The sequence below is a fragment of the Diadema antillarum genome, unplaced genomic scaffold (assembly GCF_040938485.1).
Source record: "Diadema antillarum isolate AM-2024a unplaced genomic scaffold, OU_Dant_1.0 seq00001765_RagTag, whole genome shotgun sequence".
NCBI lineage: Eukaryota > Metazoa > Echinodermata > Echinoidea > Diadematoida > Diadematidae > Diadema > Diadema antillarum.
In genome coordinates, this window is record NW_027272446.1 from 1 (window position 1) to 62500 (window position 62500).

General features: G+C 37.9%; 2 protein-coding genes across 2 annotated transcripts; one reads left to right on the plus strand and one right to left on the minus strand.

Moving 5' to 3' along the window:
- Positions 1-3033: 3033 nt before the first annotated feature.
- On the minus strand, positions 3034-8338 carry LOC139712148 (uncharacterized). Its single transcript, XM_071623980.1, has 4 exons — positions 8251-8338; positions 6228-6389; positions 3797-3964; positions 3034-3180 (listed from the first exon to the last, which is right to left on the minus strand). Exons 1-4 carry the CDS (start codon positions 8284-8286, stop codon positions 3034-3036), a joined length of 513 nt encoding a protein of 170 aa, XP_071480081.1. The 5' UTR covers positions 8287-8338.
- A 5472-nt stretch (positions 8339-13810) lies between these two features.
- LOC139712158 (glycerol-3-phosphate acyltransferase 4-like) lies at positions 13811-55134 on the plus strand. Its single transcript, XM_071623995.1, has 15 exons — positions 13811-13974; positions 23012-23126; positions 33385-33536; positions 35126-35168; positions 37079-37133; positions 37922-37987; positions 41437-41511; positions 42871-42960; positions 45259-45352; positions 46696-46814; positions 47426-47481; positions 49215-49300; positions 50255-50383; positions 52361-52440; positions 54700-55134. Exons 1-15 carry the CDS (start codon positions 13822-13824, stop codon positions 54785-54787), a joined length of 1401 nt encoding a protein of 466 aa, XP_071480096.1. The 5' UTR covers positions 13811-13821; the 3' UTR covers positions 54788-55134.
- Positions 55135-62500: the final 7366 nt, after the last annotated feature.

Here is a 62500-nt window from a genome sequence, read left to right on the forward strand (position 1 = left end):
CATTCCATCAACCTGATACTGACATATGTTAAGGTTAGCAATTAGTCCCCTGCTTTCTGAAAGCGGTTTAATAGTCAAGTGCTCTTTCATTATGCTAGAAAAGTGAATTTTTGTGGAATTTCCATTATATTTTCTTTATATTGTTGTCCACAAATACATCATAACTTCTAGTAATCTCCTTCTTGTCCAGTGGTTCCAACACCAAAACTGTAAAAATGCATAACTTTTGCATCGACTGTCCAATTTTCCTCAAACTTTCACTGATGTGTTCCACTATAATGTTGCTGCTTTCACTCAATTCACATTTCTCTTTGGGTTTGGGTTTACTTAAACAAATATTCTGATAGCACTACAGCAAAATGCTGAATCTGGTTGCTTGTGAAATATCCATGTTGCAGACACACATAGCAAGCTCGAAACATAATCTCTGCAGAGGACTGCAAAAAACTGAACTGCTCGCAATATTACCTATCACGGCTTGAAATAAACTTAAAGGTCCAATACTCACGTTCACCTCATCCAAATTTTCATTGAAAGTGCTGATCTTGCCCATCCACTCTACAAACCCACTCCGGCAAAGTTCTGAAATTACCCCCTCTGACAGTTGACCTGATTGTGATTAAAACAAATACACCAAATATATATGCAAAAGAACAAACCAACGATATCGACAAAAACAAAGATACATTTCATTTCAAAGTATTAACGCTTCTGGCAAATTAATTAAAGAAATGTCTCTTTGTCATTTACTTTGAACTATTACAGATATTCAGAAAAGCCTTCCACAGAACTTACAAAGTTGCTAATTACAATCTAAACACCTGAACATGCAGTGCACGGCCTTCCAATTTCACTCATATTAAAGTCTGGACTCTTTAGAAAGGACAATAATCATACACTGTAAAACCAGATATTTTTGCATTCATGAAACTTTCTTGAATCCCACAAGGAGCCAAAGTTCGCGCAAGTAAAATGCACGTGAGAATGTCGATCTGCACAATGCACTGAATGCCAGTGGTGATTTGTGAAAGTTTTGTGCCACAAGAAAGGCCGCCCACTGCAATTTGTGAATGTTTCTGGTTTTATAGCAGCCAGTGTGCATGGCATCAGCAGGCTGTCATGGAAGAGAGATGACATTTATGTATTTTTACCTCTGCCATGGGAGGTTATGTTATCATTACTGTTTGTTTGTTTCCTTGTTTGTTTGTCTGTGTACAAAATAACTCAAAAAGTTCTGAACAGATTTGAATGAAACTTGCAGGAAAGGTTGAAAATGACACAAGGAACAGATGATTAAATCTTTGTGGTGATTGGGAAAGTTTTCTGGATTTTATGAAGGATTTTTTATATTATGGCAGGTAGGGTCAATGAACTTGGGAGTTCAAGCTGCACATTTTTGAGGTTTTCATACGTGCACTAAAGTGCTTGCTCTAGTTTCTGCAAGGGCGACGCGCGCCGCGCAGCTGAGGGTTGATGACGTAACAAAAGGTTTCTATGATTACTCAGGCCGCGATTTTTAGCACGCATATGTATTGGTGGAAATCTCTGATCTCTCTAGAAGAACAAGATCAGTGGTGGAAATGAGCTGTTTGGCAGAGGTCTGTGTTCTCAGAGTGCTTCTCTTGATCAATTATACAGTTCACTCCACGTATGTACCTGAGTCAATATGCTTATTCAGCTTCTGGAGAGCCCCTCGTTGCCACACTCGGTTGGGGTCAATTATACCACATTTGACAAGTTCCGATGGATCATCAGTCTGAAGTGAATGAAAAGGATAACACACACAATTACAAGTGAGCCGTAAATTTGCATTGTGAGAACCTCTCTGGGAAAAGAGTTAAGTTGAGTTGGGGGTGGGGGGGGGGGGGGGGGAGGAGAGTGAGAACAGACACATTCATTCTAAACTTTATGCTCTACCAACTATGATAAGGTAGTTGCACTGTCGAGAAAAAAAAAATCATCCAAAATTTTGGAACATTTCACAAAACTCAATGCCAAGGGAGTCAATAAGAGTAAAACTTTGCATAATAAAAAACCAATTATTATCAATTTTCAATGCTTGCCTGCCTATCACGAAAGCCACACAAATTGTGAACCATTATTGCAAGAGAATGAGCAAATCATATTACCCATTCTATAACAGTAATGACGCACATGTTTTTTCATGCGTCAGTCGGAATGTAGTGTGCATGCGGTAACTATGGAATTTAGCCTAAACCGACTCAGCTTTGCCTCGTGGGTTAAGCATTCCATAGTTACCTTATGCACACAATACTGACTGACACACTCCGATCTGAGCGTCATTTGTATGTACTGGGTGGCACAAGATATTTTTTACCCTCAAAGAAGACCAATTATTTCCTGAAAGTTTGTAGCCTCTCCATGAGACTCTGGGGAAAACCTCTTGTATGTTCTGCAGCAGACGTGATCAAGACAGCTGCCACCTTCTCACAAGCTCCAGAAATGCTGGCAGTATGAGGGAGGCAACTTTTATAATGCACTAACATTTCCACTTTGCCCTGGGCCCATCATAAACCAATTTTTCTCTAAGCATCCTGCATGTATTTGCGTCCTTAACCCGTTGATGAGGACAGACTAATTTTGCTACAACACGCATTTCCCATTAGACATCTGCCCGAGTATACTCGGGACTCGTCTTCAAGGGGTTAAAGTAAGATCAAATGCATGGAATAATGACACCAACTTGGACATATTGTGGGGACTAGCTATTGCAATAATATCAGCAATTTTAACTTTAGGCTGTCAGGCCATCAAGCCCAGAAAAGATGTACATAAGGCTACATACTAGTATCACATTTAATGTGAACAAATGTGAAATATAAAACAACAAAAAGAACCAACTTCTACATGTTACCTAAAACAAAGCAGTCTTCAGACTACATTCTAAGTTTCAAGTTATGGTTTTGGAAATGAATGAGTGTGAAGTAATCTGCCCAGCTCACACTTGGAAGTTGGTGAAGATGTCATATTACCCCTCCTTTCCTTCTCCTGAGGTCACAGCTGATCAATTCCTCAACTCACCGTGGCTTTTTGTGCTTCCTTCTCCGTTTCTGTCTTTGTGCTGCTTTTTGTCGCTGATTTTTTCTGCCGTTGCTTTACCAGTGTCTTCCTTTCTCCTGCCTTCTTCTGCTTGGCCAACTCCACCTTTACATTTCTTGCCTGTGAGTACAAAAGAGGCCATGTTATGGGATATTTAACAATTTTATGAACCATCTGCAAATGGGGACGTACTTTGACTGTATGCAATATCCTTCACTTGCATGGCACTGGTGCGATCTTGAAATCAAAATATCCTCATTTCATCCTGCACTTTTGACTTTTGTGGCACACATAGGGTTCCGTCAAGTCATATGGAGCAGAAACAAATTTAGAAAATCTCATTTTCATATCAATAGGTCTCATATGAACAGAAATTCTGAGTTTCCTGCTCAAAATTTGATACAAGAGCAGATGCTTGATGCATGGCGGTAATGCACAGTTTTCATCAGAATCTACAAATTTCGTTACATAGGGCCCTGCTTCTCAACCAGTGAAGTGCCTAGCTCTCATAACGGTAGGTGGGCTGCAATGTTGATCAAAAATAAGATAAAAAGGATTCATATTTGATCTACTATGGGCATCAAGATAATATGTAGGAGCCAAAGTGAGCCTCCAGTTGAAAAAGGTTGAGAAGCACAGACATAGGGTATACTGTATTCTTTTAAGCTAGAGAACTGACAAGCCCAGTGATATTTTCCTCACGTGGAACTTGTCTATCCTGTATAGATATACACACCTTCTTGGTTGGGGCGGCTTCTTTTCTGCCTTTGGTGTTCTGTTTGTTCCTCCGTGAAGCTTGCTTCAAATCTTTCACTGCAACAGTCTTAGCCTGCTGTCCTGCGCCTTTACTTCTGCTGTGCCCTGAAGCTGCAGCCCTAACACCAGCTCTCTGTCTTCCTTCATCCTGTGTGAATGATGGTTTGTTCTAATCTTAATACAATAATAATAATAATAATGATAATAATAATAATAATAATAATAATAATAACGATAATGATTATAATAATAATAACAATAATAATAATAATAATGCTAATAATAATAATAATAATAATGATAATGATAATAATAATAATAACAATAATAATCATGATAATAATAAAAATAATATTTATATAGCGCTTAATACAAAGATGTTTCGAAGTGCTTTACAATTATAAAAAACAAACAAACAAACATAATCAACTACGAATACAAATAATCAACTATATAATCATCAGTTCTGTTCGAGAAATAAATGGGTTTTAAGTTTCTTTTTGAAAATGTGAATGTCAATATCAATATTTATTTTCACTGTTGCAAGAACAGTAAGGGAAAAATGTTAGCAACATGAAGGAAACTACATTGTTCTTTCATGAGGAGATGAAAGAAAATGTTGTAAACATGGAATTTTCAGAGTGTGGAAATTTACTGAAGTCTACAATGCCGAACAAACAAAAATTTAGGGAGATATCAAAATATGTTCATAAATACTCTCTCCTGTTACAAAAAAAACAAACACCCCAAACAAACAAACTAGAGGGGCACTTTGAGAGCACAAACCTCCACCAAGCAGCTCATTTCCACCAATGATCTTGTTCTTCCGTAAGAGATCAGTGATTTGCATAGGTATGTATGATGAAAATCACCCAAATTCCCAATATAGAAGCCTTAACCCTAAAAAGACTGGGCTATTTTGGTAGCTCGAAAGACTGGGGGGGGGGGGGCCTAAAGGGCCCCCCCTTAAGATCTCGGCCGTGGATCGCGCGATCGCCGCGGAAATTTGCACAATGGTAGTGTGTGATGTAATCTACAAGATCGTATATTTAAATTTTCCAAAATAGTCTTCTTTTATTTTATTTTGATTAATTATGCTAATTTATGCGAGAAATCAGACTTTTTTATCTAAATCAGTAAATAAAGCTCCAAAAGTGCTCATTTTTGGTCTAGATATTCTTTGTAGCATTCTTAGCAAATGTACTTGAAAAAAAATTCGGTATCAAAATTAATTTCTTATTTATTTTATTGTTTTATGAATTTCTTATGTATTTCTTTGTTTTTTCGACCTTTTGTTTTTGTTGTATTTTCAGCAAAATTTGTGGCAGACCCTTTTTGAAGCATAATACTACTAAAACAAATTGATTTTAGCCATTGAGAGTAAAAATAAGCATATTTATATGAACCATGTGATAAAACTCAATTTGTATTGACTTTGTACACAAAATCACATTTTTGAGCCATTTTCGGTCTCACGTGCATGTATAAAAAGTTATGTAACTTCAGAATCGTACCCCCGGGCGTCACAAATTTGGTGTCAACATGTGCGGGAAACTCGAAAGAAAAAAGTCATAGAGCATCGCGGCGAGAGCATTGCGTGTTGCTGAGTAATCGCGCGAAATGTCGAGGGGGGGCCTTTTAGGCCCCCCCCCCCAGTCTTTTTAGGGTTAAGCATGCAAAATTGGTCTAATAGAAAACCGTATCTTGCAAATGTACCATTTTATAGTAACCTTAGCTTGTTTGCAGGTAATAGGTACAAGTGAGATTTCATTTCAACTACAAATGAAGACATATACAACTAGAGAAGCAGCCTGAGAGTGCAGACCTCCGCCAAGCAGCTACTTTCCACCAATGATCTTGTTCTTCCATAGAGAACAGTGATTTCCACCAACATGTATGCGTGCTGAAATCGCCCAATTTCCCAATATAATCACCCTCAACTGCGGCGCGCCTAGCCCGAGCAGCTCAGAAACTAGAGTACACACTTTGGTGCGCGTATGAAAACCTAAAAAATACGCAGCTTGACCTCCCAAGTTCAATGACCCTGCCTGCCAAAATATTGAAAATCCTTCATAAAATACATTGATTTACGAATCACTACCAAAGTTTAATCATCTGTTCCTTGTGTCATTCTCAACCTTTCCTGCAAGTTTCATCCAAATCCATTCTCAACTTTTTGAGTTATTTTGCACACAGCCAAACAAACAAACAAACCGACGGTTATGAAAACATAACCTCCTCCCTTGGCAGAGGTAAATATGTGATACTATAATTCAATACTGCAATAAAATATGACATTAAAAAAATAAATCTGCATAAAAAAAGATATAGAATGAAAAGAGAAAAGATAACTCACAAACTGTACATGAGACTTCTGGCAAAACAGGGAAACCCTTTTGCATTCTGGTTACCTTGCTTCTGACGGCAACTTTTTTGGTCTGTGCTGGCTGACGACTAGTCTCCTTGGATTTACGCTGTCTGCCAGTAGATGGCGGTGTTTGCTTTCTTCCACGGCTTTTTCCTTCAGATCCACTGCCTGCTCCTTTCACCACCTTACCAGATTTTCTTGGTCTCTATTATCAAAAGACATTTGACATAATAGGGGGGGGGGGGGGGTGTTTCACAAAGAATTTAAGTCAAACTTAGAATTCAAGATTGACAAAATATTGTGGTATGCTGTGTGTGTCTTCAATGTTGCTCAACTTTCTAATGAAAACAAAGATTTTGGAGACTTTTTTTCATGTAGCCATTGATAATATAAGATAAAATAAATAACAATGAACTGTACACATTATGATAATTGAAGTGGGTGGTTATTAGGCTAATGAAATTGAACAGGGACACCAGTGGCATACCACAATCTTTAGTCATGCTTAAATTAAGTTTGACTTCGTGAAACACCCCCTAGGTGTAAAATGTATTTCTATGAGATTAAACTACGTGAAAGTCAGTGGGTCTACTTTTGGTCATTTGGCAGTGGGTGTATCACATTTGTTTCTTCATCGATTGTCAAGATGGTGACTTTGCTACTCTGAGTAGCACTTTGAAAATGGCCATCACCGTCACATTGAGGGAAACTTAACTCAAATATTCAGGACTCCCGTTAAAACTAAGTCCTCGGGACCGGCAGTTTTCTTTCGTTATAACCAAACAAATAGGCCTAAACAATAAAAATACATAGAGTGTATAATGTTGCAGCCTGAATTTTTACTTTGTTTGTATCCGGAATTATGTTATTATTGTGTCCGTTATAATGGGAGTGCACTGTATACAGAACATATAAAAAAGCATGGTAATCCAACTTTGGAGGGCTACTATTTCATAATTGTCAGCTATGGAGAGTGCAACATTGGTTGTGAAGAAAGAAGAACTCTTCCTCTTTCCACTGATACTTTATTATGTTGACTAATGTTATGCATGACTGAGCGCATGAATTTTAAAGACAATAATGACACTTTTTCCAAGTTTGAGTGTCACACGAAATAGCAATGACTGTCTGATTAATGGACAAGATCTGTCAATGAAAGTGACTGAATAAATAGGCCAGCTTGCACGACTGCAGGTTTCTGTTTAGGGTTTGTGTACGTTTGCGCTTCTTCTCAAATTTTATGGTTCATAACCTTTAACATAGCTACCAGCTGTCCGATGACTTGGTCACTCCCACAAAGGCCAACCACACAATCCATTTTTCTCTGTTCATTCAACACATAGCTTGCAGCGACAAATCATGTGTTGAATATGTATGAAGAGAGTAAAATGGTATAGCCTTTGTGAGAGTGACCAAGTTATAAATCAACAACGTGGTCATTTTGAAGGTTGTGGACTAAACAGGTTAGAAGAAACCCTATCAAAACACAAACCTGCAGTCTGGCCTGTTAATTTGGCCATTTTCATTGACACACAGATCTCCTCATTCAGTGCAACATTCATACATTAATTGTTTCTCCATGATAACACACAAGCTTGGAAAGAATGTTTTAATAGGATAGCAACTCTTTCTGTAGATTAGCGATTCTTGAGGCAAAACAGCTAGCCAATCAGGAAGCTTATTTTTGTCATTTATGTAACCACGACACTTGAAAGTTGAAGATGGCAGCAAGAATTGCTAGGACCAAGGAGGTATGAGAATATACCTCCTTGGTAGGAGCAGGGAGGTGAGACCACCTCCCTGGTAGGAGTAGACAAAATTGCTAGGCCCCATCATAGCCCCGGAGACCGCCTCGCCGCCCTGCGTGTGGCGGCTGTCGCAGTTAGCCCCATCACAGAAACTCTTTATGAAATGGGGCCCTGCCGCAGGTGAACCATTCAAGCTGCTCAGTCACAAAGACAAGACGAGATCATCAACATTGCAAAATGAAAGAGAAAATCAATCCAATCAAGTGCAGTATGAAAATGTAGAAATGCACACCGACAATATATTCACGCGAAGCTTACCAACTGAACACTCCCTTTAGCTTTGGAGTCACGCATCCTGATAACGGGTATGCTTGCAAATTTGGTGGGAAATTCTCCACGGCAAGAGCGTCCAAGAATTGTTTTATAGTAATACGTTGACCGAAAGATCGGTCTGTATCTGTCCGTCGGGGAATGTTCCGCGGAGACTGCGTCTGGCTTCACGGATCCCCTCCGTATACAGACCGAAGTCAATGATTGCGGCTCCTGTGTGGAGCAGTCGCGCACAGATCAAACGTTACGATAAACCAAATTTCAGACAGCTTTTTTACATTCAAACAAGTATGACATGACATGACACATTATGCAGCAATATTTGGGATAAATTTCTCACATTGTGCAATCGAAATACTCACATAACCTCGGTTATAATGCAGAAATTTTATCGATATCGCAACATCGCCGTTCGCGAGCAGTAAGTCGCCATTTTGAATCTGTAACAATTGCTAAGCCAATCACATGCGAGGTACGTGTTTTAGTAAAACAAATACGTAGAAACTACCTCGCATGTGATTGGCTAATAGATTCATAGTGTATGTTTCTGCAGTTTGAATGTGACGACGCGACAGGCTGTGTTTTACGTTGAAAATTCTCCTAAAATGTTGGATTATTCATTAATCTGGTGAGTGAAACGTATTCTTAAAAAAATAATTTCACCATACAAGCTTAAATTTGCCGACCTAGGGCCGTGAATTAGACGCAATCGAGAAGGGTGAGGTACCTCACCCAATTTTCCATAGAGACAGTGGTTAAGAACATCCACACAGCAATGGGTACTGCAACCTTCCGTCTGTCTACGGAGGACAGCGTTAATGGCAAAATATAAAAGAGTCCTCCGGACAGACGGATCTTTCTGTCTAAGTAATACGTAGAACCGCTGCCCTGGCTGTCTCTGAATTCGTTCTTTCATTTGTCGTGTCTCACCACAATCTGCGCTGCGAATGTTCTGTTCGACCGTCTGAATCAGCGGGAAACTAAATGTTGAAAGGTCACTTGAGTGTTTGCACACGCTGTTTGTGAGCTGCAATAAATCATTCATTTTGATACAGCGTAGTAAAACTGAGAAATTTTGGCAGCTTAAGTTATAGCAGTAGCAGCATCAGTGCATCATCGGCTATGTGTCTCCGCCGGGCGGGCGGGCGGCGGCGAGCCGGCCGGGCATCTCACCACGCACGTACATTCAGCGGTCAGGCAGCTGGCTGGAGGGGCCTAAGCCTGGGCACCTTGTAAATTGTACATAAAAAGGCAAGGGCCACCACGCACCACTTGTTGATGAAACCAAAAGATGTTTGATGAAACTCCGAAGAAATTTTACTGCTTCGTAGTGTAGGCCTACTGTACTTGTGGCGTTCTGTAGTTGACACAGATCCGTACCAGTACTGGGATTTGTTGTTGTTGTTGTTGTGTGTGTGTGTGTGTGGGGGGGGGGGGGGGGGTGGGGTGGGATCTAAATTGAAAAGGGACCTTTCTCATCAGTTTAGAGGGTCATGGAAGGGCGTGGTTGTGTGCGTAGGAGGCGTTTTGTGTTGAGGGACGGGGAGGTGGTGTGGGTCATAGGCGCCGGAAGTGGGGGGGCAGGGGGGGCGGCCGCCCCCCCCATCCAAAAAGTGGGGGGGCAAAACGCATTTTTGCCCCCCCCCCAAAAAAAAATAATAATAATAACAATAATAATAAAAATAAATGAATAAACAAAAAAATAAAATAAATATGTATATATATGAATAAAAGGGAAAAAATATGGCTACAAATGGCAGCTTTTGGACTGTAAAATGTCAAAATTTTCAAGCTCGCTCGCTTCGCTCGCTCGCATCCAGCAGTTGAGCCCGGTGCGCCTCCCCCTTAATTTCTAAAGCGAAAAACATAGCCACGACGGCAGTTGTTGGACTCTAGAATGTCAAAATTTTCAAGATCGCTCGCTTCGCTCGCTCGCATTGAATCGTTATGCCATTCTCCTAATGTTGCTGACAGTAATTGCCAGCAGTTGCGCCCGATGCCCCCCCCTTAATTTCCAAAGCGAAAGATATAGCTACAAACGGGAGTTTTTGAACTGTAAAATGTCAAAATTCTCAATATATGTATATATATATATATATATATATATATATATATATATATAATAGATGTGTGTGCGCGCGTGTGTATGTGTATATTGTGTAACATATGCATGGTCTAATCTTGAGCCCCCTCCAATGTTTGCCCCCCCAATCCAAAACTGCTTCCGGCGCGCCTGGTGTGGGTGCATAGAGTCCTACCAACATGGGGGGGGGGGGGGGGGTGACACTCAAACGAATGCTGAATAGTGCGCGCGGAGCTAGCTGGAGGAGGAGCTAGAGGAGTGAGGGGGAGGGGAGGGGGACAGGTATCTCCCTCCCTCACAAAGGAGCTTTTACATTTTTACTCTTCAATATTCAGATGCACCTTGGGAGGAACATTTGGAAAATTTTTCAACAAAAAAGTAAAACATTTCGTTGGTTATTTGAAAGATTTGCCGGGCAATTTTCAACCAATCAACAAAATGTTTTTATACTAAGCGCCCCCCCCCCCCCCCTCATTGGTATAGTGGCCAATGTAAAATAGCATAGGGCCTATTTATATCATTGTATTTTTTTTATTTTTTTTTGTCTGTTCTTTGTGTTCCAATAAAGCTTTTTAAAGCAAATTGATACAATAATGTTTGCTTTGTTTGTTCGTTTGTTTTATTTCTGTCATAAACATACATACAGATATACATCATAAGGTATATACAAAAAAAATGATACATGCATACAATTAAGCATAACATAGCAAAGAGTATGACGCACCATCAATATACAACAACAACAACAAAAATAGAATGCAGGATTAGACAAAGATCACGGCTGGATAGCCCATAATCAGGTGCACTTTTCTGGTGCCGCTGCTTGGTATTCCAAGGGGACCAGTTATAACAAAATTACAGAGTGTGAAGGTTACATATAAAAAGGGAAAAAATTACAATAGTCTCATGAAATTTTGTTTTATATTGCAATATTGTACAAGATCTCAAGACATTTGGTGGTCATGTATATACATTTCTTCTGTATGAGCAAATATGTTCAAGTTTATTCGGAATAAAGGCCTCCGTCCATTTCAAGCTTAATCGCTTATGATGGTGGTCTCCTGCATTCTTTAATGATCTCTGTTGTTTACTGAAAAATACTGTATATCTTATTTTATGTTTCTGTGTATCTATACATTGCTCAATGCAATCACCTATGTGTATCTATTTATGTACTGTTATCGATTTATTTCATTGCACTTGTTATTCTTTGTCTTTGTACTTTTTGAAGTTTGTATTCAAATTGCATCTGATTGACTGCAGAAATAAAAACAAACAACCAAACAATTCCTTTTTGTTTAAGAAATGTGGTTTATTGTGAAATAGTCAACCCTGCAATGAATATGAATGGAATGGGTTGGACAGGATTTACTCACTATAGTTTTTTTTTTTGAAAGATGTGGAGCTTGCTACTATTCCTTTCATCATGATGATAAATGGCAATGCCGAGGAAGGCAGACTTCTTATTGAAGGAAACCAAAAACCGAAAGAACAATGGATTGAGTGAAAGCAGCATCATTAGGAGAACACATTGGTGAAAGTGTGAGGAAAATCGGACAATTGATGCAAAAGTTATTAATTGTTAAAGTTTTGGTGTTGTAATCACTGGATAAGGAGACTATACTAGAGTCCTATATGTCATGTGTGGACAATAATAATTATAAAGAAAATATAAAGAGAATTCAACAAAAATTCATTTTTCATGAAAATTACACATTTAATGAACTTGATACTGGCTCTTATACAATTTATAATGTTAAGAGTATATTTAGTAATTATTCCGGCCCTGCTTTCTGAAAGTGGTTAGCCAAGTGCTCTTCCATTACGCAAGAAAAGTGAAAGCATGTTGAATTTTCTTTTATATCTTCTTTATATTGTTGTCCATACATGATGTCATAAAGTCTATAGTGTAGTCCTTATCTAGTGGTTCCAACACTAAAACGTTAAAAAATTCATAACTTTGCATCGATTGTCTGATTTTCCTCAAACTTTCACTGATGTGTTCTACTATAATGTTGCTGATTTCACTCAATCCACATTCATTTCTCTTTGGGTTTGGTTCTCCTTTAAAAAGCTCTATGATTAAGAGGTGATGTGATCGGTCAACTTATAACTGGCTGTAGGCCTCATATTATACAATTGTACAATATTCAAAACGGTCATGTTGCATTAATTACTTTCTTCTTTTGTTTTTGAATTGTTTCATGATCAAATAACTTTTACAATCCCAAAACTGTTTTTATTCAATTTATTGCTTGTGGTCTCATGAGACTCGACTTTTATATTTGGCTTTGCACGTCTGTCAAGAGATTCCCAGCTTTGACTTTGATATCCAGTTCAGCAATGAAGAAAACAGCTGGAAATTATAAAAATTTAGTACCAAATCATTGAATGCGGTTGTGATGTATAGAGCATTAACGGCCTGTTTTTGTACCTTCTGTGTTTATTAATGTAGAGTCCAAAAGCAGCATCCAAGTTTTGCTGCTTTTATTGCATTTATGAAATTATGGTACGTGACTTCACTGCAGTATTTGGGCAGGATTGGAACAGTAACACCCCCCCCCCCCCCATCACACACACACATGACACACAATATACACTTTTGGCTCTATTTTACCCCCCCCCCCCCCCCCAAAAAAAAAAAAAAAAAATGTTTCCCTTCCCCTTTATCCATAATCAATCACGAATTACAATGTATACAATTAGGCCCTTGTTTTAGATTGAAGCATATAGTCGCCAAACTGCATTCATCACAAAGGTGAAGTGAAGATATTACAGACAGGATGAAGGGAAAAAATACTGGCAGAGAGGTATATTATAGGCAAATAAATTGTATTTTGTCAGTAGACATGATTATCAAAGATTGCAACAATCTTTAGTTTTGATATCTAAACGTACAGTGTAAACGGGGCGACATCATTTTAGTTTTTTCTTTTGTGAGGTGGGCGAGTTGATTTTGACGACATTTGCCATCGGACCCGAGATGAGGCGATATGACGTGCAACTGTCAGTGAGTGCAGTGGATGGGACCACAGATATAAATAGGGATGGGACCAGTGAGATGAGTGGGACATGCGTGATCCACGCGCCAGCTATGACATTGGCCGAGAAAATCACACACACACACGTACACACACACGTATTGACTGTATGCACCAAAGAGCGTATGCACGCAGTAACGGGAATCCACATCAACCATTCATTACAGTGTACTTCCGTACACTACCTGAATGCATCGCTACGCTAAACTCGGTTCACGTACCGGCGACCGCGTACCGCGCGACCGGTGTATGTACTGTGATAGTGGTACGGGTCGGTTCGAATATAACTGCGCCAGAAATACGCGAAGCGTCGATTAGTGAATCTCTCTACTATGTATACACCGGGGATGTCATTTGAAATTTCCGAGATGGTGTAATTTCAGCAGTGTAAAGCCTGTACTTCGAGTGTGACCATATAGTTTCATATTCAGAGAAATGGCGATCAGCGAGCAGTTTATTTTCGTTGTTATCGGCTTCGTAATCTCGCCGTTCTTGATACTGTTGGCAGCGATCATTGTACCCGCTTGCTTCGGCGTGTCTCTCGGCATACGACGGCTCTACATCCATTGCTTGTTGAAGCTGTTTGAGGTTTGTTTGCAGGACGTGTAGAAGTTAGAACATAACCATTAACCAATCTTACAGTGTTGTGTTAAAAATCAACATAAATTAACAAAATAATAAATTATAAGAATATCTATTTCAGTATGCCATAAATAAAAACCTAGCTAGAACCGAGATCTTGTTTAGACTCAATTTAACTAGATCTAAACAGCCCAGTCGCTGTATAAAAAGAGATTCGCACGGCCACGGCGCGACGTCTGGTCGGGCTAGACTCAAGAACACATGTACATCTATGGTATTGCACAGTTTTAACAGACTGTACCTCCGCCAAAAGGAAGGGGCTCAAGAGGCCAGAGCGGAGGTTTAGAACTAGTCTACATTGGTGTATGTTTGTCTGTTTGGAAAATAACTTAAAAAGTTGTGTATGGACTTGCGTGAAACTTGCGCTTGCAGGAAAAGTTGATAATGACACAAGGAACAGATGATTAAATTTTGGTAGTGATCCGGGAGTTTTTATGGATTTTTTATGGATTTTTTATCTTTTGGCATAAATTAAAGGTCAATAAACTTCAGAGTTCTAGGTGAGCGTAATGGAAATTTACATACGCGCGCTAAATTGCATGCTCTGCTAGGGCAAGGCGCCGTACCGGGAAGCTGATGACGACGTACTGCAACAAAAGGCTTCTATATTGCGTTGGGTAATTTCATGTGGGTATGGGTGGAAATTAGTTGTTGGCTTGGTGGAGGTTGGCACTCGCCAAGTGCTTTTTTAGTTGTGATCGTGACACACAGATTAAAGGGAGGTTAAAGGGCCCCTGAAATCCAAATGCATGTTGATTTGTGATACCCTCAACATCATTGCGGTGAAACGAATATCTAGAAACATTCCCCATATTTTTCACACTATTTTTCTTCTATTTTACTTCAGATTACTTGGGAACGCCCACAAAAATCCTTCCAAACCAATATTCCTCAGATGACCTCATCTGTCAATCATTGCTGAAGTACTGAAATGTTTAACAAAAGACATTGGGTTGGAATGCACCTTCCCCTTGACTCAGCATAACTTGCATGTTCCCTCGCCATATCTTTTGTTAGTCACATTAATATCACAGAAACATGCAAGTTATGCTGGTCGAGGGGAAGTTGCATTCCAATGTCTTTTGTTAAACATTTTAGTACTTTAGCAATGATTGACAGATGAGGTCATCTGAGGAATATTGGTTTGGAAGGATTTTTTGTGGGCGTTCCCAAGTAATCTGAAGAAAAATAGAAGAAAAAAAAATCGTTAAAAATATATGGAATGTTTCTAGATATTTGTTTCACCGCAAAAGTGATGTTGAGGGTATCATAAATCAACACAAATCAACATGCATTTGGATTTCAGGGGCCCTTTTGGGGGATTTAGATTTGATATTTTGTGAGATAATTAGAAACCATGATTGTAGCCCGACCAGATGCCATGCGAATGTGCGCCAGACACTTGTGTGCAGCGACAGGGCTGTGTGTACTTACCACAAATGAAATATTAAAGAACATACATTTCTAAGAGGAATTAAAACTTTATTTGATGAAAATCTGTGTTGAAATGGATGAGATGTCAAAAAACAATGTAAAGCAAAGTGGTTATTTAATATAAAAAGATGAGTCCCACCTTTTATTAGGACCCCTTTATTTTTTAATGTCTGAGCCATTTCAAGACCAATTTTCATCAAATAAACTCTGATACCTCTTAGAATGGTACTACTATTAAAATTGTAAAGAATAAGATACATACATGTGTAGCTGTATGTATTTAGTGATAACTTAAAGTTGGATGAAGTGGACATTTACAGTGTACAGTGTACAACTGTAGGTGTATTCTTCGAGATGATAAAATCTATCTGTATATATTTTTTAAAGTTATCTATCACCCAGTACCAGTGCTTTGTCAGTTACAGTGTACAATTTGTATTAAAGGGATGTACGATATACCATGTAGAATAGCTTACTTTCTTGCAGTTATGTGTATTGATTAAACCATACTCATTGTTTACTTCCCTCTACCATGCATAGTTTGCTAAACAGCCAACTTCATTACTACCAGTGAGTAGGACCATTGTGTTGCATACGTACATTAAAGATGCATGCCTTATTTTTGTTCTTTATTTGTCAATGTTGTTTTGCTCCGTTCAGTGTTGCTTTGCTCAGTTTTATTTGATTGCCATTACTGTACAGTGTGTACAGTAGTTTACAAACTAGATCGAATGTATTGTGCATGTCACATGCAGTCGTGAGGTCAGAGTAGTCTGATTTTTTAACAAAACTGTATCATGTCATTCTGCCCTATTACAGCCATGCCATGCAGTCTTTCTTCTTTTTTTTTGCTTTTTTTTTTTGGGGGGGGGGGGGGGGGGGGGCGTGTTACTTTCGCTTTCAACTAATGCCAAATGCATATAACACGCGCTGCTGTTTGCATGATTTTTTTAGTTTGCTGTACTACAAGTATAGTGTACAAATTCGTACCATACCCAGTGGCATGATATTTGGTAGCCAGTCTTCATGTCAGGTGACTTTATGTACAAGTATCTCCAAAGAAGAGAGAGCATTGTGTGACCCATCACCATAAAACCCTCATGAAGGTGCCAAACATTGATTTACTAATTTTGCATTTTCATATTCTCCGTAGTCTGAGCTTTCTTGTACACTGTACATTGTCTACTTTCATTCACTTCATCAAAAATCAAAATTGCGGAGCCTGTAAAAAATTTTAGCCACCAGCCACCAGAGTGTACAAGACTATAGAAATCCAGAAAGTTACAATGTAGATTATGCAGGAGATTCAAAGATCGTCTGCAATGGGCCCATTCAAAATGCCGTAATGTCATAAAACCCTGCATGTTTTTGATATCGAACATTCTTCAACTTTGAAATTTGGAAGTGTATAAGTATCATATAAGTATACAAATGTAGGGATAGATCAAATTGTATATTGAATTTAACAAAATTGGATTAAAAACAAAACAAAACTAAAATCACTTGTCTGTGCGAGTATTATGCTATTTCATCTCTTTCATGTCTGTACTTATCTTGGTTTATGGTGGCAGGTCACATAATGTATCATAACGGATGCAATTACTAGTATACAAATAATGAATGTTTATGAGTGCAATGAACAGAATATTTCATGACGTGAAAGATGAAATGATGCATTCAACGAGGCGCAGCCTCGATGAATGGATGAAAGATTTCATCTTTCACCGAATGAAATATTCTGCCCATTGCACGAATGAAAAGCATTTATTATTTGTTTTATGTAATGCCTAAAATAGATCCTTGTCATTTGATGTTTTATTAATTTAGAAACAAGAGAGAATCTGCGATCGCGAGAGTGCTCACTCACTGAGCGCTTTACGCTAGCACGATGTTGCAGACACACACTCCAAACGAAAGTGTTTTACACCCGTAGTGTGCCGGGCTCTCGGCGTGCATGCAATGGAGCAAATCGTATGGATCCAAAATTGCACGGTAAATGGAGCCACACTCGCATGGGTGATGATGTCATAGTGAATTAGGCCGAATGATCAATGTCAAACAACCAATCAAATGACAAGGATCTATTTAGGCATAATATAACATGTTCTATCCAGAAGGTCAAGATGCGGATTGACCATGTGGAGGTTGCTTGTGTTTTGTTTTTGTCTGCTTGTTTATTTTTAGGTATTATGGGACTGCTCAGAATTATAATGTCATCATATATTCAAAGTTCAGATGTAACAGTAGATTTAAGGTGCAAGCTATTCTGCATTATTTAGTATATACATGTAGTGTATGTGAGGCTTTGTGTTGGGAAGATTACATTGTGTTCACAATTTTATGTATAGGAGACATAACATGACATACTGACATTTCAAGGTTTCATCTGTAGTGCAAATGCCATCGAGAAAACTGCTTGATATTGATTCCACACTGAAATGAATGTGATGGGTGTGCCTCTTAGATGCTTTCTTGTGAAAATCAATATTTCCGCATTCTTATTTTGGGCTACTTGATTAGAAAAGTTTACAAAACTGAATGATTCTCTTTAAATGTTACAAAAATGTTAAGCATTGAAAGTGAGTAGTTTCAAACTGAACAACATCTACTGTGTATGTGCAAGCGTACATTAGGTCAACATATGAAAGTGAATGTTGATTGTTGCAGTATGAGAAATTCGATTTGAAATCTTTCTATCATGTAAACCTGTACAGTATGTCCCCCCCCCCCCAAAAAAAAAAAAAAAAATAAATAAATAAATAAATAAAATAAAAATACGATCGGAGTTTTGCATTGATAACTTCAAATATGATGAAACTGTCCGAATGCTATTTCAGGGTCTTTCGTATCCGGGCAATTACCCCCAGAGGGCAATTACCCCCCGGCCAAATACTGGTTGGTGGTAAGGTTAGAGTAAAGATTAGGGTTAGGGTTAGGTTTAGGGTTAGGAGTTTGGGTTAGGGTCAGGGTTAAGTTCAGGATTAAGATTAGGATTAGGGCCAGGGGAAGGGTGCAGGGTAATTGCCCAGGGGGTAATTGCCCTAGACCCGAATATAACATCTTAGCTATATTTTGCAGAAAACCCCATGTTAGGTGGTCACAGAGATACAATGTATGTCAATCGTTGTGGAGCATGTCATGGGTCTGATTCTTCCAAGTTTTAATAGCACTTGGATGCTTTTGGAACTGCAGCACAATGGACAGAACTTAGAGGGAAGGGACTCCTGACATGCTCTACAAAAACCCTCATTTCTCTTTGACCACTTTAAGCAAATTGGGGTTTGTAGGTAATTTTGTTATAGTTTCATAATGTGAAATTGTATTTGGATTGTTTCACTGTTCTTAAAGTTATCCTTACAGAGGGTCCCATTGTAATATTTTTGGGACATACATTGTATAGTACATGTGTACAACTACACTCATGTTGCACATGCAAACTCTTAAATGTGCCATGTACCGTACAATGTGTGCAAATCATTTGCAGAAGGTAGTATTTCATCGGGTAACAAAATTTCATGAAAAAAAGCATACCAGAGGTACTATTCTCTTCAAATCCTTACATTGTTGATGAAGCCTTGGAATGAGTTATTTGTCTCTTAGAAGCTAACTGTTACTTATTTATAATTGTACAGATGCAGGGCTTTTCCCAGTGGCCGCGGCCACTTGTCCGGCCACCAAATTTCTGAAAGGGCTACATATATTTTGGTAGCCCAATCAGGCACTTGTATACATATGGGATACAAAATGGATCATTATGTTTCTGTTTATATCAGGCCAATTCATTTCTTTTTCTTGCCATTTCAGATTAAAATATTTTAGTGACCAGAGGGAAAAAAATAGTGTGGAGCCCTGCAGATGTTTCATACAGTGTACATTTATGTACTCTGTACACACATCATCTGGCTTTTGGTTGTGTATGAATGTCTGGTATTAGTGGTTATGGTTTTAGAGGCTTTTTGTTTTGTCTATGCCCTGGTGGAAGTTGTTTAACCATTGTATGTAATCTTCATTGTTTTACTCTGTATGACTGCAATAAGTATGATGTAATCTGTAGTGTAACTCCAGCGACTATCCCACAGTGACTGAGAGAGAAAGAGAAAGAAAGAAGGAAAGTGGCACCAGTGTATTGTATCAGTGTCTTTCAGTATAGGAGACGCGGAACCTGAATACTAATATTTATGTTGTAGTGGATGGCAATGAATGGAATACCAGGGAATATTGGACAAGTAATAGTACATCGTATACAACATGTACAACCAATGTAGGGCATGGACTGGTCATTATTACATGTACAATTGTAGTGTAGTCATGTTGTAGCTCTGTGGTATAGTACAATGTATAATGAAATAACTTACTACATTTTATTTGTAGACTCTGAGAATATAGTTTTAAAAGTAATTTTAGTATAGGAGTGATGATTGTGTCCCATTATTATTTTAAATACATCAAGTTACATCCAATGAGCATAGTACTTTTTTATTAGACAACTGGTACATGTACTGTACAGTGTATATTATGCATTTTGTTTCGACATATGTACACAATGTTGTATTGTATGAGTGAATCTTCATCCTGGTACACATGTATAAATACTGTACATACCTTTTACTTTCTCTCTCTAACATTGATGCAAAAGAAGTTTCATTCTTCTACATATACATTTTTTCTCAAATTCTCAAATGTTTCATTTCAATGATATCTAACAGTTTTGACAATTATTCCTGATAGTGTTGACTGGAAAAGTCTTACAAAGTGCTTCTCAAAAAAAAAAGTTAAAATACAAGTTGTAATTGATAGAATTACACAGAGATATCCTGTTTGTGCAGACACATAGATCCCTGCAGGACACTTCAAAAAACATGTGGTTGACATTACAAAGACGACTCCTGTACATGCAGGCAGCTGAGAGGAAGTTTTATGTCTTCATAAAGCTGAAATTGCAAGGAAATGACAGATAAAGAGACAGTCCCGTTACAGCTTGCGAGTTGGATCATTGATGTGGTTTATCAAGGTGTCTTTCAGAGCTTGGTGACAGGGAACAATCTACCCACAAACCTAGCAGAGTGAGCAACCACAGGGTATTACTCAGAGTTGCTCAAGTCTGTTGCCAGTAAATAGGACTGTTTCATTGTGTTTGTCATCCTAAGCATACTGTCTGTCAACACTGATTCTCTCCTTTTATGTTGCTATTGTCGGAAGGAATGTGTAATTATACAAAGTCAAGACTACGTTGTAGCTTACACTTTTGTAGCTTTGCACTCACCACAACTGGGTCAGCTAAATCATGGTGCTGTAGACCTCACAAGATGTAAATAGTATTTTTCTGAAGTACAATGTACAATGGTAGCATTATTTGAGAAGTACAACTGGCAGGCATTATGCTTTTCTGTAGTTTTATGACTTTAATGCTTTTTCATTTATTTCACTGCTCTTTGAACGTTGAAGTGAAATAGTATCATGGTGTAATAACTTTTCGAGTGACTATGTACAGTTAGAGAGATAGAAAGTTATCAGCAATAGAAAAATCACTGAAAGGAATTTTGGATATTGAGATGTTTTAGAATTAGACAAGGTGGGGTTATGAGACTGACTGCTATCATAAGGAACTCTTTCACCAATGGGCTTCTTAAGGAACCCTTCCCCCCCCCCCCCCACCCTCTTTTTTTCTTTTTTGCTTAATATGTAGCTCTTAGGATCTGTGTTGTAGGTTGGCAATTGTTTGCATACAGGTGTGCATGAGGCGGTGAAAGATACCGTAAAGCAAGAAATTTTTGCGGCATGAAATTTTTGCAAATTGGAGCCTGCAGCCTTATTCGAGGCATGACATTTTCAGAAATTGCCACTGGCATTCAAGGCATCTAATAGTGAAGACAATCTATTTCGTGAGCATTTTGATTTTGTGAATCTTGGCTCTTGCAAAATTTGCAAAATTGAAATGCTAGTAAAACTTTCTTGTTTTACGGTCCTATTATTTTGAGGGCTTCTGTGTTTTCCTGTTTTTCCTGTTTAATATTTTTATATCCTTTTTGTTCATTCCTTTACATGGATGTGTGGGCATGAGTTTTAATAATTGTTATATAATTCTCATTCTGTGTATGAAATAAACATATCACAAGGGATATATTATTGTGTATCCTTGTTCTCATTGAAATTTAACTTGAAATATGAAATGAAGCACTTTAGAAATATATATCAAATCGTTAAGTGTGAGCAGCATATTTTTCTAGTTTGACGAATAAAAGAATAAAATCAAATGCATTCAGATGTTTGTGCATGGAATGTTTAATATTTTTCATATTGAAGAAGCAAGCACGGAAATCCTCTAGCTTTCGTTAGCACATACTAATTCAATATTCAGTGAGCATCACAATGTAAAAACCATTTGCACACATGTCCATGATTTAACAGTTTTAAAGACAAATGTAATTCAAAATTATTTTAATTGATTGGCATTTTGTTTGAACTGTATTATTTACAAATATTGTAGGTCATACCATTAGGTACCGCATGTACTTGTTCAGGTGTGTACGTACATACATTGTACATGTACAAGTACAGTGTATGCCCATTGTGGTGCACTAAATGTGAGAAATAAAGTTTACACTATGGTACGTATATCAGCTGTGAGGGATGTGTCAATAATTCACAAATGTCATTATGCACATACAGAGAATGCCCTTTAGATAGTGTAGTCCCAGTAATGCCAAATGCATTTATGGCTGAATGCATTGCCCCAAAAAGGTTGTCCATTTAGAGTAGCAAAAATTTGAATGTTGTATGCGGCAGGTACAGTATTGTTGGAAGACTACATTTACATGTATATGTACATTGTATACTATTGTATACAATGTACATTACTGTACAGGCTGTACATGTATAAGAGCATGACTACAAGTGTACATAAACTGTTCACTTTGATGCAATCACCTATTGGACACTTGCAGTCGAATTATGGATGCCTACAATTGTATGGAACCTACATTTTGTAGACATTGTCTTTCAATTTTAATTTTGTTATTTTTGTGGTCACAAAAGGCAATATTGTGGTGATCAAAGTGAGTTTATAGCTTTAAGTGTACAGCTGTATGAACTTCTAGATGAGTCGTTTCAAACCAAATGTAAAATGCGGTTTCTTATACTGTACTCAATAGGACAATGTGTGAGGCTAAGTTGAGAAATCTTGACACTGTTTGGTTCCATTTGCATTGTAAATACCGGTACAATATCTCTGGTTAATCTCATCAAGAATTTGTTATTAAAATACATGCATTTTCACTACCCTTCTACTATGCTACATACGTACACGTACCTTGATACATCTTTTATAATGTATCCATAACATACAGGATAGAGTTCATTGTTGTTATAACTGGGAGAAACACAGTACATGTACCTGAAAGTGATGGGTGATTTGACAAATTAAAAAACATAAGAACGAAATGAGTTAAAATATCAGAGATATGCTACATGATCATTATGAAGGAGGTACAGCTGTACATGAATGACCTTTCTGTGCTCATTATGCATGCGTCTCGTGTTCTCTTCACAGTTTGGGAAGCAGCGGGTGATGGTTGCCCTGGAAACAAGCAATGATGCCCCCAAAGTGGAGGTTGAATCAGAGGATGAGGAAGAAGTGGTCCAAACACGACTCATGAGTAAAAATGGTAAGCGGTCATACTGTAAAACATGATTTATTCGCGGCATGAAAATTTCATGAATTGGAGCTGACGACCTTTCTCACGGCATGAAATTTTCGCAAATTGCCACTGGCGTCCAATGTATATTGTGTAAGTAAGAACATGTGCATTCTATTTTTTTGCGAATGTTGCGGCTCGCAAAAATCGTGAAATTAATATGGACACGAACATTCCTCCTCTTACAGTGAATTAGTTTTTTTTAAAAGAACAAAAAAAACCACACCCCCCCCCCCAAAAAAAAAAAAAAAATGGCGCCATGGTGTGGGAGATAAACAAAAGTACAGTGTAGTACAGTCAAGATCCAAAAACCAGTATGTTTTCCTTATTTCCCAACTTTAAATGATAATTGCTACTTGCTAGTGTATGTTTGTTTGTTGGGGGGGGGGGGGCAGATTACTGGGGAGAGTATTATTAGCAACTTGCTTCAATTGTAAAGTCAGAATTTGCTGTAGATGCTTTGCCTCTAGCCACATGGCAGTTCTGTGACAACGTGAAGGCTAACATCTTCATGTCAGAGTCTAGGTACAATCCGATGTGATAGCAGCAATGTAGGAATAGGTTGAATTTCACTCCTTCATGTTTAAAAGAGGATGGAAAATTTCAGTTAATGTGACAGTCTGTGCAGAAGTCTCTATATTGTTATAGATTTTAAATACAGTATGTATGGATAGTGTATTTGTCATAATTAGGATAGATCCCTAATGCAGTGAATATGTCAAATTCAGTCTTTGCACCCTTTGAACAGTAGCCTAGGAACTTGAATGTTTGTGTAAGACAAAACAAAAATATAACAACAAGCAAATACCAAAACGAACAATTTCCATGTGTGTATTCATGATGACTGACCATACAATGTAAAAATAGGGGTAGCATAGCACTTTTGTTCCCATGTACTGAACCCATCAACTAGCCAAGATATTTCAATGAGATTCTATTCAATACTCTGAAACTTTGACAAAAGTCACTGTAAATTAGTAATACAATAAAAATAGTATGATTTCATAAACCATTTTTACACAGTTTAATACAGGACAAATGCTATTGGCAAATGAAGCATAGAAGTAGGTATAATGTGATGTTTCCACAGGCTCAGGCCTCAGGTTAAGCATGAACGGAATTTGATAAGCAATATTGTGATTTGTTCTGTTTTTAGCAATTAAGATATATTTTGCTATTTTGTAATTAGCTAATCAAGGTCCTTTTTCTTTTCAGTCATGTCTAGACAAGGCATGCACAGCCTGCGTGCCATCTTTCTGATTCATAGTATGTAAATAGGATTCCATTCTATGACATGCCTCAAGAAATGGTGGTAGGCCATTATCTGTGTGCACCCAGTATTACAAGGAAAGCAACAGCCAGCAACTTCTAGTTAATAATTTCCTGTCTCAAGTGAATACACGCTGCACATTTGAGATTCTTGCAATTACTTTAAATTTATCCTGAGTGCTGGAGTAATCGGGAATGTGCAGCAGACATTTTCTGCATTAGTGTATTTATTTTATGTAGACCCAGTAAAATGAGTGATTAAGCCTTCATCATCATGTGTCCTAATATAATATATGTTGAAACCCCACTCACCACATACTATACATTGTGTGTACAGCCCTGTCACATTACAGTACACACATAATATACAGTACCTGTATGGGAGTGAAGGTATCCCCCCCCCCCCCCCCCCCATTTCTGATTGATAATGGTTTATTGGAGCAAACATGCAAAATAGTAGCCCGAAGGCTAAATTATAATGCATCACATAAAAAACGTATAAATTACATCAAACAACAGACATTATATAAACATTTTAACAATAACAAAGACACCACATTTCCCTATGATTGATTCAATGCAATGTAAAAATTCAATAAATATATTATACATATCATCTGTTAAAAAAAACCAACCTCATCAACCATTAACACTTTAATACTCAAATAACTGTGTTTGCATTCATTTTTAACTGAACTTAACATCAATTCCCCAAATCCAATTACTCATATCAGTTATTACAGAAAACACAAAACAAAAAATACTTTACAATACAAATACACAAACTAATAAATTATTTCTTATTGCACGAGCACCGTATGATGTAAATTCATGAGGGCGAGTATACTACTCATAAAATTTACCTGTGCATTTAATGGCAAAATGCGATCTCTATCTTGCATTATAGAGGGTGATCACTGGTGGGTAACAAAAATGGGAAATCAGCAGGACTAATAATGTACCAGTATGTTGTGTGGGCTTAATGGTGTGTATTTAAAAAAAAAAAAAAAAAAAAAAAAAAAAAAAACATAGCAGAAAAAGCAAGTGAAAATGCCAAAAAAAAAAGAAAGAAAGAGGGGGAGGGAGTGCAAGTGAGGTATTGAAAGAGAGAGTGTGAATACCAAACTCTGATCACCTGTGTTTTTGTTATGATGTAATGTTTACAGCGTACCCAATCTGTAAATCTACATAGACCATCAACACCTCATCTCACAATAACTATATTTCACCTATTTCCCCCATGTAAACACCTATTTCATAATCTCTACCATCTCCTCCACAATACAACTCCATATACAATCCAATCCCATAACTAGGAAACACATTATATCTCAACATAATACCACCATCTAATTCACATAAAACATCAAACAGTAAAGGCATAAATTCATAAAATGAGCATTAACGTGAACATATACTGGCAATAAGATATATCATAATTGATAAGAACTAAACAAATGAAGACATCAGAAAGGTACTCAATGTATACCTAGTGACTGGCTACTGAAGTATGTAAAGAAACAGAAGCTGGGATATTTTGGGCATATTATAAAACACAGTGGGATGAAAAAGAGAGTCCTTATGGCCCAATTCCCTGGAAAGCGTAGTAGAGGGAGACCCAGATATAGATGGGACAGAACGGTGAGGGAGACATTTGGTTCTATGGAGAAAGCAACTCGAATGGCTCAAAACAGACGTTTGTATCATGCTGTCGTGAGGGAAGGTACGCTCTGACAAGAGTATGCTGCGACGACGACAACGACGAACAAACAACATGATAATTACATCATAAACAACAAATCATTCAATTATACACCGTGCATATTCAACAATCTCGTGAGGTATGGGACACAACTGTTTCGATAGCGGTCAGTTTTACACTTTGGTTCAAAACACAGTCGATTGTTTCTTAGACTCCTCGATAGATTTGCAGGCAAAAACCATTGATTTGACAAATTTGATTTGAAAACCTTCCGGGCAAACTCTAGACACAAATACTGACGTCTTTCCTCAAGTGACTGAAGTTCTGCGAGTTCTAATGCTTGGGAATAAGAGAGATAATTGTACGACAGAATTATTCGGAGTGAACGTTTTTGTACTTTCTCTATTTTATTTCGTTGAGACTGAGTTAAAGCACTGTGCCAGACAGGGCAGGCATATTCAAGCAAAGGTCGAACAAAAATTGCATAAACAGTTAACAAATCTTTCCTGGCAACATTAAAAGTCTTGAGAGTTCGCAACATAAACAAACGTTGATTGGCTCTGGAAACCATAGAGGCTACTTGAGAATCCCATTTTAAGTCATCCTGGACAACAACACCAAGAATTTTTATGTGTTTCACATTACTGAGTTTTTGGCCACACAAAGAAACATTTGGTTCGGGAACATGTACTTTTGAGAAAGAAATTTGGAGTACGGAACATTTCTTTGGATTCAATTTGACATAATTGTCATCACACCAATTTTCGAGGATTTGTAGAGAATCCAGCAAATCCCTACTAATTTCGGTCGGAGCCTTGTGGCTGTCGGCAACTGACATATCATCTACATATTTCCATCGCATAACAGGTTGGTCGCGGAGGGCGTCATCAACAAGTGATAAAAAAATCAACGGTCCCAATAGCGTTCCTTGTGGCACACCTGCTTTCACACGTTGCCAAGATGAGAGCGTCCCTTGGTAACGTACACAGCTCATGCGATTTGTCAAAAAGTCGCATATCCACGGGATGATAGACGGACGGGCGCCAAGGGAGACAAGTTTTTAAACAGCAATAGTATGATTAACCCGATCAAAACCTTTTGAAAAGTCCGTGCAAACTACCGTTGAAACATTGCGGGGCACTTCAGCGTTTTTGACGAGGTAATTGATAAGATCTACCATGTAGTGGACTGTTGAAAGACAGGGACGACTGCCGTATTGTTTCATGTCTAAATTTCCGTTGATATCAGCGAGGAGGGCCTTTGATATGAAGAACTCGGACACCTTCGCGAAATGGTCAGTTAGTGAGATGGGTCGTAAATTCTCAATGCTACGGGATCCTGGTACTTTGGGGATGGGGGCTATAACGGCATTTTTCCACTGCACAGGGACAACATCAGCATGGTAAGACGCGTTGAGAATTTTACACAACGGCTCGGCAAATTCAACTGCAAACTCTCTGATTATACGAGCAGAAATTCCGTCTGGCCCGCTTGCTTTCCCTACTTTTAATTTCAAAAGCTGTTTACACACTTCCCATGGTTGAACGGTGATGGGCGGGGTGGGGGAAGGCAAGAACGATGGCAATGCTTTGGTGTTGATTTCAGGGATGTCTATATTCACATTTACAAAGAAATCGTTTATTGCAGCGGCAACACCCTCAATATCAGTGGATTCAACTCCCTCAGCTTCGACACTGAAAACTGAAGCTTTTCTATTTCCAGTCATGATCTTTAAATTCTGGTACCAACGGGATGGGTTCTCTTTCTTCAGTTTTCTTACTCGCTCAACATAAAATTTTTCCTTTTGAGCTTTTATTTCACGTTGCACTTTATTTCGGAGAGCTTTCCACCTAACACTTTCGCCGCGAATGAAAGCTGCTTGCCTTTGATGAATCAGAGCTTTGATATATGGAGTTATCCATGGTCTATCAGAAGAGTGTAGTTTTATTGTTTTGGTGGGGAAAAAATAATCAATCCTTTCACTTAGAGTACTATAGAACGCGTCACACATGGACTGGACATTTTGTGTCTCCGAAATTTCTGGCCAATCATGTTGTACGATCCACTGACCAAAGCGCCGAATATCCGAGTCTCTCATTGGCCTAACCATGCGCTTCCGAAATCGAGAGTTATGCGCGATATGAGCGGGTTCTTTGGGAAGCCATAGCACTGTCCGGTGGTCCGAGGAACCGATTGGTGAAGATATCTGAGGTTCATTATAAAACATTCGGACATTGGTGATAATCTTATCCAAAATGGCTCCTTGTCTTGTTGGTTTATTCACCACTTGAAACATTTCGCTGCCCTCGCAGATCGGTACAGTGTTTAGATGGTTTAAATCGCCCAGTAAAACTATTCCAGCGTACGTATGTCTGGTCTTAATCAAATCAATGGATGTAGTAAGGTAATCAATCAGTTCTTCTTCATGTTGATTTGCGGGCGGGGAATATACAGCTGCAACAAATAGAGAACTGACAGCGCGGGGCAAGCGGTTCGGTCTAAGATGAATCCAGAGCACCTCATGATGATTTGGATCTGGGAGAAATTCAGGGACAGTAGGGTTGAGATCCGGTTTAGCGTATACCGCTACTCCTCCACCTTTACGTTCTTGACGTGATTTAGTGAAAACTCGGTAACCATTCACTGCATAACTTGACTCAGGTTGGTCTTTAGTAAACCATGTCTCCGTAACGACGCTTATGTCAACATCAAAATCGCGAATCAAAACGGATAATTCATCTAGTTTATTATTCAAAGAACGTGCATTACACAGATGAAATGAGGGAAGCACGACGGAACTTTTCTCTGTTCTTATTGGAAGAAGAGCAGATTTCCTCGGGGGAGAAAACACTTTGCATTCGTGACGTTGGTGAGAAGCAGTGACAGATATAGGTTGCCGAATATGGCGACCCCCTCGGCGACCGCGATGTTTTTGTATGCCAAGATGCTTGATTCTGGCTTTCACATCTCCAGGTACGAGTAGTGCAACGTTTGTTTGATTACGTAATGCGTGCAGTTCAGATGCGGTGTATTGTGTGAGAACCGCACTTGACTTTGGCTTTGGAATATCACACGGAGGTACCGGTATCAAGCGGGTCTTTTGCAAGGTGAACGGCCGAAGCGTGGCGCACGAGAATATCAATGCATGGACATACAGAACCACAGCAAGCTCGAACAGAAACGTCAACATTTTCACCTCCATAGTCACAAAATGAACTCAATATTAAAACTGCAATACGAACCAACAGCGTCCTTGGATTATGTTTCCTCGGATTCCAACGTAAAAGACACACAAGACTGACGTATACACTGACAAATGACAAAAAAGAGAGGACAGCTTCCCTCGACTGGCGCAGCTAGGACAGCGCCATTGTCAATTCATAAGCTTTCAGACATTATTTTCTCCCTAATTTGCATGAATTAAGATTTTCCTCCACAAAGACATCATAGACAAGAGTACCGTGGTATCATACAAGATGAAATCATTAAAGGGCAAGTCCACCTTCATAGACATGTGAATTGAGTGAATGCAGCAATATCAGTTGAACACATCAGTGAAAGTTTGAGGAAAATCAGAGAATCTGTTCAACATTTATGAATTTTTAAAGTTTCTGAGCAGTCACTGGTAGACGAGATAACTACTGCAGTGTATGATGTCACATGCATGCAATAATAAGGAAAATTTAAAGAGAATTCCACAAAATTTCATATTTTGAAAAAAGTACACAATAGTACATATGTAGAATTCTACCTTGACTTGTTCCTGACATATGTTATTGGTAATATTATTCCCCCTGCCTTTAAAAAGAGGCAAGTCAAGAGCTCATTTACTATGCGAGAAAAGTGAAAATATTTGAATTTTCTTTATGTAACAGCTACATGAATGGAGAAGTTACTCACCATCTTTTGCTGGACAGATAAAGACTCCTACATGCTGTAGTTGTAATTTGTTTAATGTTACATACCATTATACATTGTAGCTGGGTGATGGTGGATGTTACATTGTTATGAAAGTTTCAATCTCGATAATGTATGCACGATGTTTGATTGTTTCACCAAGTGCAGTGTAGGGTGATGTGACATTCACATTCAACACAACCTGACAATGTATAAAATGACTCTGTGGTGATCTTGTGTAGTCATAGAGCATGCAAAACTATGCTGTATACGCCATATTTTATTAAAGCGAGTCCTAATTTTCGCAAATCGGGACTTCCCCATGATATCGCGAGTGGTTGAATTCGCGATCGTGAGGTACTGAACTGAATGGAGAAATGTATACATACGGTAAGTCACATTCATATCGGGATCAGTGTCAATGTTTTCGTGTGTCTTTAATTTCGCGAATAGCACCTGCTTTGCGAAATTCGCAAGAATAAAAACCTCACGAAATATTTGGCGTATACAGTAACACATTGCTTATTATAGCAGGTAGTGGATATTGCCTTTGAAATGTGTGAAACCTTGGAGAGAGGGTTCCATGATGAACGGGCGTGATTGGCCAGAAGAGGAGGTCATATAGAGATTTGAGGTCATACAGAGATATGGACAATGTTGTGGCATACCTTTAAAAGATCAGTTTGCTATTTATAACACAAAGCTGGGCCATGTGCCAAGCCATGTCTGTAGCATCCAACCATATACTGTACACCAGGTAATAATCCAGGTCACTGTGCTTTACTTTATTGACAGAGAGCAGACCTTGCTTTTATCTGCCTTCAGCTGACAGTAGCCCACTGCAGTAGAGCCTTTCACAATACTGCACATGCTATAGCAATATATTTTATGCCGTGGGACATGTAAGACAAGTTAAGAGGTGGTTAATTTGTGATCAAGAACCATAGAGAAGAAATGAGAAATAGTACAGCTGCATGATCCATTTTTTTTTTTTTTTTTTTTTTTTACACATGGGCTGCAATATGTAATATTATGGTTGGCAATAATTTTATGCTTGTTGACTTTGTGAATAGGTTTTGCAATATTCATGAAACTAAAATCTCTGCAAAATATTGCATAAAAAGTACATACATTTTTTATCTCCCTGTCCCATCTACTGTAGTTTACAAGTTGTACAGTATTATCAGTCTACATGTACGTAGCTTTGTCTAGACAGTGCTCATCTTGTATAATTGGAGCGTGACTGCACATTGTGATCAACAGTTCCCTTTTGCAACATCTCTTTGGATTGAATTCTTGTTTTTGCACATCTCATAAACATCACATTGTCAGACAAAGATTATTCATGCTCCACATAGTACCTTGAAAGCAGAGGCAGCTGACTGCTTGTATGTTTGTTTGTTTGTTTGTTTGTTTGTTTTTGTGTGTGGAAGGGCATTTGCAGTGGGAAGAATCTGGGGCTGAACCCTCTGAAAGATACAGGTGTATATGCTGCCTTGTGATTTTTGTTGTAAATATTTTTTAAAGAGCTCCAAGCATAGTGGCTTTAGCCTTCCCTCCTCCCTCCCTACCCCCATCCCCCCTATTCCACAGCTCATGGCAGGCACAAAATCAAACATTTATTTGTTGAATTAAATGTATGCTGTGTTTCTTTCCATGCCTTGTTTTCTTCAGTGCAGTCCAGATCATAAATGTACAGTCTGCATCAATAATTTTTGACTGAAACAAAAGAATGTACAAATGAATGCTAATTTGCATACAATGAATGTGTATCACTGCAAAGATACTTGGCCAGATAAGACTCATGTAGACTTTATATACCGGTACTTTCTTTTTTGAAAAAAAAAAAAAAAAACAGGGGAAAAACCCACAAATATAATACCTATGTTGTAAGATTTTTGTTTCTGAAAATTCCAATAATGTAAGCAACACCATGGTACGTGTACAGTGAGGCACACTGTATACGCCGACTATTTCGCGGTTTTCGCTATTTCAGGTTTTTATTTTCGCGAATTTCGCAAGGCAGGTGCTGTTCCTGAAATTAAAGACACGCAAAATAATGACTCTGATCCTGACATGAACGTGACGCACACGTGTACATTTCTCCATTGAGTACAGAAACTCCACGATTGCAAATTTAACCACTGGCGAAATCGTCGGGAAATCTCGATTCATGAAAATTTAGACTTGCTAAATATATGGCGTATACGGACTACCAAGATAAAGATTGCTCATAATCATTACACAGATTAAGCAAATTCATTCAGCATAGTAGTTGTGAAATCGAGACAGGGCTAGCAGTATCTGTCACAATTCACTGGCATTACATAAAATCAAAAAATTCCCAGCAATGTTGGTGACATGCACTAGTTAGTACAATGTATGGCAAACATCATGCCTTATGTGGATGACTGTGCAGTGGCTTATGTCTGTACATGGATGGTTATCAGTGCAACTTTTGACCTTTGAGTTCAGGTTGGAGCATCACATGGGACTAATTAACAGGTCCTCACAGCTTTGGATGACTCCTCAGAACACACTGGAATATTGATTGTCCTTTCTAATTATAGGAATTGATGTAGGAAAAGGAAGGTCTGATGGATTTGACAGAGGGATGTGTGCGTAATGCATCTCAAAAAGAAATGCTATCAACATTCTAGCTTGGCAATCACATCTTCTGGGTGTTCAACTAATCATAGGATTTTAACCCTTTCCATACTAAATTCTAAAATCCCCATAGATTTACATACAAATGCCACCAGGTTCCCGTGTGGAATGGGTTATCAGAGCCTTTGTGAGATTAAACTTGGTTCTTAAGTCTTTACAAAATTGTGCAAATGCAAAGTATAATGGATTTCAGAATGTATGCAGACGATTGAATAGTGCGAGTGTCACTTTCAAAACAGTATTAAAGATTTAAAGTGAAGATCAAAAGGCAAGACAGGAGACTACCCTACAAGGATTTAAGTAGTGGGAGGTACAGTGTAATTAATGCGTTGAGGTGCACATACAATCTTTTTGTATTTCATATTATTTTAATCTCCTTGAACTTATACTGTCCACTGATATCAATGATTTTAGATATATCGTATCCCATAAATTGCAAATATGGTGAATTTTGTCTCTAGGGATAATAATTACCTCTCTTTCCTTCACCATATTTCTCGATCATGAATTCATCCACTCACAAAGTTGTCTTCCAAGTCCCAAATCCCAAAATGCTGTTATGGTATTTGTGAAATATGTGGTGTACAATTGTACAATGGTAATTGTGGGCATAGCGTGTACAGTGTAGATTGGAATCTGTCCATCTGTGTTTCCCTCTTTGAGATGTCTTTGCCTCCATTCTTCACCCTTCAGGTTCCACTCTGATCCACAAAGACTCCCCCAAACACCTTGCAGACGGCATTAAGGCTGAGGCTAAGGGGCTGCGCTACAACCGATCCTTTGATACTTTCCGCAGGGAGTTTGAGCTGGCCGATGTCTGCTACTTCTGCAGGAAAGGTGTTGAGGTAAGCAAATGGAAAGAAAGTAATTTCATGCGATAGACAAGCTTCCTGATGGATTCTAATGTACTGTAGTTGTACTGATATTTCTCTATTGTAATCACGTGGTATGAATTGGACCTGCCAACTACTTGTAATTGTGTCTTTAATGGTAAAATGCCTGTTCTGGTATCAGTTGTAACCATGGCAAACACTTTCAAAACGATGGGGCGACTTGGGGTTGTTATAGAAATCATCTGGACATTGTGCATGCTTACTTTGAGTAAACTTCAGATAGAGCACTCTTTTTTTTAGGATTAGATTTATTTCACAGTCAAATATATGCATGTTTCAGTGTATCACAGCTGTACATGATTGTAGCTCCTGTGCCAATTATTTTAAACTCACACTCTGTTTATCCAACTTCATGATTTATTAGGCTTTTCTCCTTTTTTTTCTCATTTGTGCCATTAAATTGAACATATTAGCTACAATATTTCAGTTATTAGATTAGTAAGTTCATATAGTTTATGTATAAACATGAGGCTCGGTACCATCACTGTAATTGGAATTGCATGTTTTCAGCGCATAGGGACATTTTCACTTTGTGTTATGCACTATATAAGCACTGTCAATTATTATTATTATCATTAGAAATAGAAGGCACCCATAGTGTGGTACTCTCAACTTATTTTTCAGCTGTGAAAAGGGTCCTACAGCACTAGAAGCTGTTCCCATCCATATATTTTCACTCACATTGCACTGACCCAGTTTATGAGGAGTGGTCATCTGTCTACATCCGACCAGTAAGGTCACATAGGATATTGGAGTTGGTGCTACAACGTAATTGTGTATGACTTCTCAGCAGCCTAGAAAGATTTGATTGTTAACCCGTTGAGGATGAGTCCCGAGTACACTTGAGCAGGTGTCTATGGAAAATTCATGTTGTAGCAAAATCAGTCTGTCCTGAATGGGTTAAAGGGTAGAAACACTGTTGTCTGCTTCTTAAATGAGTTACAAATCACATTCTACATGTATCTCATTTTAATACACATTCTTACTCACAGCAAAGCACCATACCAACAGATCCATGGTGTATGATGTGTACTCTTTGAATGAATGTCATGAAATGATAAAACATGGAAATGGGGTTTCCTCTTTGTGGTGTATTACCATTTTCCTGCCTTTATTCCATGTAAAAAACTTCTTTCCTGTATTCTTAATAGAAAAAAAAAGTTGCCTATGCAAAGTGAAAGAAATCTGTGCTGTAATACCAGAAATTTTCATAATGCATGAAAATTTTGCAAATTTTGTGACATACCAAGATTTGTGAAATTATATTGTACATGTTAGGTTTTGTCCACACAAGCTATTGAATGCCAGTGGTGATTCATGAAAGTTTCATGCCATGATAAAGGCCGCCGGCTTAAATTCATGAAAGTTTCATACCATGATTGTATCCGGTTCTACAGTATTCAGTTGGCTTGAGTTCATATGAGAAGTCCATGGAGGTAGAGAAAGAACATATTACAGGACAGGAAGGAAGTATCTGTGTTTGTGTTTCTAAGTGATGTTTGCTTCACTTTCATTTCATTTCATTTTGTTTTCTGTCACAGGCTATAGTTGAGGATGAGGTTACCAAGAGGTTTTCAGCAGAAGGTGAGAGTTTTATAAATTATTGACATATACTTAATCTTTTATATAAGTTTTCTTTTTGAATAAGAAAGCTGTCTATATAGAAAACAGGTACCATTTGAATGCAACAAAGATTTCACATTTAAGTGAGGGCGAAAAGAACAAAAAAAAATTATGAGAGTTAACAACTTGATCATCACATTACTTGAGTAAAACAAAACACTTATGATGTGAGCTTTGAAAAACAGAGAGCCATCAGAAATGCTTTGTATTATCTTTATAGGAAATTTGTGTCATATGGCACATATGTAGTTCATAGAGCTGTAGCACATGTACAGTACATTGTATGTAAGGATGAGTGGTATAATGAGCATCATTAGAATGATGAGGATGTAATAAGGTGTTTTTCTCCCATGCCACCCATGATATATGATCACTTGACATTACATCTTATTACCTCATGAATGGAGGAACATGCAAAGTATAATTATCTCAAAGTAATTAATTCATTAGCAAGGGAGTAATTTGTATTTGTCTAGAAATCATATGAACCTCTTGATAATATCCTTGGAATTAGCAAATGGTTTGGGAAGTATCGAACCCAATACATTTTTGCTTAATTTTGTTTCTTCTTGACAGAAATTGTGAATAATTTTTCGTTTAATGGAAAATTATAGAAGTACTACTGTCTGTCAATATTATAAAAAGACAGATTCTCAAGAGCTGAGAGAAAATGAAGGAGAAAATGAAGGAGTATGTAATTTTTAACAGCTGTTCAGGAGCAATATGTAACTCACTCCTGCAGATTATAAATTCTATGTATTGTGGAGATATGTAGTTTTGGCTACAACTATTGATAATGTGCGTTGTCCTATGTGGTTGATTTGATCACAATTAGAACTAGAAATGGAATATGTCTGATTATAACATAGGCAACTGGCGGTATGCCACACTTAAACCCCTTTCAGTAACTCTTCTGGCTCAGGCCAGGCCCGAGCTACATGTAAGTCATAAAATAACCTGGCTGTGTCCTCTACCGGAGCGCACATTTAGTTACCATGGTACATGTAGTTATCCTCCATGTGACCGAATTCGTGAATGGGTCATCATAGAAGTAACGCGGCTCTGCTTTAGTTACTGAACGCAGTTTTTACTGCATTGGCCAAATTAACTCGGGCTAGGAGCTGACCAAAAATACATGAGTTACTGAAAGGGGTATTAAAGTTGAACTCATTTTGTTAAAGAGGTCAATATTTTAAGGTTCCTTCATTCAGCCTTTGGTTTCAAGTACTTCTCCTTATCTACTCTCTGTCTAGCTGAGGATTTGATAGACCAATGTACAAATCAAAATACACAAATATTGACACTGCAATGTTATCTGTCACTGTGTAACCTTTGAGTTTCAGCTAATCACCTGTTATCAGCCTCATGGCTCTAGGCAAGGATAAAGATGATTCTTTAGTGGTCCTTGGTTAGAGACAAACTGGTCCTTTGTCCCTCAGAAATTTTCTCCAAGTATTATGCATGTCTGAATGGCTTTGATACCAAGGTTCAGTGAAGCGGGTGATAGCTATAATATTGAATAATAATAATAATAATAATAATAATAATAATAATAACTGTGGATTTATATTGCGCAGTTTCTATGAAGCATACTCAACTGCGCATAACAATAAGATGTAATCAAAGAAAAAAGAAAAAATTGAAGAGGGATTATTCTGTGCATGGCTCTTTGATATCAAGAAATCTTGACAATTCATGTGGAAATAGTACGTAATGAAACAGTCAAAAAGGTTATAGACATGAGCTGAAATATTTTGTTCTTGGATGTTTTGGACACTAAATAGTTTGCAGTTTATATAAGAATGCTAATCTCTATAATTAGTATGAATTTGATTAAGTATCTCAATACATATTTGTCTTTTGTTTAACAGAGCTTGGATCATGGAACTTATTAACAAGAACAAGCATGCGATACCAGTACCTCAGGTATGTTTGACCTATGACCCTTGGCTGTTATTAGAATGTCATTATCTACATGTACCTTAGGATTAACTAAACTTGAAAAAAGTAGTATTCAAATAAAAATAGTTTTAGTTAGAATATTTTACAAGGAGTGATAACTTGCAGTCCACCATGAATAGAAGAGGAGGATAACATGATGTGACTACTGTAGAGTAAGATGTTGACATGGCTTAAAATTATCACAAATTGGAGCTGACAGCCTTTATTGCAGCTTGAAATTTTTCACAAATTGTCACAGGCATTCAATGCCTATAGTGTAGACAAGAACTTTCACATACATTTCAATTTAGCAAATCTTGGCATTCATGGCAATGAATTGCACGCAAACATTTCCTTACCACACAGGCTGCCATAAACATATGATAGAAATCAACTATAGAATTAGTGATAACTCTTCATAAAACAGGGCCCAGGTTTTACAATATGCAGATTGAGACTAATGTACTGTACATAACCTTTTACAGTGAAGTGGCCACATGAAATATGGTGCTACCACTTGTTTCTGAGAATTCAGTGATAATGTTGTATTCTTAGGGTAGATTTCAAGGGAGATTATGATACCATTCATGTACCACTGCAGAAATCAAATTGTGGGGTCTTGTTATATAAAGCTTATTTAGATTTTTACTGCATTTTATGTAATGAATTTGGCCTGCTGTGAGAGGAGTGTGCTTTCACAGTGAACTGATAGGCTCCAGTAATTTTCCTGACGTACATATGATTTTATTTTGTATGCTGTTCTCTCTGTACAGTTTGCGTCTAACGGTCCTGTGGTTCATTGGTTGTTTATTCCGCTATTGCTTCTTGCTTCCATTGAGGTGAGTGGTTCATTGTATAGCATTCTCTCTTTAATTCTTTCGATGCAAGGGACTTTGACAGTTTGTACAACACTATGGGGTTTTCTTTGCCAATCAGCACTCACAACACACTAAGGGTTAACAGTGCTCAGTCAGGGATAAGCCACGGGGCAAAGTCTGTCTACAGGACAAATAATGATGTCCAGAGTAGTCAGCAGTTGGACACAAAAGGGCAATGTGATTTATATTGACTGCAGCCAGTATATTTATTCCTTTTTTACTTTTTCTTTTCTGCAGTATTCTAAATATGGCAATTGTGGTAGAGATGAAAGAAATCAAATTTACCGTTAAGTTACATGGCTGTTCTTGGTTAGATTTGCATCAAACTAGATACATGTATCTTATCAAAGTTATCAGATGAGGCAAATACGGTCAGGTTTAAATTTACTTTGATGTAATCTTCAGTTCAAATTTGCCCAGTGCACTATAAAGTACCATATACAGCAAAACAATGAAATCTGTTTAAAATCCTCTGCTCCCATTATTTAAAAGAATCAAGTGTCTTTAAATTTCACTGTAGAGAATCATGAGATTGATATATGTGATCCTAGCTTGCCCATTAGTCATGGAAACTGAAGCAGCATCATACCAAATTTTGTGGTATCTTGTTGACTATGCAGATAAATATTATTATAAAATGGGTTCAAGAATGTAGCCAATTGGAAGCGCTGAAATGAGTCACGTGTGCGTGCATTATTTTCTTCAGGTAAGCACTAAGAAGAGTCTCTCTTCCACCTCCCTGTCCTGACGTACGTCACAATGTTTTACACTAGCAGTGCGCACTCAATCAGTTGTTACAAGTGCGTCACGCGCTACTATACGCGCTGTCAATCCTGTAAACAACTTCTAGTTCGGGCCGCGGGCTGCCACAACAGCCGGCGGCCTTTCTTGTGCATAACAGTACGTGGCGTACGTATACTCTTATACGTACGTACAGTACTAGGTGAGTGTGCGGGATTTCCGAGTGCGACGTGCGTAAATGTTTGGGACGAACATCTTCGGACATCTTGACTTTTGAGCGAGTGCTACATGTAGCTGACTGGTATTGACCCACAAAGGTACGTGAATAATGCTGTTAGTTTTCGACCCATTTTATAAAACTAATGATGCACAGGATTATTTCGTGGCGTTAGTGAAGGTGCGGCTCACTCTCGAGTATTGACAACGGTTGCAAACATGCACTCGGCTGCGCCTCGTGCATGTCGCACCATTGTCAATACTCTCGAGCGCGCCGCACCTTCACTAACACACTCTATCCTGTGCATCATTAGTATACTATTCATTCCATGCTAAAAGATTGGGACTAAGATTTTGAACTTTGAACTGTGGACGCACTGTAGTCCTTGAAGTTCACCGTAATTGGTGTCACAGTTAGATGCAAATGTGGAGTAATCTAGAAGCAAGATAACAGCCCTGGAGCTACTAGTCCCTGTTTACATTAGCACATTGGGGTCCTGTTTGAAAAGTGTTATGTAATGCATATGAGCAGGTCTATTTTGTGTCCTGGTATGTCCAAATAGAAATTCACACTACACTAGTACTGTATACACCAAATATTTCACACGGTTTTTATTGTCCCCGCCGAACGAGTTCGAGCAGGGGACTATGAAACGGGCTCCGTACGTGTGTGTGTCCGTGTGTCTGTCCGTCCGTCTGTCTGTCTGCGTCCGTGTGTGATCAAAATGTTCAATTTGCTACTTCTCTGTCATTTATGAGCCAATTTTGATTCTGTTTGCTTTATATGATAGCACTACATGGGAGCTTTGAAACTTCTACACAGAATTTCAGTTGTGACCTTTGACCTTGACCTTTGACCTATATTGTACATTTTGCTTCAAAATGCTACTCCTTCGCCATTTCTAACCCGATTTCGATTCCGTTTGCTTTATGTGATGGCACTAGGTGAGGGCTTCAAAACTTCTACACAGAATTTTGACCTTTGACTTCTTTGACCTTTGACCTTGATTTTTGACCTTTATTGTACATTGGCTACAAAATGCTACTCCTTCGCCATTTCTAACCCGATTTCGATTCCGTTTGCTTCATGTGAAGGCACTAGGTGAGGGCTTCAAAACTTCTACACAGAATTTTGACCTTTGACTTCTTTGACCTTTGACCTTGATTTTTGACCTGCATTGTACATTTTGCTACAAAATGCTAAGTAAACACTCCTTTGCCATTTCTAACCCAATCTCATTTCCATTTGCTTTATGTGATGGCACTACAGTCTAGGTGAGGGCTTCAAAACTTCTACACAGAATTTTGACCCTTGACTTCTTTGACCTTTGACCTTGATTTTTGACCTATGTTGTACATTGGCTACAAAATGCTCCTCCTTTGCCATTTCTAACCCGATTTCGATTCCGTTTTCTTTATGTGATGGCACTAGCTGAGGGCTTCAAAACTTCTACGCAGAATTTTGACCTTTGACTTCTTTGACCTTTGACCTTGATTTTTGACCTATATTGTACATTGGCTACAAAATGCTACTCCTTCGCCATTTCTAACCCGATTTCGATTCCGTTTGCTTTTTGTGATGGCACTAGGTGAGGGCTTCAAAACTTCTACACAGAATTTTGACCGTTGACTTCTTTGACCTTTGACCTTGATTTTTGACCTATGTTGTACATTGGCTACAAAATGCTACTCCTTTGCCATTTCTAACCCGATTTCGATTCCGTTTGCTTTTTGTGATGGCACTAGGTGAGGGCTTCAAAACTTCTACATAGAATTTTGACCTTTGACTTCTTTGACCTTTGACCTTGATTTTTTACCGATATTGTACATTTTGCTACTAAATGCTACTTCCGGCGGGGACATATTTTACGCACCGCGTAATTTCTACTTTTCCTTGTTTTCATGAATTTCGCAAGTCAGGTGCTATACGCAAATTTAAAACATGCACAAATATTGACTCTGATCCTGACATGAATATGATGTGCATGTGTACATTTCTGCATGCAGCACTGTACTCCACAATCGTGAATTTTACCACTTGTGAAATCGTTAGGAAGTCCCAATTCGCAACAAATTAGACCTACTGAATGTATGGCATATACACTAGACATTTTATGTTCACATTCCTCATATGCTCTGATTACAACCTTCCTATGTTTATTTGCAGGAGTATTTCTTGTTACAGTATTTTAAAAAGAAAAAAATGAATTTTAATTTTTCATGTGATTCTGCCCCTTACAGTAAATACTTAACCAGCTGTCAATGTCAAGTTAACATATTTGGCTTTCAAGTACCGATGAATGCATGTATGTTATGACTTGATATAGTATGTGCAGTCAACTGAGAGGCATTCAAAAGCAATAGATACTTTTTGGTACGACAAAGGGATAATTGTAAATCTACTTCTCTCATGAGTAGTTTTTTCCTCTCTCTCTCTTTATATCCTTCCATAGGTTGGCAGTGTTGTCTATAGCAGTATCTTACCTGTTTATCTTTGGAGCCTTCCTAGGATATTTCCCAGATTGGAGGTAAGTTAAACTTTGAGAAGTTTTCTTTTAAGGTGATGATGATGATGATCGACAGCATTTGTATAGCGCCAGTAATATATCTGTTATAGAAACATTCAAAGGTGCAGACTCCTCCAAGACAGTTAGCAATTGAATGCCTGGTGAAAAATGTGAGTTTTGAGTGAGGCTTTGAAGTGATCCAGTTTGTCAATTTCACAGAGAAAAGATGGGAGGGAGTTACATAGGTGAGGAGCGATGAAGGAAATTGCCCAGTCTTTGTATCCCTTGAGATGTGTAATGGGCATCTGGAGAGTAAGGCTAGATGAACGAAGGCCAGGGCGAGGCTGCCGTTGCTCGATTAGGGAAGATAGGTATCCTGGGGCCAGACCATGAATGGCCTTAAAAGTGAGCAGTAAGATCTTGAAATCAATTCTGTTCTTGATAGGAAGCCAATGCAGCTCAGCCAGGACAGGGGTGATGTGATCATACTTCCTCAGTCCAGTTAGCAAGCGTGCTGCTCCATTCTGTACTGCTTGAAGTCTGTTTAAGGTTGCAGATTGAAGGCCAGCTAGAGTACTGTGACAAAAATCCAGTCTTGCTGTCATGAGTGATTAGATGAAGCTTTCTGCTGCCGTCCTTGTAAGCAGAGATCTAATAGCTGCGATGCTACGAAGCTGGAAGTAAGCAGTCCGGCATACCTGCGAAACATGCATCACACTGTCCCAAAATTGATACAAGATGGCAATACAAACGTGGAATTTTCAATATCATGCAAAGTTGGCCCAAACATTGTCAAAAGCCAATTAACAGCAAAAGCAAGGACAGAAGGTTACACGATGGCAACCACACCACACACGAAGGTGTACAATGTTGTGAATATCTATCAAGAAGTTTACCCAAAGGACACACGAAGGAAACACAATGGTTGCATGAAGATTTTGCTACTGCTCACAAAATTGCTGCTTGAGCCTAGGAAACTTCACTGGCAATTAAACAATGGCTCAAGATGCCTTCATGATTAACCCAATGTTTATATGATCCGAGCCGAATTTGAAAATTCAGTTATCATGTGTCCATCTTTCCTCAATTTTGGGACAGCGTGATGCCTGCTTTAATGGTCTACTTTTTCATGGTTGGACGAGTCGGAAAAGATAAATCAGTGTTGATCTGAATCTGCATCAATCAGTGTAAAAGTATGAGCGAACCCATCCAAACATGTATCAAACTTTGTCTGAAAATGTACATGTGAGTGATTGGCTCATTGGTGATTATGATTCGTGTAGATTGCATATCTACACAGTTTTCTAACTTTCAAACCTTTTAGCTGCAAGGGACCAACAAATGGACAATAATTTGATTTTTGTTTTTGTTTGTGTACAGGATCAAGAAAACACTAACAAAATACATCACCCTGACGATTTACAGGATAGCCTGCAGAAGTTTTTCAGCTCTTATCACGTATCACAACAGGTAAGTCTGTGACCTAGTCACATTCTTTAGAACTTGATCTGTAAATATAACAAATTTTGGCACACAGTAAGCATACAGTCAGCATACATTTGGCATATAGTCATCATGAAGTCATTGTCTGTGCCTGATTCATAGTGTAAGGATCCCACCAGCAATTCAGATTTTCTAGTTTGCCAGTTAAGGCAGCCTTTTGCTGAAGTATAAACCTCTTAGTTTTCCAAAGAAATTTAGCACTGGAGGATTAACGGCTTAAGACAGGCTAAAAACGCAGGGAGCAATATGTGAACAGGCACAGAATGGAGCTTAATAGTGTCAAATTATATATGACATCAGATGACAATGAACTGAATCGCTGTTCTTATTTTCGCAACTTCTAACTGTTATTCACAAAATTAATAAATAGTGAAGATATTGACTAACGTAACACAAATATGTGTATTGCCTCCATGGTTAAATATTGCTAAATTTTCTCTTTGAAATAGATGATAATTCTTGTTCATTCTCTCAGTGCGGCTGTCAACGGCAAGTTTAACTTTCTTCAAAATTTCATGATCAAAATTGAATTGTCTGGATAAGGCCCAATTTATGAAATATTACATAAGTGAAATACATAATGAATACTGTAGAAATATCATGAGCAAGAGAAGGTAGTCTAGAAAAAGTTTTATTTACCATTGTTGCATACATGTTAGTGCCTTTCAAGTGTCTTTTCTCATGAAATTTGAATTAAATACAAAGGCTTGTATTTCAAGTGATAAAGATAGACACAACAGATTTCAAGCTTAGCTTAAATTACACAATGAGTAAAGTTACCAGAAGAAACAAATACACAGTATTGAAGTTTATAACTTCTGATTCAAATGTAAGCAAAGTAACAAGATGGAACCCCAGGTGGTATCTCTGTCATAACATAGAATGCTGAATAGTAGGAACATGCATACACTGTACATTGTGTCACCGTCATGATATCCTTATACAGTACTCTCTGCGTAATCGGGTATCGCGTAAACGGGTACTCCGTTTAATTGGGTAGTAATGTCAGAGTCAGTTCCAATGCACAATAAAATTACCTGCTAATTGGGTTGCCTCTTCACATAAACGGGTAAATAATATTCTTCTAACCTAATTTCTACCCATATTTTATCGCATTTAACACTTTAAGAAATCATGCATGTCAAATTTTCCACGGCTAATCGCATTCTCTGCTTAATTTACAAAGAAAACCGATCATTTGGGGAGTGATTAAACATGAAAACACATGTACACGTACCGACTTGCCACTCGTAAACGAACATTACACATGTAGCTGGCACTCACAATTGCATAGACAGACAGGAGTCGAACACACTTGCGCTCATCCCTTGCTCCGCAACAACATTGACAATACGAAAAGTCTGCAACGAAAATCAGGCCATGCACCAGCTCCATAATTTTGCTTTTCCCCAGTCAATTCTCAAAAAGTAACCCGACATTCTACGTTACTAGTGCACGCAAAGAGACGTGTTCATTTCGGGAAACCCTGCGTGTTAGCGAGGAGTCTATAGTCAAACGACAAAGTTTTCTGAAGACATATTTGTCCATAAAAAGAGTGTAAATTATTACTCGTGACTGAGCAAGTGTAAGGTATGTATAATGTGCAATGCAAGCACGTGTGTTAAGCATAAGGTGTAGGTATTTGGTGCAGTGTACAATGCACATGTACAGTACACATTGTGTGTGTCCATTGTGAATGAGACGCGTGTTCTTCTGTTAATCGGGTACTCCGCTTAATCGGGTAAGAAACGCTCTGCCCGAGCCTACCGGATTATGCGGAGAGTACTGTACCATACTTAGATTGTATTTCTTTCATAAATGCTGAAAGAACTCATGCTGCAGGGAAAACTGCTCCACAAGGTTTCTAATGAAAAGAGCTTTAAAAAGAATAAAATTATTGACATTTTTGCAAGGGAAATGATTGACGTGAATATTTATTCAATAAGATGGTGGTGATTTGATTGTAACTTTTTCCCACAGCAAGCAGTAACAAGTTTCTGCTCTGGAAATATATGTTTCAGGAAGGAGGAAGGAAGTCCTATATCAACAAAATTTGACTTTTCATGTTACTCTGTAAATATGCTTCCAAGTAATCTGTTTGAGATGTGGTATTTGTCATTCATAAAACAGATATAATGATTTGCTTACCACAAGGCTTGTCACTGTGAAAAAGATGCAGCACAAGACACATTTGTTTGTAAGGTTTGTTATTGTCATAAAATTCACTCTGATATGATGCGTCACTTATTTCTTGTCACTCTACAGGGAAAACCGAGCTGTCGGTGGAGGAATATGTGTTGCCAACCACACCTCACCAATAGACGTCCTAATTCTCTCCAGTGATAATAGCTATGCATTTGTAAGTTGACCATAATACAAATAGTGAATTATTACGAGTGCAGTGGTATACAGTGTATGTTAGATTTGGCTTTGCCTCATTATTCAATGCGGTGAAGCCAAGATGAAAAATGCACCTCATCTTTCACTGGGTGCATAATCTTGTTCCATTGCTCAAGTAAAGAACATACACTGTTTGTTTAATGCAGCACCTTGGACATCAACAGCCATGGTCCTCACCAAATATTGAATGTAGTACAGAAATAGGAACTATTTTACGAGAAAGTTGAATGGTTGTACACTGTATTGTAGCACAGTAAAGCTGTACGCAACAGCAATTGATTGAAGTTGTTGAGAGTAAAAGGAGTGACTGAATGTGTCCGTGTAACCGATCAAGTGTGCTGGGCAAAGGTATGTCAATTGTGATGTCAGAGGTATACAATGGTGCAAAAACTGCAACAAGTTGATTACGAGCCTAACACAGGAGTCAGTGTAAGTGGGTGAGGACAGTGTGCATTATCCAAAATTGCTCAGCAAAAATTGCACCCTCAAGAGCAACAGTGTGCAATAGTACTTTTAAGTGCATTTTATGTGATGAGCAATCGACCAATCGGATAGCTAGAATCTTTTTAGATGTAGTATAATCCTCTTTGTGTCAGCCAAGTATTGTCAGTGTCTGCTTTCTTTCTTTGCTGGAGTGACTGTAAAGTAAAGACACTAAGTCTTCAGATGGATGAACAATAAATGGGAAATTACTGTAAAACATGATATATTCGCGGCATCAAAATTTCACGATTTGGAGCCGACGACCGTTCTCTTCGCATGAAATTTCCACGAATTGCCACTGGCATCCAATGCATATTGTGTAGGAAAGAACTTTCGTGTGCATTTTAATTTCGCGAATGTTGGGGTTCGTGAAATTCGCAAAATTGAAATGCACGCTAACATTCCTCGTTTTACAGTAGGTCATGAAACATGAAGGCTGTTGCTGGAATCAACAAAGCTTCAATTTTCTTTAGGACGTTCCCTTGAATGTATGTCGTGCAAGTTAAGATCATGATTTTGGGTTTGAGTTAGTATTATACATAGTTCATTTCATTGTCCCTTCTATGCTTATATGTCATTTCTATAACTTTCATTCAATTATCACAGTTTAGATGTTTGTGTCACATGGTATCAATATCCCGCAAGTCTGTCATACTGCCGTTCGCAGTATGCTTGATCATTCATGTGTGTGTATGTTTGTGGAAGGTGGGTATATATTTTTTTTCTTCCTTATGTGGAAGGAATCATTCCCGCATCCTACAATAAGACTCTTGCATTTGGTGACATTGTATCTCCACTTTCCTCCTTCTCTTGCCACAGATTGGTCAGAAGCACACCAAGTTCCTTGGCATGATCCAGAAAGCTATGAGATGGGCGGACGCTGACCACATATGGTTTGAACGGACTGAGATGAGGGACCGCAAGAAGGTTACACAAACGTGAGTGGACTTCAGCTTCCTTATCCATGTCAACATAGTTCTATCTCTTTGTTTAATATTTTCATCTATATGTTTGCACAAAGTCTTTAATGTCAAAATTATTATTATGATTATATTTTCTTTTTAGATTTTTTTGCTTCTGCATTAGCCTAGGTTTCTTCATAGAAAAATCATATTCATATTTCATTGTTATGCAACAAGATTCATGGCTTAATCTGGCCAAAGCTGGCCTGAGCTTGTATTGCTAGATCTGTATACACATACTTCATGTTTTGCCGAAAATTTTCCTCCACTTTATCAAAATTTGTGGTTTGCAAGTATGCCCTGATTTTCTGGCAAGCAAATTTATCATTTTATTCATTTGTTTATTTTATCTATTTATCTATTTATCAATTCATCTATTGATATATTCATCTATTTATTTCATTCTTAAAGCCTGAAGCTAAGTTATTAATTTCTGAAATGGATGTCAAACAAAGTGGTCTCTATAGTGAAAATAAAATTATCAATGTTGATTTTACCTACAGTGAATTTACTCCAAGTAAATATTTTCACACAAAGAGAATGACACTATGACTAATATAAGTTTGTATTCTGATTACCTCGAACAGGTTGAGACAACATGTTGAAGATGCTTCCAAAATGCCCATGCTGATCTTTCCTGAAGGTGAGTCAAAATTTTTTGACTTTTTGACCTGAATTCATCATCAAGTGATGTGGTTATCTTCTTTTGTTCATTGAAAAGGCTTCTTAATTTCTCTATCATAAAAATGAATGACAGTCGCTACATTGGATACAAAATGCAAAAGCGATCTGAAGTATTTGAAGTATAGAGTCTCAAGATAAGTTTGCTAACGATCAATCTGTAGTTTGTGTGTTTGTGCTTTTTTATGCCTCCGCCAACGAAGTGGCCGGAGGCATTATGTTTTCGGGTCGTCCGTCCGTCTGTCCGTCCGTCCCGTTTTGTTTTTGTCGATATCTCAAGAACCGTGTGGTGGTTTTACATCAAACATGGTATGAGGGTATAACCTGGGGGGATAATACTTTGTTTAGATTTTAGAGTCACGGGGTTAAAGGTCAAAGGTCACAGGTTATTTTGTGAAAAAAGGTTGAAATTTCATGTTTTTCTCCATATCTTGCAAATGGTTCAAGGTATCTCCATGGAACTTAGTATATATGCATGTACCAATGGGCAATGATTATCTAGGGAAGTTGGGGGTCATGGGTCAAAGGTCAGGGGGTCAAAGGTCAAGGTCAACTCCTCAAAATATCACTACTTTCCTTATATTTATGCAATGCCTGAAGGATTTTTTTTTTAACTTGATGTATGCATGTATAACCCAATATATATTCTGTGGGAAGTTTCTTGCCAAAAGGTCAAAGGTCAAAAGGTCAAAGGTCAAGTGAAAGTGCTAAATTGCACTTCTTCCTCCATATCTCAAAAGTAACTCAAGGTATTATCATGAAACTTACATATTTATGCATGTTCTACCTAACAGTGATTCTCTTTGGAACTGTGAGGTCAAAGGTCAAAGGCCAGGTTTAGATAATACTATTTTACCATTTGATACTGAAATTATACTTTTTCTCAATACCTTGAAAATTACTCAATGCATAAACTTATAAAAGGGTCAAAAGTCAAGTAAAAATCATCAGTTTCCCCAAATACCTGCACTCTGACGTTTTAATCATTCATCCAATTGAACCTAGTTCTAGGAAAGTGAACATTCAGCACATTTGTGGCAAACCTGTCATTTTAATATTTTGCCAATTGTGTGAAACTGTCATCACACATTGTCAAGACATTGTACTATAGACCTATTAGGAGAACCATGCATTATTGCGGAGGCATACACCAGTCGCCGTAGCGTAAGAGGGCATTTTGATTTCATTCATTCCTAACAATTGCCTACAAACAGTAGCACATGATGGCATTTTGTGTTCTAATTGTAGCATGGTATGTTGTATGTTTTATAGCCAGGATCATTCGTGACTTCCTAGTTCATCCAATTCCAGACAGCTGGGACAGCTGCTGCCTCCCTGGATCCTTCTTCCCTTGTAGGCCTAAATTGGTACCAGTTCATGTAGAGGCCCAAGACTTTGCAAATATGTGTGAATTTAAGATGTTGCAATTATTCAGGTTTGCCTGCATGGAGACAAACGACCAAAGGGCTCCCTCTGTGAGTAATAGTGGAGAATTTGTGGCTATGTCTACCCTGTTTCCATCCCTTGTTAACCTTCTTCAGCATATCAACAAAGAATACTTCTTAATTTTGCCCAAAAAACCAAGAATATCTCTTATACTTGTTATGTTTGCTGCTACACTTTGTGATATAACTCAGTGGATGATGACTTTGCATGAATGAATTATAAGTATTCTTTGTTTTTTCCACTCTCCAGGCACCTGTATTAACAACACATCTGTGATGATGTTTAAGAAGGGCAGCTTTGAGATCGGTGGCAGGATATACCCAGTGGCAATCAAGGTATATATCACAGGATGTCAAGCACTCACATGGCTACTTCTAATTAGTATTGTAAAACCAGAAACATTCACAGCATGATTGGAGCCAACAGCCTATTTTACAGCATGAAACGTTCAGGAACTACCACTGGGATTCAATGCATTGCACAGACAAACACTTTCGCATGCATTTTGCTTTCATGAATCTTGGCTCCTTTGTGAAAGTTTTTTGCACATGAGCATTATTGGTTATTGAGTATCTATTGAGTATCTATTCTTCATGGATGTCTGTGTATATTTAATGAACTACATACTGTTTAAAGTGATTAATACTTATCAATTTTTTTCAAAATATCAAAAGAATAATGGGATTTTAAAAATCACAAATTAGAATCCTGTCAAAGTTTCAATTGAACAGTAATGAAGCACAGTCCTCCTTGGAGGTGTGTGCAGGTATGGAAAACAATGAAAAAAATTCTGAGTGAGATTTTCAAGACAGATAGAATTCAAGGAAAGTTGTATTTGAAAGGAGAAAAATTACTTCTTGTTTGTCATCCATTCATATGAATGGGAGATGTACAATCAATGGAACCTTATGATTGGAAAAAAAAAGTCGTCAACAAAAGTATGCAATGATAAGTAGGTGAGCATTTTAGTATGTCTGATATTTTATTATGGGTAGCAGAATTTCACCGGCATTCAGTGACATGCGATAAGGCAAGTGATTTCAAGAAAAAGTAAGCATGTAATTTGAATAGGTAGTGAGTAAAGGCTGCATATTGCCTGTATTCATTTCAATGACAATGAAATAAATGAATTTCGGAGGAGCAGTGAACAACTCAGTTGCTTACTGGAGATGAAAGAGTCAGTAAGACTCTTTTGCATCACAAATTTATTGTTGAAGAGAAGGCAAGAAAGATGTGTGCAGAGAGAGAAAATTGGTCACATGACGTCATTGTTTGTCACATGTTCACAGTACGACCCCAGGTTTGGAGACGCCTTCTGGAACAGCTCTCGGTACTCCATGGTTCGCTACCTCCTTATGATGATGACTAGCTGGGCACTGGTGGTAGAGGTCTGGTATCTTCCTCCCATGGACAGAGGGGTGAGTGGAGGAGGAGAAGAGACCTCTTTTATCAAATAAAGAGAAATTACATGATTCCTGTTGTGAAAGATACAAGGATGATTGTGATTCTGTTAATTGTGGGAGTTGTGATTATGGGGGAAATGACTATTTTGAGAGGAATGATGTTATGATGATAATAATGATGATGACGATGATGATGATAATGACAAACCTATAATGATGAGATAGGGTAGGAGGAGATAATTGGGTTGTATGATCTCCTTGAAGTTTCTTACATTTGTGTGTTGATGGGTGAAGTCATCTAGCCTCAATACCCAGTGACCTCGTGCCATAAGTAATGCACATTAGAGTGCAGGGTTTAAGGATTAAATCTTTGTTTTATTGTCCCCGCCGATCGAGTTCGAGCAGGGGACTATGAAACGGGCTCCGTACGTGTGTGTGTCCGTGTGTCCGTCCGTCCGTCTGTCCGTCCGTCCGTGTGTCCGTGTGTCTGTGTGTGCGTCCGTGTGTGATCAAAATCTTCAATTTGCTACTTCTCTGTCATTTATTAGCCAATTTTGATTCTGTTTGCTTTATATGATAGCACTACATGGGAGCTTTGAAACTTCTACACAGAATTTCAGTCGTGACCTTTGACCTTGACCTTTGACCTATATTGTACATTTTGCTACAAAATGCTACTCCTTCGCCATTTCTAACCCGATTTCGATTCCGTTTGCTTTATGTGATGGCACTAGGTGAGGGCTTCAAAACTTCTACACAGAATTTTGACCTTTGACTTCTTTGACCTTTGACCTTGATTTTTGACCTGTATTGTACATTTTGCTACAAAATGCTACTCCTTCGCCATTTCTAACCCGATTTCGATTCCGTTTGCTTTATGTGATGGCACTAGGTGAGGGCTTCAAAACTTCTACACAGAATTTTGACCTTTGACTTCTTTGACCTTTGACCTTGATTTTTTGACCTATATTGTACATTTTGCTACAAAATGCTACTCCTTCGCCATTTCTAACCCGATTTCGATTCCGTTTGCTTTATGTGATGGCACTAGGTGAGGGCTTCAAAACTTCTACACAGAATTTTGACCTTTGACTTCTTTGACCTTTGACCTTGATTTTTGACCTATATTGTACATTTTGCTACGAAATGCTACTCCTTCGCCATTTTTAACCCGATTTCGATTCCGTTTGCTTAATATGATGGCACTAGTTGAGGGCTTCAAAACTTCTACACAGAATTTTGACCTTTGACTTCTTTGACCTTTGACCTTGATTTTTGACCTATATTGTGCATTTTGCTACAGAATGCTACTCCTTCGCCATTTCTAACCCGATTTCGATTCCGTTTGCTTTATGTGATGGCACTAGGTGAGGGCTTCAAAACTTGTACACAGAATTTTGACCTTTGTCTTCTTTGACCTTTGACCTTGATTTTTGACCTATATTGTACATTGGCTACAAAATGCTACTCCTTCGCCATTTCTAACCCAATTTCGATTCCATTTGCTTTATGTGATGGCACTAGGTGAGGGCTTCAAAACTTCTACACAGAATTTTGACCTTTGACTTCTTTGACCTTTGACCTTGATTTTTTACCTATATTGCACATTTTGTTACAAAATGCTACTTCCGGCGGGGACATATGTTACGCACCGCGTAATTTCTACTTTTCCTTGTTTTAATTTTGATTCAGAGTCAACATCTCCTCCTTCCAAACAAGCCAACAAGTTTTCCAGATTATCAAGGCTGCTCCAAGAATGATTTGTCCCTTTGTGAGCAAGCCCCAATTAAAGTAACAGCTTGTAACATGGCTGTGTCTTGATCATACTTCTCATGGGACAGTGTTTCTTGCTACAGGGTTTTTGTTTAGCGAATTGGTGTCTGTTCTCAGCTTCAGGTCACTCACTGTCACATGAGTGACCTTAGAACAATATAGTGATTTTTACTGTAATAAGTCTTTTTTTTCTCTCTCTCTCTCTTTGTTGTTATCCAGGAGAATGAATCAGCTGTAGATTTTGCTAACAGGGTAAAGGCAGCCATCGCCAGACAGGGTGGCTTGGTGGATTTAGTCTGGTGAGTTTCTTTCTCGATCAGTCATAGTTATTAGCAGCATTCACACACAGGGATTAATGAATTTTTCATCGAAATGCAAAACTGCAGCTTATTTGCCACCGTTCACACATGCTGCGCAGGGCAAATTATCACCATGTTTCAATAAAAAATCAGCAGTGACCAGAATGTGACCGTGGGCATCTGAGTGGGTGGACCCTATGGTTGCATGCACATTTTGAGTTTAAAAACTTGAGTTTTTTTCATGTGTAGTTCACACACAGCCTGGGGCAAATTATCGCGATGTTTCTAAAAAACATCAAGTGGGATCAATTATTGCAAAAAGCAGATGGTATTAACCAACAATTGTTTTGTGTCTACATGTATTTTTCAAAAAGTGTTTTGCTGTGTGTGAATGATGCTAGTGTTCTGTTTGTATCATACTAACAAGCCGTAAACCTCTAAGACCCACCCACCCCACCCCCTAAAAAAAAATAATAAATGCAGAGAACAACGCCCTCAAGGTTTGTTTTGCTGCAAGCAGGTAACTGCTCACTCAGTGAATCTCTGAGGCAAAAAAGAGTTGAAAAGATTGTTTGTCTTGAAAGCGCTGATCTATATCTTTCATTTTGATAGAGATATAGCGACTGTTTAAGAATTAAGCTGCTGAGTTTTCATGTCTCCTAACAGCAACATGCATTGATAGAGTTATGAGAGGATTCTTATGGCATGATTTCACCTATGGAGTGTAATACAACCTGTTGCTTGGTCAAAATCTCCTTCCTACTCACACAATACATACAGCTTATCACCAAGGATACTCGATATGCCTGTTTCCTGTCTAGGTAGACAAAATAAGACACCTATTGACTACTAGATCATCGACTTCTATTGTCATGCTCTCCAAAGATGACATTCCTAAAATCCCCCCCCCCCCCACCATATGTACAGACTGCTCTGCACCCCTCCCCCATACTCAAAGAGTGCTCACTCTGTAATAACTAGCATGAAATACCTGTCTTTTATACAGCAACATCAGCCCCCCCCCCCCCACACACACACACATACAAACATGTACATAGATGTAGGTTCTCATATATCCAGTCAGAGTAGACAATGACGTGTATGTTTAAAGCAAATTACTTGAATAAACTTATTTAAAGTGACGTTTCGCCAATTGTCAATTGGCTTCCTCAGGTGAATGAAATTTCCGTGGAAGAAACAGCCCATATATTCTGTGATTTTGTGCAGAGTCTGTGCACACTGGACCTTGTCCAGCGCACGAAAGATGACTTGGAATCCTGCGAATGGCCCGGTCCCACATGTTGGACAAGTTGCAGCAGAGGCCTCCTTTCTTGTTGAGTGTGGGTCTCTCCACTCCTTCCCAGATGGCCTCTTTGATGCCATCCTCAAACCATCTGGATTCCTTGTCCAAAATTAGTACTTTCTTTGCTCAATTTTCCACTAATTCTTTAAATAGTGTCAAAGGAATATTTACTTTAAGCTGCTTTCACACCATGTTTCCAGCGGCCAAGGCAGCCCCATTTGCCCGAATCATAGTGCGCTGTGGGTAGATGAGAAATTCTCCTGTTTTCCCCCTTTTCCATTCTAGTCTTGTTCAATCCAGTCCTCCCCCAGGTGAATATATAGCTGTTAGACGCTGTTCTCACGGCGTCTGGTCAGGCAGACTATCAATATTTTCAGTCGCATCCCACAATGGACAGCTTCCAAGTCTTGTTACAGCCTATTACCTGCCGGCCCGTTTTGTTGCATTCACCCCATTTTATCACCGCATACAATATTCCTCATTAGCAAATTCTTTGACAGTCTAAAAATCTGACACCGCATCCATGGCAATCATGGCCTGTCGCGTTTTCCAATCCCGTCTCACCGCGTTGTTTCAATTCCATCCCGTTTTGTCTACGGTGGCCTGAAACTGGGCTGCCGTGGTTGCCGGGAACATGGTGTAAACGCAGCTTAAGTTTACATGGGTGTAGACTGCCAATCCAGGATACTATCGGAAATGCTAGGCCCTCACTGATGGTTCATACAAGCTCAAAGGGATTGCTGAGTCTCACCCACATAGAAATCATTACAGTCCTCTTTTGATACATTTTCATACATACTCACGGACTTCCATAATCTGTCTCATGCTATGTCCATTTCTCTTCTCATACACACACTTCCCTTTTATGCTGACACATACTGATTCTCTGCCTCCCTCTCTCTCTCTCTCTCTCTCTCTCTCTCTCTCTCTCTCTCTCTCTCTCTCTCTTCTACCAGGGATGGCCAGCTGAAGAGGATGAGTGTGAAACAAGAATACCGGGAGAAGGAACAGGAGGAGTACAGCAAGCTACTCAAGGGAGACTGATCATGGCCACACCCACCACCGGACCTACCACCACTTACCTGTTGTCATGGCTACAGGCAACATGACTTAACCAGCAGCAGCACAGTGCATACCAGCTGTGGTGTGTGATACATAAATTGACAAGTAACTCAAGGAAGGGTAAAACAAAAATATTTGTAAATTCAAACGCTTTAAAAAACTATACTGTTTGTAATGGTTGGTCTTTTGAACAGGGAATATCATGCAAGCTGCAGTTAGGCTAAATGCATCTCATTTTGTTTGGATCACTTTGCAAATAGAAAATGTTTTCTCGCGGCAGATATCGCTCAGTGTGGATGTTTTCAGATCTTTCTGTACATGGCCGAGGGTACATACACATCGCTCCTTTAAAAGTGGGTAATTTAAGAGTCTATCTTTCTTTCTCAAAAAAAAAAGTCTACATCTACCTGTGAAAGACATCAACTAATCTTTGATCAACTCATTTATACTGTCTGGATTGGTAGTCATACATTGATCAAGTTGGATACTTGAGCTGGTAGAACATAGTAGGGTAAGTCCACTTGTGCTTGTAGACCTGTGTAGATGAGAAAACTCACCTGTATCTGATAACAAAACTTTTTGGTGTGGCTGATGGAGATAGTGCCTTGTTTTATGTGATTGTTGGCAGTGAGCTCCTCTTCTTTTAAAAACTTCTTTTTTGCCACACAGAAGTGGTAGATATTAGTGATGCATCATCACACGCCATCATTTAAAAATATTGATTTTCTAATAATAATCTTTCCTCATAATATCATTTTTTTTACAGTTGTTTGTACCTCACTTTAATTTGATTGTCTGCTCAATATATCTTATCCTCATATCACTAAAACTCTGCCATAATTTCAGTTAGTGTATGTGCTTTGAGGGCTATGATAGAATCTAAGTGAATCCAAGAGAAATCAAATAATTGTGTGTCTTCATGTTGGCAGCATAGAAAGATCAAATATAAATAATTTTTTAAAGAGGAAGATTCTGTACAGATACAACAAGTGATATGCTGATGGCATATCACCTAAAAAGTGGAAGTGTTGTAATGCTTTAACCAAAGTAGCATTAAGAGACCCTTCTTTGTGAGGAACTTCTGACCAAGTCTGTTTGTTGTTTTTGTTAGTTTTTAATCCTCTAATTATTGCAGACCCAATAGATGGAAATCATGAGAGTACAATGATAGCTGTAGATAAAACATACATGACGTATACATTAATAATGTTTTCATGGGTCTACCTCCCATTGATTCTTTCCTTTCTCATCAATTTTCTAACTTTATGCACTGAGCAAGAGCTGAACATTCTGAGCAATAAGCACTGTGGTTGCATGCATTATTGTTCAAGAGAGTATGGCTGTTATGTTTGTACCTCTTCAAACTGCTTTGTTTTTTAATGGAATGGAAGTAAGTTTTTAGTCATAGATATAAGGTGACATTTATTTTGTGTTGTTAATTTGTTTGAGATGTATATCAGTATGTCTTATCTGAGAATAATAGGACGATGTTCGGTAGCTCAAGAAAATAGCCCTGTCCAAGTAGTGTATTGGCACAAATCATTTGATGTGATTGAGTGTACGGCTGATGAAATGCACTCTACTAGAAAAGTGGAAATTTTCGTGGTGTTGAAATTTTCGCGCATTTCACGCAACCACAAGCTAGCGTGAAAATAAAAGCATGCGAATATTTTTGCGTGCCATATGTTCCAGTAGTTGACGTCTTGATTCCGCAGAATTAAAAACATGCGAAACTCTTCTTACCCAATCAAGCGCGAAAAATTAGTCGCACGAAAATATCCACTTTTACAGTATCATAATTGAAATCAGAATATGAGGCTATCATTAGTTTTGGAGAAGACGTCGATATGATGTCATAGCGATGATCTGATCTTTTTTTCCAAAATTGTCATATCTCTTTTGTGTGTATGTCTTACCAACCATTCCTAAGGCATTTCTTTTAAATGTATATATTTGTAAATATCAAACATATATATCAGTAAATCTTTATTATCATGTAATTGTGGAATCTTCATATGCAAATTAGTGATTGACTTATTTCATATTCAGGTAATTTGCTGTCGTAACTGTGATATGAAAACTAATTCAAAACCTGGAATTTAATTTTTGTGTGTTTATATCAAAGAATCCTCTTATATGTATAATTTAACTATGATTATTAAACATCTTACCAACTGGCCAAACTACAGCGTGCTCAGAACTCTGCTGCTCGGGTCCTCAGTGGAACATCTCGCTTCTCCAGCATTACCCCAGTTCTTAAAAGTCTTTACTGGCTACCAGTATCCAAGAGGATAGAGTTTAAAATTCTTCTTCATACATGGAAAGCAGTACATTCTTCAGCTCCAAAATATTTGCAAAACCTTGTTTCAGAATACATCCCTGGCAGAAATCTCCATTCATGTAATAGTAAACAATTAACAGTTAAAAGAACAATCTCCACTCTCGGAGAAAAAGCCTTTGTTTCTGCAGATCCATCTTTCTGGAACGCTCTTCCACTGAGGATCCGATCAGCAGAAACCATTGAAACATTTAAAAAGCTTCTGAAGTCATATATGTTCGCATTTTGTTTTGGTTGAATATTCATTGAATTGCTCATCGGGTATATATTTCTATCTCTTTCTTCTTCTTTAACTATGATTATAATGTATGTTATTCTCTTTATAATTATGTCCTTCTGCGCCTCAGAATAGGCTACTAGATCAATGGCGCATTACAAATACTGTACTTATTATTATTTATAAACATAGGAAATCTCATGAATATGCATTCATTTCAATAAAATTTAAAACGTCAATATGTGAAGGGAGTTATAGTGTTCAAGTATGCTGGCCAAGAAAATTTCTGATATCTGTTCCTAGTACCCTCCAAATGTAAATGATATGGGGACTCTCTGTAGTTTATAAATGTCTTAGTCATAAGTATTGGGCGATATACTCTTGATATCGGAGCTGTTTTTTGAGGCAAATCAGGGTAAGCTCAGCTGGTGACCTAACTTTGAACAGGATGAGAGAGAAAATGTAAATGGATTGAGTAAATGACGAAGTGGATATCATGAGGCTTGGAAAAATAAGATACAGGATGAGTGTGGTTCATGAATGCTTTGTGTATTAAACTGGGTAGGGGTTGATGACATGCACGTTACTCAGTAAATACCTTGCCCATGCTGGCACATACATTGATGCGTTACATTTACAAGAGCTAACTATGTGGTAGTAGTGAGCAGGATATGCCAGGGTCATTCTGCCTTAAAAAGTGGAAAGAAGAATCTACAGTAATGCTGTATCAAGAACTTTAAGCATCCTTGAAAATAGATTAGGTGATATTTATAGATTTATGCCAATGTCTTCTCTATGTCATATTAATGCCAGGGTTGTAAACAGGAACTGCAGACAGTAAGCTCTTTTTTCCCCAGCTTAAAACAAGTCTGAAATAATGTAACAGTATGTGGAGAAAGCCATTCTTTATGTGAATTAGGAGAAAGTTTATTAAAAATTTGATGATAATAGCAGGCAGATGTTACTATAATTTTAACAGCATTTTGCCATCAGCAGAATGCAATGTTTGCAGTGGCTTATAATATAGGAAAAGTTTCCATTTGTCTGTATCATAGTTCATTCTACAGCCACACTATAGGTGTGATAAATGCGCACACACAATAACTAGATAAATCAGTGTTTTCCCTATTTCCACAATCTGAAATATTACATTAAATATGATATGAGATAATAACTTCAAATAAAAAAATTCAAATTCACTTTCATTTGCACTCCTCTCATTACCACAGAAGTTGTCAAAAGTTGGCATATATTGTGATCAGAATAACATTTTTCATATTTGACTCATATTTTTGATAGTATACGCAAAGATAAACCAAAAGAGGTGAGACTCATCTCCCTGATAAACCTTAGTGTTCCTAAATAATGTTCTTTGGCTTTCTTATTGAATGGCAAAGTGTTCTCCACTAGCAGTAGGCTAAAATGATTTACTATATAATATTGGTTAAATGTTACAAGGGCTTTGTGAATCATCAAAGTTTGTTAGCCTGTCACATGAGATATGTTAATAGTGATCTCAAATAATTATCCACTCTTCAGTTAAATCCATATTTTTCTGTCAGTGTTTTTTGTTTGTTTGTTTGTTTGTTGTTTTTATTGGGGGGTAGAATATTTTGATACTTTGATCCAGAATTTTAATGGATGTTTATGAAAGTAAATGTATTTTGCAAAATTTTACTAAATCTCTTGCAGGTAAGGAATACTAGAATGTATAAAGCAATGCATTTTGCTTGGTATGTTGTCACTCATAAAGTTTGAGATGTATTTACGATCCGTCAAGTTATTCTGTTTTATGTTAGGTAATATTTCATGCAGTACCATATTGAATACAACTGTAATATCAAAGGATAAGGAAGTTTCCATGGTTATGCCTTGCACACACAAACACACACACGCACACACACACACACACACACTCGTAGCTGTGACAAGTCGGACTATGCGAATGGCATGTGCTTGATATCTGCCCATTTTCATGGAGTGTATCATTGTTATGTCAGACTTATCCAGTCTTGTGTGATAAGTGTGGCAATCCCATACCAAGGTCCTTTGATTTAGTGTGGGATTAAGAGGATTACCAGCACTCATTTCGTATTAATCTCTCACCACTGAGAGTTGGTTTCATATCATCAGAAATGATCAGTGTAGGAATCATGCCAACCAATTAGAATCAGGTGAAACTCAATGTGACATAGATTAACTTGAGTAAGAAAACAAGCCACTTGTGATAGGTGTAGAAATCATGTCAACTAATTAGAATCTAATAAAAGTAAAACTCAGTGAGATAGATAAGGTTTTGAATAAGAAAACAAGCCATTTATTTTGTATTTCATATTTTGTGGTCAGTACAAAAATTAAACATCTTATAACGGGTGAGTACCACAACATCATTCTTGTGATTGGTATGTACAGCTTGAGTAGATGTGATGCTGTGTGTCTTTTTTAGCATGATATCTTTACACATTATCGTTTGAGCAGTTAACTGATGAATGAATAGTGTCAGTTAGAATTGCCTTTCCTAGCAATATATCAGCTTTCATTCAAGAAATATGTGTCAGATTGTAGATAGTCTATGGTACACAATGTGTGGTAGTCCTGAAAAGAAAGAAACCAACAGTCTTCCTGCAAGACTATCTTACATGATGTACTGGAAGCTACAAGTGTATCTACAATCGCCATGCAAGAACTAACAGTATCACAACAAATATAGATCTTTATTATCTCAATTACAAAAACAAAATTCCTTCATTTTCTTTTGAAAAGAAGTGAGCTGTTTAGACTTCTGTTAGTTCATTTGATTCAGATTTAGCTATGAGAAATGTTTTGAGTGCCTCCCTCTAATAATGATGAATTAATGTAACATACTGTAAAGCACGATATTTTCGCGGCATGAAATTTACATGAATGTCTCTTGCATATAATGCATATGATGTAGACAAGAACTTCCATGTGCACTTTAATTTTGTATAACTTTGCTCTTGAAATTCACAAAATTAAATTGCACATAATCCTTGTTTTACAGTAGCATATTGCTGCTTGTGTGAACAGATCTTAGATTCATAGTTTGTAATGTACAGCTGTGTGTAGGATGAACTGAAATATTGTTATTAGCACAACTGACTCTGAATGTTCTTTCTGTGTGTGTAAATGTTCGGGAAATAACTTAAGCACAAATATTTTGAAATTATGGAGTAGATTATTTCAGTAATCAAAGAGATGTGTGTCTTTAATTGTGCAGCGTGTATGGTTTTAGGTCAGGTTTTTGCACAGGAATGCTTAAATGCAGAAACACAACTGATGTACAGATATGATTGACCGTCTTGCTTTGGTGTGGTATACAAGGAGTCATCTTTCAACTGCATGTAACGAGTCTTCTCCATTGCGTTTTTGTATAGTAATTTTTAAAGATAGTGTGTGGAAAGAGAAGCGTGTTCAAATGAAATGTAATATCTCTGTCAGTTATTTAGTGAAATGTAATACCATTTGCAAAATTTGGGTGATAATGCATTCATCTGATCATAATTATGTGTATTTAAGGGAATGAGTTGAGGTGTTTGTTAATTCTAGATTAAAATAGTTTCAAATGCTGACAGGAGAAGTTGCAGTCACAGCCTTCATAGTTTCTTCTTTTTATTTTCCTTTTTAACACAAGGTTTTCCCATTTCAAAAAGCAAAGGAAAGAGGGCATTACAAAGGGTTGCCAAGATCTGAAAATGATGCCTCCTAAAGAAGAGGAATTTTCTCCATTTAGTCTATATGTGACTGAGAGTAACATGGCCCTTTAAGACTTGGCTGTACTGTCATCCCGTCACATGGAGTGTTTGGCAGCTTTGCTATGCATGACCTGAAGACATACCGCAAGAGTACCAAGCATACTAGCCTAGCTTCCACACTTTCACTGGTTTTCAGCCTAATCCTGTTCAATTTTCATGAGTTATTTCACAGGGAAACAAACCCTAGAATACTGTCTGACTTTCATGGCCAAGGAGATCATTAGCAAGGAGTAGAGAATGGAGAGAATTATTAGACTTGAAGCTGATCTACTTCATCTTGGTATCATTCATGTGTGGAAACTCAGCCAAAGCCTGAAAATGAGGCTATTTTGGTATGTAGCTTTTCTGTGCTGTCTGACATATTCAATGAATTACTGTGGCAGAATGAATGAAGGGGTTGAGGGAGAGTAAGTAGTGTGGGGGAGAAAGGGGTGTATATACCACCTACCTGTCAAAATAACTTGTTATTCTCTCTCACAGAATTCAGACAAAAATAGATCAACCCTGCGATGGGATATGATTGTTGTGAAGAAGTCCTTTGTCATCAGTGTATGGATTCTAATCACTGGTTTAGTGAAGGTGCAAGAGGACATTAGTGCAGATAAAGATGGTCAGGGGGGCATTCTGCTTTCCTATAACCAGGTGGACAGGCAAATCATTCATTTGACCAAGTTCACTGGGATCTTGACCTGTCAGACATCTTGACCAGCCACTTTCAGCAAGCTATAAAAAGTACCATACTCATATATAATACACACACATACACGCACACACACACACACACACACACACACAAGCAAACATATGGGGTATATATGCCTGTATCTATCTATCTATCTATATATATATATATATATATATATATATATATATATATACACACATATATATATATACTTACATATATATATATATATATATACACATATACATATATATATACTTATATTTATATATATATATATATATATAAATATATATATATATATATATATATATATATATATATATATATATATATATATAGTGTGTGTGTGTGTGTGTGTGTGTACACACAAACACACACATAGATATAAGAAAACCACATACACATACATATCTTTCACATCTGTGTTTATTGCAGTGGCATTGGTGTTTAGCTAATAATCACAGTGACAGAAAAGAAAACACTGAGAAACTGCAAAGAAATAAACCCAGTTTTTGTGTTTGATGGCTGTTCCGTAGGATTGAGTATCTCTGCTCTTGTTCTTGGTTTGTATTTCTTTGTTGTTGTTTCTGGTTGCACTGGTTTTGTAATGGTAAAGAGCAAATCAAAATGTTGATGAAGTTGACTGTGATTATGAATATAAGAATTATTAAATACACTG

Excerpts from the sequence above, each read along its gene's own strand:
- LOC139712148 (XM_071623980.1), bottom strand. The coding sequence starts at position 8,286 with ATGCGTGACTCCAAAGCTAAAGGGAGTGTTCAGTTG. Across the intron at positions 6,390-8,250 it reads CTAAAGGGAGTGTTCAGTTG|AGACCAAGAAAATCTGGTAA; the intron begins GTAAGCTTCGCG and ends TTTTGATAATAG. Across the intron at positions 3,181-3,796 it reads AAGCCGCCCCAACCAAGAAG|GCAAGAAATGTAAAGGTGGA; the intron begins GTGTGTATATCT and ends TTGTACTCACAG.
- LOC139712158 (XM_071623995.1), top strand. The coding sequence starts at position 13,822 with ATGGCGATCAGCGAGCAGTTTATTTTCGTTGTTATCGGCTTCGTAATC. Across the intron at positions 46,815-47,425 it reads CGCAAGAAGGTTACACAAAC|GTTGAGACAACATGTTGAAG; the intron begins GTGAGTGGACTT and ends TACCTCGAACAG. Across the intron at positions 47,482-49,214 it reads CATGCTGATCTTTCCTGAAG|GCACCTGTATTAACAACACA; the intron begins GTGAGTCAAAAT and ends TCCACTCTCCAG.